Consider the following 70,180-nt stretch of genomic DNA (forward strand, 5'->3'; position numbering starts at 1 on the left):
GGGTTCCAGGGAACCGTAGCCTCTGGGAAGCTTCCGAAGGCGAAGGAGAAGCCGACTGTCGCCTCCATCTGGGCGATGACACTGGCGGAGAAGACAACGCCGGTGTTGGTTGCCATTGAGCTCGACGTATGAGCCCTGAGTCCCCTACCTGGCGCGCCAACTGTCGGATTGCTATTCCGGCCAGTCCACCTGGGGTGTACCCGGCAGTAGAGTTTCAGGAGGGGGATCTCAGGACCAAGAGCTCGATGGTAACACGAAGACACAGGGACTTAGACAGGTTCGGGCCGCGATGTGTGTAATATCATACGTCCTGTGTACGGGGTTGTATTAGGGTTTCTGGAATGCTGCGAAAAGGAATCTCTCTATGGGTCGGCCTACGTCTCCTTTATATGGACTAGGAGCCGTAGGGGTACAAGGAATGATATGCTCGGGTTGTTTTACAAGAAAGGAGGTCGGTTAAGATCCCTAGATATCCGGGCTTCCAGCTGGAGCCTCTCATCCTAATCCACTGGGGATCCCATCTGCGCACAGCCGAGTCCTGCACACTGAGTAGTCGTAGCCGAGTCACCGAGCAGGGTAGTCTTCTCGGCGGGGACCCCACTTGGCAGGGAGGTACATAGATCTACCTCCGTCACCGACCCAACCACATTTGGCTCGGCGCGCTCGGGGGCCAGACCATGGTTTTCGACCATCCTACTTTCTGTTGTTTTCGCCTCTACAGCCCCTTGCCCTGAGCACTCTCAGGCCAAGGCACTCGGGGGCATCACTAGGAAGGACTGTGCAACACACGCACACCATTTTCTCTTGTCACACAAAATGCAGAAACGTCCACGGGCAATTCGAAAAGCAAATAATGGAACTTTTTCGAAAAACAAGCTCAAGCGAGACGGAAAAGCGGGGCAAAAGCATAAGAAGCAAGCAACACATTAAACATAATCGGGGCGCCGCACACACGGCGAACGCCCTAGATGTTCACCCAAGCCGCACGAACGGCTCGGGGTCCAGCATTTACAAACATTTCATAATTAAATAAAATAAAAAAGATGGCCGCCGGCCGGCCCCGCGCTCCGCCTCCGTCCCGCCGGGCCACTACGGGCCGTCCAGCTCTGGGTCCGCACCACGCTGCAGGAGGTCTTCGACGTCCATCTCCGCCGCGACGACCCACCCGAACCCGGTGAAGTCCAGCATGGCCCTCCGACGGACCGCCACGCTAGAGGTCTCCGGGAAGCCGGGGTCGATCCCTCCGAGGTGAATCCCGGTGCGCGGCCGGACGGAGGCCAATGCGGCGGCGGCACCGCAACGGATCCCCAGCCTCACCGAAGAGCGGATGACCCGCATGGGCGCCCGCGGCTCCACCGCAATGAAGACAGCGAGCGCACCATCCTCCAGGGCCTCGCGCTGGTCCCCCACCTCGCCGAGGTGGCGCTGCAAGTCCGTCACCTCACGGCGGACGGCCTCCAACTCCTCCTCCAGCACTGCGGGCGAAAAATTGTGAAATGCAGGAAAAACAGGGGATGGAAGGCACGATCAAGAACAGAACTCACCGAAGGCACGGGCCTGGGCGTCCGCGGCAGCATCCCTCGCCGCACGCGCCTCCTCTTCAACAGCGCCACGAGCCACCTCGACCACCCGCAGGCTCTCCCGCAGATGCTCGATCTCGACCGAGGCGGCCGAGAAGCGGCCACATGCCAAGTCGTACTCCCGCTGCAGCACTGGTATGTCCGGATGGACTTCTGCACGGTCGGACTCTGAGGATGCGGCGGACGACTCGGGCAACAGCGACGGCGACTGACGGCGCCGCGACGACCGGCAGCGAAGGCGCGACGAAAAACGAAGCCGAGACACCGACAGCAGCAGCAGACGCCCCAGCACCGTCCTGCGCCGGGGGGGTCGCCAGACGAAGAAGAGCCGGAGGCGACGGGGCCACCCGACGGCCCAACGCCGCCTTGCCCCGCGATCCACGCTCCGGGACCCGTCGATGTCACCCTTCCATCACACGGTAATTATCAAGAACATAACCGAGCAAAATGCGGAGACAGGTGAACAAGGATGGCTTCGGAAAGTACCTTCCCCGGAAGAGCTCGCGGCATACCCGCGGCAGGCCGCGCGGCAGAGCGCTGGATTCCTCGTCCCGGGGATGCTTGCCGTCAGCCATCGGAAGGAAACCGCAACGACGACGGAGGCGGTGAGAACCTCTTCTCCTTTTCTCTTCCCCCTGCGCCTCGCCCTCCTCTTTTTCTCTGTCTTCTCTTCGTGAAATGGCAGGCAATAGCGTCGACGGAGACGAGACGACAGGAAGCAAGGGGTTAAATAGGCCATCGTCATCACTCCGCGGCGGTTCCCGAGCGAAGCGACACCTCGAGACATGAGCCAGCGCAAACGGACCTCTTCGTAGCAACCGGCGCGACGCATCGGCTCAACTGGTGCGTATTCCACAGTTCCAATTAAATCCCCCGTCGTCAATTCATTTCCAATTGCAGGGAAGGCGGCGAACCTTTTTCATGTCTCAAACAAATCACAACCGCACGATTCGATCTCAAGGTTCGAAGGCCAGTCCGCTAAGGGCTCCGTGCCGCCTTGACTCAAAGAGCCAGGGAAGAAAAACGGAGACGAGCACCAAGCGGCCCAAGCCCGACCTGTCCCGGTAGCAGTCGGGTCGTCTCAAATTTTCTTGTCCGATCCGGCCTCTAGCGTCCTACGGAATCCCCTCCAAGGGGGAGGCCTACTAGGCCCCCTGAGTTGGCTGACGGCTCGGGCATCTGACTAGGATGCGGGCTGTAGAGCAATGGAGTGCTCCCAATGGGGCTCCGTCGACCCGGTCGTCCGCGGCAGGGACGGACTTCACTTGGATTGTCCTTAAATGGGCGTACCCACTATCGAGCTCACTGAACCCGCCATTCCGGGCCATCTAGGTCAAGTGGTAGGGTTCACCTCCTCCGACCGCCACAGGTCGTAGTGGAGTTATTCACCGTTGAGGCATGAAAATGAAAAGATAGTGCGGCAAACTAACAAATAAAAATGCCCCAGGGCAAATTTTAATTCATTAATCATCTCCCTAAAACGATCGGCCGGAAGCCATTACAACAAACAAAAGTTAGATGTCCTTGACTCAAGAGAAACAACGGATACAATGGATCAAATCCATTTACTCCCACGAAGGGAGCAATAAAAAGGGGCTAAGGCGACGACTGCTACCTGGCAAGCTGGAGGACATGGCCAAAGACTTCTTGTAGCACCTCGCAAGCCTTCTTCTAGCACCAGCCGCGCCGAAAAACTCCCGGCGGAGGTAGAGGCAGACGACGCCGCCGAGGAGGATTTAATGGAGCTGACGTTAGCCCAAACCCCTCGCCGGTGCCGCTTCTAGGTATCTTCCTCAGGCACTAGAAGACTGAAAGGACCGTGATGTCACCTAGAGGGGGGGTGAATAGGCGCACCTACAAAATTTCACTCAAACGCAGCAGATAAAATTGACTGTCTGCCAAACCCGGAACTTCCGGGTTTCAAATCCGGAACTTCCGGAACTTCCGGATTTCAAATCCGGAACTTCCGGATTTGGGCTAGACAGTAGGTGAACTCGGAACTTCCGGGTTTGTCAATCCGGAACTTCCGAGTTCACTCAGAACAGAGTGAACACAATAAGAGTAGTGCTAATAAATGAATGTAAATTCAAACCCCAATTGTAGAGTCTGCTCAGAGAAGTTCCTTAAGCAGGTTCACGCAGATCCTGCACATACAAAACAACAATATCTCCAAGACACAAGTGTCTAATGGAGAGCTCCTCAAATCCACAAAACAAATGTAAATACAATGAACACAAGGATTTGTTTTACCGAAGTTCAGATTCACCCCGTGCACCCACGTGTGAATCCTAGTCTCCGTTGAGGAAGCTTATATCGACCCTAAGGTCAAGCTATTTCCTCCTTCCACTATATGACCATGCGCCCTCGTGGCACAAGATCGGTGCTGCAATAAACTTGCCGCTGCTCACCACAATCCTTGGGAGCTAACTGGCGACGCCTAGCCGTCTAGGAGGCTTCACCTCCAAGAGTAACAAATGTGAAATACACAAATCATGGCTAATCTCAAGTACTCAAGGTTTGTTGTGCTCTCTAGTGCTCTCAAGCAATCACTCTCTCAACCCAACTCAAGGATATACACTAATCACACAATCTCACAAAGAGAGGTTGGGGAGAGCTCAACTATGGCTACCAAGCTTCTTGGGATGACCAGCAATCAACAGAATAGAGCCTGGAACAACAGCCCACCAAGGAGGAGGCTAAGGGGTATAAATAGCTGGTCCCAACAAAACTAGCCGTTATGTGACAGTTAGAACCTGGAACTTCTGGATTCTACAACCGGAACCTCCGGGTTTTCAAACCAACTAGCCGTTAGTGCCACATGTGCCAAATCCGGAACTTCCGGATTCCAAATCCGGAACTTCTGGATTTGCCCTGGCAGCAATGTTAAAATGTGCACGTGAGACTTTTGTATCTCTCTCAACTCACATGGGTTACTTGAGCACTGAGACTAAACCAAAGACCATTGTGATGCATCCCTCTTGATAGTACGGCATACCTAAACTCAAGATTAAAGATAAATTACATTTCAACTTCTTGAGCTTCTCTTTTTCATCCTATGCCGTGTGTTGATCAATCACAATCTGAGGTGTGCATCCAACTTGGCTTCTTTACTTTGAGCACATCTTCCTTGAGCTAGTGACCTTGAACCTTTATCCTTGAATGAAATTCACTTCTAGTTCAAGTCACTGTCTTTACAATAATATTCTAGAAAGATTGATACTTGCCAACATGAACACCACACATGACCAAGATTCTTCAAGTTGAACCCAAAGAATGTTTCGTCACCCTAGCATTGGTTCCTCGGCACAACCACAATTGCCCTTCTCCAAGCTTAGTACCTAGAAACCCATTCCTAAATTCCAACTCTTCATCCTTGCATCACATATAGCTTCATGTAGGCTTGTATCACATTTAACTTACAATGAAATCCATTTTGATTCACAAGTAATTTTTCTTCTCTAATGAATGACACTTGTCAATATGAAATTATCCATGTCTCTTAGAATTCTTGGACTTGATCATTATTGGTTTCTTTGCTCATGCCAAGCCTTTGCTTACATAGCCTCTAGAAACACGCCTTTCGATCCCATTCATTTATCCTCAAGAGCCCTCTTGATCTCACATTGATTTTGCCATTACAATGAACATCATTTCCTTCATGCTTGCTTGATCATCAACTACCTCATACATTCCTTATGACAAGTTTCTCCAATTGTGAGACTATGCCTAAGCATACACTTTTGTCTCATTCATAATACATTGGCTTGTCATTTTGAATTCCACTTACATCAACAAGCTTCATTTGGATATACGAATAAATTCTTTATCGTTGATACATATCACAATTTCCATGGTAGCTGTTGCTTGTTAATATTCTCATACTAGAACATGTCATTCATCTTGTCATATGAGCATATGTCTTGAATCTTGATTCATTTCATCACATAGATTACAATTATAATAATCAATTCCAGCTCATATACTCAACAAGATAGTTAGTCCTTTAATCGTGGTGTCAATCAATCCACCAAAACACACTAGGGGCCGAGATGCACTTTCAAAGACAGGCCATGATCTCCTTGCCCCGGCCACCGACGCCTTCCAGTCGCACCTCAGAGGACCGCCCGCCTCCGATTGGAGGCGCGGAGACCCATCCTGGCTGCAAGACCACCCTACCAGACGAGAGAGGAGCCCATGACCGTCCCCCGCTGCCACGAGGCACAATGCCAAGCTGTGCCGCCTTCCAGCTGTAGCTGGAAGATGAGGCAGCGGATCCGCAACTCCGCGTCGACGACGCGTGATGCACCCGCCTGAGATCTTGGGGGAGCGGCAACCGCAAGAAGAACGCAGAAGGGCGACCCCCATAGTAGGATAAGTCCACCACTACCAGGTCTCCGAGCCGGCGCTGAGGATAGTCCAAGGAGGCCACCAGAGAAGCCGGAAGCCCCCCGCACCGGTTGGCAAGGGGGCCGGCAGACCAGTGGCCTGGCTTGCCAAACTCCAGCAGCAAGCCCTCAAACTCCCCGGTGCCGGGCAGCGATTGGCGGGATGAACTCGCTGACGAGTTCATGCCTGAGGGGGATCCCCCGCCATTCGCAAGCATTCTTCTAGCACCAGAGACACAAGACATGCCCGCTCTCATCTGGAGGGCGGGTGTGGGGTGTGAGGAAGGGAACTACCAAAGGAATTTCCATGATCCATTTTCTTGTGTAGAGCCATGTATCCACAACACCCCCATTTATAGTCAAACGTGGACACGAACGGCCCCAGCGCCCAGTGGGCCGGCCAAACGGGGCACACCAAAGGCCCTCACCAAACCGAGCCCCCCTATTTAATGCCGACGGGATGGGCCCAGATCGCCAAGCAACCGCCGTGCCACTTGGGGCACGATCGCCACACGACCCACCAATGGGAGGCAACTGTAACACCCTAAGTTAAATTTCAATAATTAATAATAAATTTAATTGGCTTTAATTAAATTTCTAAGGTTTATTGTGTTTAGACTTGCATTTACTCTAATTTTGATCCTCAAGTAATTAAAATTTATCATAGGGTTAAAATATTTGTTGCATCATGCTGGAGCATTGTTTTATGTGTTTGAGTGCTAGAGCGAATTTGAATTCATGTGGTTTTAGTTTGAGTTAGTTTGAAAAGGAAAAGAATAGAAAAGAAGAAAAACCCAGCAAACCCCAAACCCAACAGCAGCCCAACCCGCGACCTAGGCCCAGCCTCGGTCCATCCCAGCGCCCCGGTCCAACCCCGCGGGCCCAGTTAAATCCTACCTTTTCCCGCACGGCCCGTCTCCCCGCGCGCCCAGCCAGCTCCCGCACGGCCCGTTCAAACCGTCCGGCCCAGTACTCCCTTCCACATCGCCAGCGCCGCACCAGCACCTGGGCCCCGCCCGCGCCCGCTTCCCTCGCTGGCACCTGGGCCCCGTGCGTCAGCCGCACCCTTCCCGCACGCAGCGCGCTCGCCGTTACCGCCCTTCTCGCTGACACGTCGGGCCCCGCTGTCACCACCTTTCCTTCCCCAACCTCGCGCCAGTCCGGCCGGGAATCTCCGCCGCGATCACCGGAGTTCACCTTCCATAGCCGCACGCCGAGATCTCAGCCCGGCCTTCTTTAAAACACTCCGCAGCCCTGTGCCTTGCCTCCGTCTTTCCCCCGCATCCACAGCTCCCAACCCTAGCGCCCCGTCGTGCCGTTGCTCGGAGCAGAGGTCAGCGCCACCGCGTTCCCGAAGCTCAAAGCCCCTCCACCACCACGAGCTGCAGGAGAAGCTCCGCCCGGAGGCCACGAGGTTCGCCGAGCCCGCAGCTTCCGGCCTCGACCCTGTGCGCACGGGAATCGCTGCGGAAGAGGAACGTCAACCACCTCTGCGCCATCCCGATTATGCCTCTGCTCCGCCGCTCGTCGTCGCCTACGGCCGGCCACAACTTCACGTGGGAGTAACGCACACGCCGGGCCTGTTTCCCCTCTTTTTCCTCCCTCTGTTACGCGTGGTATGGCTCACCGGAGTTAGCAGCGCCGCCCCTCGCCGTGGCGAACCCCGGCCGAATCCCCATCCACCGTCCTGAGCGCTTAGGTAGATTACCCATGCCGCGCCCGTTCTCCAGGACCAAACCCGAGCCCGAGCCATGGCCGAGAACGCGTTTGCGCGTTACTCCGGCGACACGCCGCCGCGGGAGCTTCAGCTCCGGCGGTCAGTGCCGCCGCACCGCGCCCAACCTCCCTGGGCCGCCCGATCCGAGACGCAAGACCGAGATTAGATCGGGGTACCGCCTCGTCCTGGGCCGCGTGATCGCGATCCAACGGCCTTGATCCAAAGATACCGTTTCGGCCGGCCTTTTTTCTAAAGAGACCCCAGGTTTTCCCTGAATGAACCCGCAGTCCTTGTCAGTTGAAAAGAAATTCCAAATCCGCCCCTGCTTTTATGTTTTAAACCCTGAGCTTCTGTAATATCATGTCCGCCGTCCCTGGACATGAGTTTTTGCAGTCTATACCCTGTGTCTATCCTTTATTTACCTTTGGGCCCTCGGTTTTTGCAGAAAACCCCCTGGAACCTAGTTTTTCTCGCAGATAAGCCCCTAGAACTTGTTTTTAGCCTAGAATATGCGTTTTAGCTCCGTTTTAGGCGTTCTTTATGTCCACGCGATCGTTGTGAGGCGTAGAATAGTTCTAGCCTAGTTTTGTTTGCTGTTTTCATGTATTGTTGTATTGTTTCTTAGTTTTTGCTATTGTTTGCATGTATGTATATGTTGTGGACTTGTTTTGGCATTGCGAACGTGAGTAGACGTTGAGCTACCAGAGGAGCATCAGTACCAGAGCCAAGAGCCATCTTTAGAGCAGTTTGAGAAGCAGGAGAACTTTTGAGGAAGGCAAGTATAACATGAACACTACCTATCACTTTAATTACAATTTCATACTGCATTTTAATACTGTATGCCTATAAGGATTTTCCTAGCCACTTTATATCCTTTATATATCATTTGGGTTGCATTTTGGTTAGTTGTGCTAGGTGCCGCGCTATAACACATAATGGTCCTTTTTAATTAATTTGATTAATGGTATATGCAACTTAATTCTGAGAGTGGCCCTCTGTGTGGCTTGAGTGGCTCACTTCTCATTAAAATTGGTTTTGATAGAAACATGGTTTAGGGGGGCCAGCACGGTGCTTACTGCCTGGTTGGCCACTCTCCATAAGGACCGGTTCATAGAGCGACAACCTGGGACAACAGCGCTACCACAAGACTGGAATGGGACGGTCTTGGCTTACTAATTAGGCCATTTTGGTTCGGGAGTAACTTACCGACGAGGCATGGGGGGTGGTGAGCTTCAATGGTGGCCAGGCTACGAGGCTGGGTCTGCGTACCCCTCGAGGTGGTTACCATCGTTGCGGAGCCTGATTCCTTAGCGGTTACACCTTACCAACGTGTCCTTTGTAACGGCCTCGTAGTGAGTTTGCTAGTCATCTCACCTAAGAAAGTGTGATGAACAACTAGCGTAGCTCACGACTTGTGGGTAAAGATGTGCAACATCTGCATTGTGTAAAACTGGTATACTAGCCGTGCTCACGGTTATGAGCGGCCCAGATCCTCCTTTTGATTAGTGGGGTTATCTCCTTCCGACGAGGGAGGTGCCTCTCGGGGTTACCTTGGTGGTTTTTGGTTTGGATCTCAGTAGTAACATTTTTAATTCTGAATAATTACTATGTAACTGGGTTATGGTAATTCATCAACTTGTAGTAATTAGTTTTAATAAAATTTTGCCAAGACTTAAAAGCTTATGCAGTCAGTCAGCCAACCTTAAAGCCTCATAGTTTGTGTTATACTTGTTGAGTACAAGTTGTGTACTCACTCTTGCCTCTTCTCTATTTTTTCCTCTTGGATACTCTACTGCTGCTCAGTTCCTGCCGACGCGAGGGAGTTCGCTCAGCGCTACCAGGACTACGAGGACTTCTAGGCGTTCGTCTCCCAGTCGACGTCCTTGTGGCGCCCTGCTCCGCTTCGGAGAGCTTTTACCGTATTTGTATTTCGCTTCCGTTGTATCAGACATTTTTGTCATTAATGTAATAAATAACATTCGTATTCGCTTTATTATATCTTTTTACGTGATATGTGCTGTGATATACTGTTCATTCTGTTGTATATACGTGTGACTTGATCCTGGCACGTATATGATTGCTCGGTTTATGTTCTTTTATAAACCGGGTGTTACGGAGTGGTATCAGAGCCATATCGACTGTAGGACGAAGCCTAGATAGAACTGGTCGAGTTTTAGGACTTCTTCTCTCTAATCCTTGTCTGCTGAAACTATTTTACTATTATACCCCTTGAATTCCAAGATTCTTACTCGTCTTGCCTTGATTTCTCTCTATAGAATAGTTTTCGTGGATCTTGGCCTAACTCAGTTATCTGACCACCATGAGTATTAGCTAGGTGACCCCTTTATAATAATACGATAGCACGTTCTGCGACGCGTTGTGTTAGTCGAGTTGTGTGTTAAACTCGGCTAAGGTATAAATTTGTATGCTTGTCTTTGTGCAACATGTTTGATTTGGATCTTTGGTTGATTGCATAGTTTAGCAGTTAAAATTTGTTTAAAGAAAATCAGTCTTAAGTTAAAGTTAATTAATTAATAAAATGAGTTAGCTCGTTAGGGGTAAAACTATCCACTCTATCCTCTCTACCGTATCATGCCTTGGGTTTCTGTCTTGTTGAGAAGAAGGATAGCGCGAAGAGAAGGTGATATCCAGAGATTCACCGACGAGGACGTCGGTTTCTGTAAGGGGGTAGGGATGTGACACCCCGTCCTACAGATAGTACAAGAGAAGTTGAGAATCTCTCAGACGAGTCAGAAGAGTTATGCTATAGTTCCCTTTTTCTTGGATTTATGCCACACCTTTCTGGAGTTTTTCTCTCTTCCTTGACCTTACCAATCCGTGTTTCCTCTTTGCCCCAGCTCAGATGTCAGCAGAACAAAAAGACCTTGGAGACAGTGCAATGGGTGATGGTGAGAAAACTTGCCCGTGTTGCCAATTCTATGGCGTTCCTTGTCGTCAAGCTCGTGCGACTGAAGATGAAGCCACAACTAGGAGGAACCAGAGGTTGTTCTCCGGTACAAAGAGGAAGAGGTCTCATCAAGAGCAGCTAGCAGAGGATTCCCTTTTCCTTGACTCTCCATCGGTCAAAGAGCTACAGACCATCCAGAAGAGAAAGGATCCTAAGTGCTCTAGAGATACACAGGTTGAGAATCAAGCTCTCCATGATTATGTTGATGGGTTGACTATCACTATGAATGTGATTCAGCCATGCGGTCGCAAGGAGTCCAAAGAGCAAGCAGCAGAAATGATGCAAGATGTGATGCTAAGTTCACATGGAGGTCAACCAAGTAGCGCCATTCACCACCACCGCAAGTGCTACAAGTGCGGACAAAAAGGTCATTATGCCAAAGGTTGTCCACAGAAGCGCCTTTCACCGACTCCACGGCAGGCAGGACAGCAGGGGCGCCCAGCCCAACCCAGAGCACCACGACAGGGGAAGGTGAACCATGTGACGGCCGAGTCAGCGGCCGAGTCTCTGAACGTGGTTTTTGGTACGTCCATGGTCAACTCATATCCAACTACGGTGCTGTTCGATACTGGTGCTACGCATTCCTTTATTGCACAGTCTTTTGTCGAGCATCATGGTATTCGTACTAACACATTAAAGAAGTGCATGTTAGTATCTTCACCTGGAGGATAATTGAGGTCTCATATCTCCTGCCCCAGAGTCATTGTTTCCATAGGGAGGGTAAAGTTCAGTGCAAATCTGATGGTGATAGACACCAAGGGTATTGATGTGATTTTGGGAATGGATACTCTTGCCAAGTGGGGAGTCAGAATTGATTGTGCTCAGCGGTCAGTTCACTTGTTAGCATCTAATGGCCAAGAGGTGACAGTCAGAGCTACAGAACCTTTTGGTTTTCTTCATCAGATGGAGGCTAGACCCACGGATGGTATTCGCGTGGTGACTGAATTCCCAGACGTCTTTCCGGAAGACTTGCCAGAAGAAGGAAGAGGAGCTGATGAAGACATATCCTAATCTCTTTGCTAGCCAGCCCAGAATCTCAGGACGAGATTCCTGTAAGGGGGTAGGATTTGTAACAGCCTAAGTTAAATTTCAATAATTAATAATAAATTTAATTGGCTTTAATTAAATTTCTAAGGTTTATTGTGTTTAGACTTGCATTTACTCTAATTTTGATCCTCAAGTAATTAAAATTTATCATAGGGTTAAAATATTTGTTGCATCATGCTGGAGCATTGTTTTATGTGTTTGAGTGCTAGAGCGAATTTAAATTCAAATTTGAATTCATGTGGTTTTAGTTTGAGTTAGTTTGAAAAGGAAAAGAATAGAAAAGAAGAAAAACCCAGCAAACCCCAAACCCAACAGCAGCCCAACCCGCGACCTAGGCCCAGCCTCGGTCCATCCCAGCGCCCCGGTCCAACCCCGCGGGCCCAGTTCACTCCTACCTTTTCCCGCATGGCCCGTCTCCCCGCGCGCCCAGCCAGCTCCCGCACGGCCCGTTCAAACCGTCCGGCCCAGTACTCCCTTCCACATCGCCAGCGCCGCGTCCCGCGCGCGCCCGCTTCCCTCGCTGGCACCTGGGCCCCGCGCGTCAGCCGCACCCTTCCCGCACGCAGCGCGCTCGCCGTTACCGCCCTTCTCGCTGACACGTCGGGCCCCGCTGTCACCACCTTTCCTTCCCCAACCTCGCGCCAGTCCGGCCGGGAATCTCCGCCGCGATCACCGGAGTTCACCTTCCTTAGCCGCACGCCGAGATCTCAGCCCGGCCTTCTTTAAAACACTCCGCAACCCTGCGCCTTGCCTCCGTCTTTCCCCCGCATCCACAGCTCCCAACCCTAGCGCCCCGTCGTGCCATTGATCGGAGCAGAGGTCAGCGCCACCGCGTTCCCGAAGCTCAAAGCCCCTCCACCACCACGAGCTGCAGGAGAAGCTCCGCCCGGAGGCCACGAGGTTCGCCGAGCCCGCAGCTTCCGGCCTCGACCCTGTGCGCACGGGAATCGCTGCGGAAGAGGAACGTCAACCACCTCTGCGCCATCCCGATTCCGCCTCTGCTCCGCCGCTCGTCGTAGCCTACGGCCGGCCACAGCTTCACGTGGGAGTAACGCACACGCCGGGCCTGTTTCCCCTCTTTTTCCTCCCTCTGTTGCGCGTGGTATGGCTCACCGGAGTTAGCAGCGCCGCCCCTCGCCGTGGCGAACCCCGGCCGAATCCCCATCCACCGTCCTGAGCGCTTAGGTAGATTACCCATGCCGCGCCCGTTCTCCAGGACCAAACCCGAGCCCGAGCCATGGCCGAGAACGCGTTTGCGCGTTACTCCGGCGACGCGCCGCCGCGGGAGCTTCAGCTCCGGCGGTCAGCGCCGCCGCACCGCGCCCAACCTCCCTGGGCCGCCCGATCCGAGACGCAAGACCGAGATTAGATTGGGGTACCGCCTCGTCCTGGGCCGCGTGATCGCGATCCAACAGCCTGGATCCAAAGATACCGTTTCGGCCGGCCTTTTTTCTAAAGAGACCCCAGGTTTTCCCTGAATGAACCCGCAGTCCTTGTCAGTTGAAAAGAAATTCCAAATCCGCCCCTGCTTTTATGTTTTAAACCCTGAGCTTCTGTAATATCATGTCCGCCGTCCCTGGACGTGAGTTTTTGCAGTCTAAACCCCGTGTCTATCCTTTATTTACCTTTGGGCCCTCGGTTTTTGCAGAAAACCCCCTGGAACCTAGTTTTTCTCGCAGATAAGCCCCTAGAACTTGTTTTTAGCCTAGAATATGCGTTTTAGCTCCGTTTTAGGCGTTCTTTATGTCCACGCGATCGTTGTGAGGCGTAGAATAGTTCTAGCCTAGTTTTGTTTGCTGTTTTCATGGATTGTTGTATTGTTTCTTAGTTTTTGCTATTGTTTGCATGTATGTATATGTTGTGGACTTGTTTTGGCGTTGCGAACGTGAGTAGACGTTGAGCTACCGGAGGAGCATCAGTACCAGAGCCAAGAGCCATCTTCAGAGCAGTTTGAGCAGCAGGAGAACTTTTGAGGAAGGCAAGTATAACATGAACACTACCTATCACTTTAATTACAATTTCATACTGTATTTTAATACTGTATGCCTATAAGGATTTTCCTAGCCACTTTATATCCTTTATATATCCTTTGGGTTGCATTTTGGTTAGTTGTGCTAGGTGCCGCGCTATAACACATAATGGTCCTTTTTAATTAATTTGATTAATGGTATATGCAACTTAATTCTGAGAGTGGCCCTCTGTGTGGCTTGAGTGGCTCACTTCTCATTAAAATTGGTTTTGATAGAAACATGGTTTAGGGGGGCCAGCACGGTGCTTACTGCCTGGTTGGCCACTCTCCATAAGGACCGGTTCATAGAGCGACAACCTGGGACAACAGCGCTACCACAAGACTGGAATGGGACGGTCTTGGCTTACTAATTAGGCCATTTTGGTTCGGGAGTAACTTACCGACGGGGCATGGGGGGTGGTGAGCTTCAATGGTGGCCAGGCTATGAGGCTGGGTCTGCGTACCCCTCGAGGTGGTTACCATCATTGCGGAGCCTGATTCCTTAGCGGTTACACCTTACCAACGTGTCCTTTGTAACGGCCTCGTAGTGAGTTTGCTAGTCATCTCACCTAAGGAAGTGTGATGAACAACTAGCGTAGCTCACGACTTGTGGGTAAAGATGTGCAACCTCTGCAGAGTGTAAAACTGGTATACTAGCCGTGCTCACGGTTATGAGCAGCCCAGATCCTCCTTTTGATTAGTGGGGTTATCTCCTTCCGACGAGGGAGGTGCCTCTCGGGGTTACCTTGGTGGTTTTTGGTTTGGATCTCAGTAGTAACATGTTTAATTCTGAATAATTACTATGTAACTGGGTTATGGTAATTCATCAACTTGTAGTAATTAGTTTTAATAAAATTTTGCCAAGACTTAAAAGCTTATGCAGTCAGTCAGCCAACCTTAAAGCCTCATAGTTTGTGTTATACTTGTTGAGTACAAGTTGTGTACTCACTCTTGCCTCTTCTCTACTTTTTCCTCTTGGATACTCTACTGCTGCTCAGTTCCTGCCGACGCGAGGGAGTTCGCTCAGCGCTACCAGGACTACGAGGACTTCTAGGCGTTCGTCTCCCAGTCGACGTCCCTGTGGCGCCCTGCTCCGCTTCGGAGAGCTTTTACCGTATTTGTATTTCGCTTCCGCTGTATCAGACATTTTTGTCATTAATGTAATAAATAACATTTGTATTCGCTTTATTATATCTTTTTACGTGATATGTGCTGTGATATACTGTTCATTCTGTTGTATATACGTGTGACTTGATCCTGGCACGTATATGATTGCTCGGTTTATGTTCTTTTATAAACCGGGTGTTACAGCAACCCCAAGCAGGGGGAAGCCGAGGCGTCCGCGGCGCGGCGATGGGACGCGACGACCGGCCTCGAGATTCCACGGTACCAATGCTCCAGCTGGCCATCACGACCGGCGTGACTCCGTCACGCCAGCACTGGTGCACACCGAAAGCTGGGAACACAGGAAGGCGGACGGGACGCCCCGGCCAGGGTCATCAAGACCGAGTCCAGCGGCTCCGCGATTACAAAAATCACGGAGCCACTCGGGGGCCTCTGACGGGGGTGTAAACCAGGGACCCCTGACGGGCCTGACTCGTGTGAAGGGAAGCACAACAAGTTCCCTGGGCGGGGCACGACGCAGCCTGCCAGCCCGCCTGGGCGGTTGCCTTCATTCCTAAGTCAACACGGCTGGGAGCCCGACCCCCCGGGACACGTGGCAGCTCCCCGACCTAGCGCCCCGGGTCAGAACCGTGCCGGACAACCCGGGACGTGCGCAACAAGAATGCTGCTCTCCCTGACAGGCGTGCCGGTCAAGACATGCCCCAGTACAGGCTCCACGACGCCCGCTCTCCTTATCTTGCGGCGTAGCCGCAGGCTACAGGGCTCTCTGACAGAGGGACAGCGCCGCCCGCACGGGCCCCACGACACTACAAGAGAGGGCGTTAACGGACGTCCCCTCCCGCGGCGTAATGATGGTCGCCCCTGCGCACCACTCCATTACGCCAGCGAGCATTACCAGACGTCCCTCACCTAGCCTCGGTAAGGCACCCCTCACCGGGCGCGCTGTCCTATGGATAGGGGCTACGCAGGGAAGGCTTGAGGTAGCCCTGCAGATAAAGAGTGTAGGCCCAGGAAGATAAGACTGGAGATGACCCTCGAGCAGCCATCCGAGTGACCAGGCCGTCCCGACTGGTCCGGGATGGGACAGCGCTTGGGCAACCCGTTGCCCAAGAAAACCAACCAGACTCAAGCCTCCCCACAACCGACAGACCGAGTGGGCCCCGACGACTGACAAGGACGAAGGACTCCCAGACAGAGCCAAGACACAGCATTAGATATATGTAAATGGGGGCCCCACCTTGGACTATAAAAGGGAAAGCCCCTCATGTAGGAAAGGGTTGGACTCCTAGTGGTTCGACACTGCTAGATTCAGCTTGTAAGCTCCCCTCTGAACTTTGAGCACCCGGGCTCGAGAGCAATAGAGTAAGAACACCACCCCACATACTGGACGTAGGGCACATTCGGCCTGAACCAGTCTAAATCCTCGAGTCTTTGTGTGCTAGACCATATCCGATCAAGCGCACAACAAATGAGCAATCAAGTAGTTTATTAGTCGCCCATTTCCCGCAGCGACAAGGATGCTCTCACACTCACAAGAAAGCAACCTCTAAGCAAAGAGTGAGAGAGAGAGAGGGGCAAACCAGCTCAAATGTGTCAAGGAAGCTTTCAAAGTGGTCAAGAGAGGCCTCTCACGGCCGGGCAAGTGATATATATAGGCTCCCTCTTGAAATCTAGCCATTACAATCAAAACCCGTGAAAATAGAGCTTTCACGACTATCCACCTCAGAGAAATCGGATCGTCCGCCATTTAAAATATCGTGAGTCAGAGTGCAATAAATATGTGTTAGAATCCACCGTTATAGCTCCCACGGACTGTCTGCGCCATAGGGGCAGATCATTCGCCATTCAAAGATCCCAAGCACTCAGAGACAAAACGTCTCTAGACAGATTTGAAAGTGACCGGCGGACTGTCCGCACCTTAGGGTCAGACCGTCTGCCGTTCAACCGCGCATCCCACATAGAACCAACATTAGTTCTGTCCAATCTCAAGGTTAGGGGGCGGACCGTCCGCCCCACTGGGCTGGACCGTCTGCCCCACAAGGCCAGACCGTCCGCCCTATACTTTCATCACCACCAGAGACACAGGTGTCTCTAAATAAATCTTTTCAAGGAGGGGTGAACCGTCTGCTCCCTTGGGTCGGACCGTCCGCCCCTAGTAGTCAGCTCACTTTTTAAAACTTGTCATTACTATTTTTCAAATGGTGTTAGCCATCATGCATACAATGCAAGTGTTTGAGCAAAATGGTACTAAAGAACAGTCAAGCAAGGGAAAAACGACCCCTCTTGATAGTACGGCTATCTATTATGTTAATCCGGTCATTTTCATCCTCTAAAAACCTCATGACCGGCAAAATAGAAAAAAGCCCTATCTTTATACCTTTGCCTTGAGCCCATGCCATGAACATCATCTCCAAAACATTTATGGCATCAATGTATCCTCATTCACCCATGGACCAACCTATACTCATTTTCATCTCAAGAGAATTGTTAATCCATAAATATTGTCATTAATTATCAAAATTCGAATTAGGGGCCTACATGCTTTCAGGCGGCGGCAGTTCAGTCCTCATCGTTCGTGCCGACGCTGCGGCAGTTCAGTCCTCATCGTTCGTGCCGACGCTGCTTAGGCTAGCCAGGTCCGGCACCGTCAGACGGAGGGAGGTGGTGGAGTCCGGCAACGCGGCGATGCTGCTGCGGCACGCGACGGTCGGGGATGTGGCGGCGACCTCGGCGCTCCTGCTCCTCACCTGGACGGTGATAACACGCGTGTCGGGCTCATGGGAGACAACGCTATTGACGCGCTCTCCGCTGTAGTACACTGTAGCAGTGCGGTCGCCACGCTCGTGGCCACGGCACTCACCAGCCTCGTCACCATCGACATCAACAAATGCAGCATTGGGGCGCACCCCTCCGTCATTGTCAGAGCATGGCTTATAATTCAGCCCGTTGCCGGCTAAATGGGTACGCCATGTCATATAAAGTCATCACAAGTATTATAAACTGGCTATTAGAATGGTTGCATGAGAGCATCAAATATTTAATGCTACCATGTATCCACGATCTACTGTGAAGTATATCTCTGTAAACATGAAACATGGATGCCAGAAACGAGATGAGGTGACACAAAAGATCCCAAGATTGAATAAAATGCCAGCTTTCTCGCCGGCAGCAGGCTTCTTTTTCTCGTGTCCCGTGTTTCAGCCCGGCGGTGTGCAAAACGCCCATTCCCTCTTCTCTCTCCTTTTCTCTCTCTGCCAGCAAGGAAATTTATGACGTGTCCATGTATTCAGCCAGCTGAGGTGGTGTTATAATACTTGCTCTCATGGATGCATGTGGGCTGCCGCATTTGGCCGCGATAGGACTCGCGGCTTGTGCGGACGCGGGGCGGGCAGCTGCAAACCGCCCTGCTTCCATCCATACGCCCCCTTCCCCCCCTCTGGCCGAAAAAAAATATTAGGTCTTTCTGGGGGTATTTATACTGCATTTCAACTATGCTTGGGGTGCCTTCTGGGCAAACTATCCGCATGGAAACCTGTCAATGGCATTTGAGGATAACAAATTTTGTACCACAAGCTCATGGATTATTGGAGCTTTTCCCACGGAGTATTCATCCAACATTTATCAATCCATGGATCTCCAACAAACTATTTAAGGTTTTATCTATTTTAACAAATCAATCGTAATATGAAGCATTGATTGCATATAAGAGAGAAACCTGATATTAAGATGAGCTCAGGTTGATCACATCCACATACTCCCTCCATCCCATGAATAAAATTTTATTTTTTTTCATATAGATTAGTGGTCATGTGAAATTATTTCCACGCCCTATTTTTTTACTACATGCAACTAACTAGACTTCCTAACATCATAGACACAAGTTAATTTTAGCATGCAAATCAAATGTAACCATTAAATTAGGTAGCTGTTGCTATCCAATTCCTACTATTGCACTCTTTTGCGGGATTTTTTTTTTAATGATAGGATTGCACTCTTCATGGGACTAGCTAGTGGAGATGTACGTAGTTAATTTTCCTTCTATCAAGCAACGATGTCATTTGTTTTCCTTCAAAAAATATTACACGTCTTTATTTCCCTTTCATAAAACAACGATACCAATTATTATCCTTCCAAAACAAATAATGACACGAATTATGGGTGAATACATGATGTCATTTATTTTCCTTCCAAAAATAATACTTGTCATTATTTTTCCTTCCATAAAAAATTGAAGTCAATTATTATCCTTCCAATTAAAATAATGACACGAATTATGAGTCCTTCCATAAAATAATCATGTCAATTCTTATCCTTCCAAAATAAATAATGATGCAAATTATGGGCGCATGCATGTGCAAAAAAAAGTAAATTGTGTGCCAAATGAATGTAATATGCGGATACAAGAGGTGGGTAGATGAATGCTTGGTGTAAAACGAATTAGAATTTGGTGGAAATATTTTCTTTCTATCAATTTCGTGGGTCTACACTCTCTTTCGTCAAACCTTTGGCCTAACAAGTGGAACCACTGTGAGGGGTACTACGGGCCTAATCTTTGTGAAAAATGGTTTTAATTGTTTCAACTTTTACAGTATAGATTATAGTATTGGTATAATGAAGGGAGTACATACGAGAAAGCACAACTAAAGGTACAAAGAGCCTATCTCACCTTCTTGTTGCAGTTCTAACCAACAAGCAAGCATAGTATGCATCTCATCCAAAGCAACCTTTAAACTTACCTAGCTTCCGAGTACTGACCCTACTAGATAACAGAAGATCCTACCGTTCTGTTTGAGATGTTTCAAAGGCACAAACATAAAGAGCTCATGATTATGTCTACTTATCATGAAAGATCGATATGCTGCATCTAATCACCATGATTACATAAAGCACATTGAGTAGTGTAATCCAGATATTGAATAGGAATGCAAATAGTCATGATAGCATAAAGTATAAAAGGAGGAAACGAGTCGCTAATAGATCGGGCGACACGAAGAACATTTCTCATTTAAAAGATGCATTAGATCATGACCTTTAACTACATACGATTGGCAATCTATAGCTTTGAACTCTACAATGGCACTGCGCAGCTATGGTGGCTAGGGTCTAGCCTAAGCTAGCTCATAGATAACTCTGGAGACTTGCAGTGGTCCTCAGCTTCCTATTGTGGTTGTCCCTCTATTTTGTTGAGTTTTGGTGGATGGATGTCGATGTCTGGCCAAGGAAGGGGATATTTTCATGTGCATATTTTTTTTTTGTTTGTGAGATGAGCAAGGAGGTCTGATAGTTCGCATGATATATTTTTAATATTAGTATTGCTTATAGAACTTACGAAATGGAACTAATCAATTATTCAATACCTTCAATCTGTGAGTATCCACCATCCTATTGTGCAATAATCTTTTTTCATACTAGTAATATTGCACGTGCGACGCGCACGTGCTATGTTTTTATATGGTAAAAAAAGTTGTGCAGGATCTGATTGGTTTAATTTAGAATTGTGTCCCAAGCAATCGAGCTCCACAATTCCTTTACTTTTTACAGAACTTTCGATGAAGCCTGATAATATTTGGTTACAAATACAAAATTGTAAACTTAGGCAACATTAAGTACCTATGTTTTTAATCAAGCCATAGCTGCCACTGGCCCCGAAGAAATAGATTATCCTGCTGCACTTTTAATGAAGAACCTAATGGACAGAATTCACCAGTAAACAATCAAATAATAGCATGACTAAGCCATCCATATCTATCATGGAGAAAAATATGTTACCATAAGCATGGAAGGTCAGAAAAGGTAGATAATTGGGTACTGCGAAAAAGCCAAGTTTCTTAATCCTTGAAACTGAACACCATAGGGTGCCTCACATTTTCATACTACTCGAATTCTGAAGGTAATCTCTGAGAACATTGGAAACTAAAATAGGAGCCGAAACCTATTAACTGCAACAGCCAAAAGAAAATTCAAGAGTACATTGTGTAGACAAACTTCTGTACGAAAAAGAAACTTTGTGTTTTTTAAAGCATCTGAAACATCAAATGAGTAAAAAAATGGACTGATCTAACAATACAAGTACACTTTCATTGACAGTTCAAGGTGGCCACAGACGCACCGTACCTGAGAAGTTACCGCACCACCTAACCTGATGATGTGCTCATCTTTAGATGATTAGGAGTACTAAAAATTGCTGATACTTCAGACATCCATTAGGTTTCTTCCAAAAAATGAACTATTTAACATGGTTTAGTTGAACTCAGGATGGGATTAACTCCAATAAAATAATGAGATCTGAACGTATAGCTTCAAAAATATCTCAGAAACTTTCACTGGTAAAATAAATCATATAGCTTATTTGATACAAATGCATAGCTTCTAAACAAATTCTGAAAAAACATAACAATGATAACTTCTAGATATCCATAATCTGAATTTTGGATCTGGTACATTGAACATTGCAGATACTGATCCCTTAAATATGATTGACTGGAATAGAAAGGAACTATGAATTTTATTATCATACAATAATTTACCTTACTTTCATTTAACCAAGGTTCTTTGTTGTCTTACTGTAACAATGCATCAATTTTGAACAGCACGATTAAACATTCAGAATGAAAAAAACGCAGCAGTATGCAAAAGTGGACGATAGGAGACAATACCTCTGGTGCAGGACGGTTGGGACTGCAGTGGACAGAGGGCCACCCTGCCGGAGCAAACAAGGATGAGATGCTCGCGGATTGGAGGGATTGTGCTGATGTGAGGTTTCAGTGCAGTTATTAGCAATCAAGAAGGCAGCTATAGCGAACAACTCTAGATCCGTATGATGCATTCCAATGCAAGTAAAACGAAACAATATAAAAAATTGGAGGATCACTGACCTATGGAAGGAAATCCTGGAGGATAAGGAGGAGATTAGGATGCCGACACCGCCGAATTGAAGGTCATGGTTGCCGAATTGGAGGCAAAGAATTCAGAGTTGCTCGTGGAGAGGGGCGAATTGGTGGCGCCACGGGATGAGCTATGCAGGGGAGCGGGAGGGAGCGCGGCGAGTAAGGGACGGGATGATAGGGGAACGCAACCGAGGATCTGGGCGACGAGGGACTTGATGGCGTCGGTGAGGGACGGGCGCGGGCATCGCTCGTCCGCCAGCCGAGGCCATGGATGGGGAGCAGAACGGGGAGGGGAGGTTGGAGAAAGGGCGAGGGGGAAAGCAGAGGGTGGCGAGAAGCCGCAGAGGAGGAGAGGGGCGGGATGCTAGCGGTCGAAAGCTAGAGACAGAGAGGTCTTCCGGCGTGGGACGGGGGACCTACCGCTGCCGCCGGCCTTTCCCTCACGCACGACGCCGTCGGCACGCCGCGTAGTTCTGAGCCACTTGAGCAGCGGCGGCTTCGGCACCCGCGCCGGAAGCGCGCACACCGGCCACCACGGGTACGGCGACGAACCCGCGGTGGGCGGTCCAGGTCGTCAAAATTGCCGTAGTCGGACAGCGAGCGCGCGTCGAGCTCGGAGCCCTCGTTGCACGTCGACGATGGGGTCTCCATCCCACCCAGGGGTGGAGCTACGTTGTCTCCGGGGGTGCCCGGGCACCCACGCCGAAACGAAAACTCAGTGCTAATCATCAAATTTTTACTTCATAAATCAGAGAGCTAGTAGTAGAACCATGGACAAGGTACCCCTCGATTCAGCTCTCTAGCTTCGCCCCTGATCCCACCGCTGCTCCACCTTGCTCTGCGCGGTGAAAAATGCCTTCGCGCCGGCGCGGCGGAGGCGCCCGGCAGGGTACAGTGGCTCGGCGGAGGCGTAGTACCACGAGGCGGTAGCCTTCACGGTGGCGCGGCCGAAGCGCGCAAGACGGGAAAGCGCGGGAAGGGTACGCGGGCGGGTATGTTCGGGAGCGGTGAAAAAGTCATTTTTTTTATGGGTCTCCCCCCTCTCACCTTCTTCGACTCTGACACACGAATCCGGTGTGAAAGGTATGACAGACTCAATTTGGATAATAAAAGTTTTTAATTATTTTCTATCTTTATAGTATAATAAAATTTATGGTTAACAGAAGGTAGAAATAATTAAAATTTATACAGTAAAGATGAATAAGTTAAACTGCAAATCTATGACTTGCTTGCTGTCAGTTTGCTGGCATGCCTTTGGTATTTTAGGGTCTTAATTTGATGATTAATTTTTTTTATCTGGTGATCTCTTTTATACACATGCGTGCGTACCCATGTGCACTCTACTGACGCCTTGTTTAGTTGCGTGTGTAAAGTTTTTGAAATAAAATCTTTGCACATTTAAAATATTAAATATAGAATAATCACAAAATTAATTATAGAGCTCGTCTGTAAACTACGAGACGAATTTATTAACGCTAATTAATTCGTCATTAGCACGTGTGTACTGAAGCAGTTGTTGTATCGATTTAGTGTCTAATTATAGCCTTATTAGGCTCATTAGATTCGTCTCGCAATTTATCAGCAAACTATGCAATTTGATTTTTATTTTGCCTAGATTTAATACTCATACATATAAAATTCTCTTTCAAGGTGACAATTTTAGAAATTTGAATTTTACAACTAAACAAGACCTGAGTAATAGAAAAGGGCCCATATCTGTACCCCGCAAGATTCACTCCATATCCCCAAGCAGCCTAAATCGATTACGAGTGAAATCTGTTGTAAAAATCACCGGGGAGTGATATTTAGAAATTCTGTAAAAATGTAAAATTCAAAGTCTCAGGTGTGCATTCCATCGGGAGCCCATATACCACAAAGCGGAATTCCAATTCAACCCAATACTTCGATCCACCAAACAGGCAGACATTCCTCCGTCCGACGGAGGCGCTCCGCGCCCGGCCCCACCCTACCGCGGCGCTTGTTCCTGTCCAGGCGTCCATGCCTCCCGTCCGTCTGACCGTCTCGACCTTCCCATCGCATTCCCCTCACCCCGTCTCTCTCTCTCTCTCTCTCTCTCTCTCTCTCTCGCAGCGGCGACGCCTCGGGAGCTCCTAGGGCCTGCCCCTTCTCCGGCCGCCATATCCGCCGCCGCCCGATCCGAGCCCCTCGGAGTTCAGGTAAGATCCACCGCTCGTCTCTCCCTGCTTCCACCGCTAGATCTGCTTCTCGGTTCCACGCTTCACGATCGCCGCGGTCGGTCCTCGATCCAACTGCTGGCGCCGCGAGTCGGGGCATTGTGCGGCCTTCTTGCTGTTTCGGGTGGTTTCCCTTCCAGATCTGGGTTCTTTTGGTTCGATTGCGCTGGTTCAGGAGAGATTGTGCGAGTTTATTGTTCGTCCTGGTTTGGATTCTTGTTGGTTGGGAGAGCTAGGTGGCGTGTGTGGAGGTGGATTTGGTTGCTGGGCGGGTTTGTGGGAGCCTGGGAGGCGTTGCCCTATTGGTTATTTTGGTAGGTATCTTGTTGTTTGGATAGGTTCTCGGGACCATGTCTATCACCGTAGCTTTCTTATACTTAATCCAAGTCAATCCTAGGGATTTATTGAATTGTAAATTTTGCAATAGTTTGGTTCATCTAATATTTGATTATGTTATCAAAGATCTTATTGTTGATTTTTTTTATCCAAACATGCCTTTCTAATTTGCTTCTTTTTGTTTGTTAGAAATTTTAGAATTGCAAAGTTGATGCTTCCAAAGTTATGATAAATTTTCCTTTTTATTTGTTAGAAATTTTAGAATTGCTAAGTTCCTTATGTTTCCTCATTTACAAATTCAGAAATCCTCGATAAACCTGATGGCTATGATTGATGAGCCTCTGTATCCCATTGCTGTATTGATTGACGAGCTTAAGAATGAGGATATCCAATTGCGTCTAAACTCAATCAGAAGACTTTCCACAATTGCTCGGGCGCTTGGGGAAGAAAGAACCAGAAAGGAACTGATTCCATTTCTTAGTGAAAACAATGACGATGAAGATGAGGTGCTTCTTGCAATGGCCGAGGAATTGGGTGTGTTCATTCCTTATGTTGGGGGTGTAGAACATGCTCATGTTTTGCTTCCACCATTGGAGACATTGTGTACGGTGGAGGAAACTTGTGTCCGCGATAAGGCAGTTGAATCTCTGTGCCGTATTGGTGCACAGATGAAGGAAAGTGACATTGTCGACTGGTTCATTCCAGCAGTAAAGGTAAGAGATTCATAAGTAGCAGAAAGTACTTCTTTTGTTGTTCTAAGTAAATATGCTGCCATTATTAATCAATTTAATATTTGCGGATGTTGTTAGCTGAAACAGTCCACATTATATTTCCTCAAGCATTTATATAATTTTCCATGTTTGTCTTGCATGGCTCGTTTACTACTAAAGTATGTCTCTTTTGTTTCCCACTTCCCATGCTTTAGCAATTTAAGTATTTCTTGTTTTGATGGGCTTAAAAAATTCCTGAACTGCTGAGTTTAGCATCTGTGTTTCCAAACCGTGTGCACTGGCAACTGACAGTTCTGATATTTTAGTTTCGCAGGTGTGTAATTCGGAGGTTGAATTATATATGCAAAATGTCGATTACGAGGCATCAGTGCTTAGCACATGTTATCACACCTTGTGATGCCACATGATTTTGTTCTATTTTTCTATTTGATCTCTTATTTATGCACATTTTCGTTCAAATATGATTTTATCAATTCATTTTTGGGTAATCTTCAGTGTGCTTGTAGAAATAACCTGTGATATGAATGTTAATTTTGTGCTTTACATATCTTGTTGTATTGTTACCTCTATGTCCAGGAACTTAATTCTTCCATGTTTTACTTTGTTCAGAGGCTAGCAGCAGGTGAGTGGTTTACAGCTCGGGTATCATCCTGTGGTCTTTTCCACATAGCCTATCCAAGTGCACCGGACCAACTGAAAGCAGAATTGAGGACTATATATGGTCAGCTATGTCAGGATGACATGCCTATGGTCAGAAGAGCTGCTGCATCAACTCTTGGAAAGTTTGCTGCCACAGTTGAACAGAGTCATCTGAAGACAGAAATAATGTCTATATTTGATGATCTAACCCAAGATGGTATTTTTTTAATACATGTTGTAATGAATTGTTCTGTGGTGCTTCATTCATTTCACAGCGAGATAATTGTATGCGTTTGTACTTGTTTCTTTTCATAGTGTTGTTTATGCTTTGACTGTCGTTGGGACCTGAAACATGTGCCTTCCTTTTTAAACCTATATAGGAGTAAAAGTTCAAGATATGTTTTAATGCTTGAAGTCAGAATTTACTCTGAAAGGCACACTACACTAGACCTAAAGTCTACCAATATTTTAGAACCAGGCTTGGATCAATGAGTTAGTGTATGCACATTGTTATACGCATTTTGAACATCGTTCGAACTATGTCTAAAACTTGATGATCTTTGTTTTTCAGATCAAGATTCAGTGCGTTTGTTGGCTGTTGAAGGCTGTGCTGCTCTTGGTAAATTGTTGGAACCACAAGATTGTGTAGCACATATTCTCCCAGTTATTGTCAATTTTTCCCAGGTACGTTACTCCCATTTTGCGTCCATATGAGATTGCAACTAATTTGTTTACATAGCCTGGATATGCTATTGGAAGACACATTTGTAATTGCATAATTTATCAGAGTTGCGTCTTAAGATTACAACCTGTTGCAGTTCAATGCATCACCACTGATATATGTTACATGCTTATAGTTGCATTGTTTCAATTGATAGGATAAATCCTGGCGTGTTCGTTATATGGTTGCCAATCAATTGTATGAGCTATGTGAGGCTGTTGGCCCTGAGCCTACGAGGTATTATGTGTTTTCCTTACAAGATACCTAAATTTAACATACATAGTAGGAGAGTAAAACATATGTACTAAATTCTTCTGTACTATGTTAACCCATAACTTTTCAAGTACTTTCTCTTTTTTGGTAATAGAGCTGATTTAGTGCCTGCATATGTCCGTCTCCTTCGTGACAATGAGGCTGAAGTGCGGATAGCAGCTGCTGGAAAAGTTACTAAGTTCTGTCGCATATTAAGTCCGCAGCTTGCAATCCAACATATTCTTCCATGTGTTAAGGTTGTGGAAAGAAGTTGTTGAACATCATTTTGTTACACTTTTTTCCTTAGCGAACTAACTCATCCAACTGCATTTACAGGAATTGTCATCAGATTCGTCCCAGCATGTTCGTTCAGCTTTGGCTTCAGTCATTATGGGGATGGCTCCTGTATTGGGGAAGGTGGTATCTGTGATGCAAACCAATGTTTCTAGAATTTGCTGCAAACTGTTGGTAGTCCATGCAAGCTGATCTATCTTAATTTCTGATTTTTGGCAGGATGCTACCATTGAACAGCTTCTTCCTATTTTTCTTTCTTTGTTGAAGGATGAGTTTCCTGATGTTCGACTCAACATAATCAGCAAACTTGATCAAGTTAATCAGGTCAGTGCCATTTTTTTATACTGGAGTTAATCGGTCGTTTTCCTTTTTGTTTATCTTTAAATTAGCTGTTCTTTTACCAGCTACAAGTATATCTTTAAATTAGCTGTTCTTTTACCAGCTACAAGTATGTTGGGTTCCTTGTGTTCTCTTTTCAACTTTTCTGATGATTGGTGAATTTGTTTTGATCTTTCAGGTTATTGGAATTGATTTGCTGTCTCAATCACTGCTACCAGCCATTGTAGAACTTGCAGAGGATAGGCACTGGAGAGTCCGGCTTGCAATAATTGAGTACATCCCATTGTTGGCAAGTCAGTTAGGTGTTGGGTTTTTTGATGACAAGTTGGGTGCACTCTGCAAGCAATGGTTGGAAGATAAGGTTTGTATTATTACAGTTAATATCGTAACTGTAATTCCATGGGGATTTCTCTCGAGCATCTCTACTTATATCCCTGAGTGCATATACTCTCGAGCATCTCTACTTATATCCCTGAATGCATATAGGGCATTGTAATGTATTGACTGATGGTTGGATCGGTGTGCTTAACTAACAACAATTTGAATTTGAATTTCAGGTCTTCTCAATCAGAGATGCTGCTGCTAACAACTTGAAGCGGCTTGCAGAGGAGTTTGGTCCTGAGTGGGCGATGCACCATATAATTCCTCAGGTTATTTATCTACTGATCTGAACACCTGACATGCATTTCTGTGCCTCAGGTTATAGTTTAACCTTTGATAGACCTTGGTCTTTAAGCATCCAGTAATTCCATGGCTTAGGTTTTCTCTGATTTGTTTGTTACCTTGTGAATGATAATGGTGCCAATTAGTAAATTCATATTCTCTAAAAGAATTGCCCACCCTCCAGATTCCATGCTGCTGCATATTATCTTGGCATCCAGGATGAATAGCTAACTTCAGGGAACACGTGCTACATTCGCATTCACTTTGTTGTGTTGCATGGAATTTCTGTCTGTCATAAAACCTCATTTGCTTGATATTTCAGGTGCTGGAAAAGATAAACAACTCACACTACCTGTATCGCATGACAATTCTGCAAGCTATCTCATTGTTGGCCCCTGTAATGGGTGCAGAAATCACTTGTCAAAAGCTGCTTCCAGTCGTCATTAATTCCTCAAAGGACAGGTGATTGACCAGAGCATTCGAGAGAGATGACATCTTTTCAACGTCTCAGTAACATGGTCTAAATTTTCAGGGTCCCTAACATCAAGTTCAATGTTGCAAAAGTATTGCAGTCGCTTATACCAATCCTCGATCAATCTGTGAGTTCCTATGGCTTTTATATGATCCTAATTTAAGGTGCAACACTTGAAGTGCCTGTTATTGGGGAATATCATCAATGCTTACACTGCAGGTTGTGGAGAAGACCGTGAGGCCTTGCCTTGTTGAGCTCAGCGAGGATCCTGATGTGGATGTAAGATACTATGCAAACCAGGCACTGCAGGCGTGCGATCAAATGATGGTGTCAAGCTAACTAGTCTGATATTTAGTGCTATATTCTTTTAGTCCAATTTTGGAGTACCTGTAATCTGGCCTTTAGATTGAAGAAAAGTTCCTTCTAGCCTCAGTAACAGATAGAAACTGCCATGCTGATAAATGGACGGTCTTGATCCCTTGTTCATTGTGTTATTAATGTTGTAATTGAGCAAGACACAACACGTTATTATGTGTGAATGTAGATTGGACTTTGCTTTCTGTTTCGGGTTTGATGTGCATGTTGTGGCTTCCTCGAGCCTTGCACTTCTGAGATTATATCTGGCAAGTAGTTGAACAGCTACAGTTTGCATTCTTGCTTGTTCGAGCAGTTTTGAGAGTTACTAGTTTAAAATTTTCAAATATGGCACAGGATTGTGTAAATCTAGACTTATTTATTGATAGCCCTTTGGCGTTTCCTCTTTAGTCTCGAAGACTAAATTGCTTTTGGGTTATTTTAGACTGGAACAGAAACACAAGAGGCTAGCAAAAAATTTGTAACGGATGTGCTGGCTCTGAGTAAATTAATACCCTTTGCCTGTTAGTGGTGGTGTTCATGGCCTGGTGGTACTACTGCGGTGCTGGTCCTTCGTTTGCGTCCTTGTTCTAAACATAGTATTTTCCTTTTTCACACGGAACGCTAAACGGAATGTGAGATGTGCTCTGCATGAGATGCCATCTCCATTTGTGTCCTTGTTCTATTTTCACATGAAACAATTGCGAAAGCATTAGGTTTTCCATAAGCGAGATCATTTTATGCGAGTCAGGCTGTGAGTCTATTTTTGAACTTGGAATGTTAATTCATAATTGCAGTGTATTTCATTTGAATGATAACACTAACGGCCTGCTTGGTTTGGGGATTAACCTCATCCGGAATCTCAGCTGATCCCGCATGTGACTGGTCCCTTGCCGTGTCGGATAGTTTGATTGGGTTTGGTTAGCGGAATGGAGGGTTTGGTTTGTGGAATAGAGTGGACCAGTGCGATGGATGTCTGGTTTGGGCACTGAGTAATGAGGGGCTAATTACTTGTTCCGTGTCGGATAGTTTTCACATCTATCTCAAATACATTAACACAGTAACTTTTGGGTGATTACATATAATAAATCTATCTATTGAAAATTGTCAATCATGAATAATTTGTACCAAGATACTTTTTTATTAAAGGACAAAAATGTCCCAGCCATACTTGTACCAAAATACTTAAGGTCACGTTCGGTTGCACCTGGAACGGCCCGGAATGAAGCCGGTTCCGGGCGGATTGGAGTGGCCCGTTTCCATTCCAGGTCTTCAACTCTTCACCGGAAACACTGTTAGGTTAAGCCTGGTCCAGAATGGAAATAGCCTCGGAATCCTTTCCCCTCCCATTCTGGCCCGGAACGAAGCCCGGTGTCCTCTCCACATCCGTTCATGGAGACCAGGCATGTGCGTGGAGCGGGCGAGGCGACGAGGCAGCGGCGCGCATCCCCGACGGCAATCCTCCCCGCCACCTTCTCATCGGTAAGCATCGTCATCTCTTCCTTTCCCTCTTGATTTGGAGCAGTTGCCGGCCTTCCCGAACGCTAGATGGATTCTTGATTCGACGATTCTTGGGAGTGGGAGTGGGAGTGGGAGCGCAGTTTCACCGCTGGGTCTGCGGCCTGTGCGCCGAGGCGGTGGGCGACAAGATCCGGCGTTGCTGCTCCGGTGCTGCCTCGACTCGCCGCCCGCAGCGCCGGCAGGCCGGAAGGTTCTCCGAAGCTCCCGTGTGCTCTGGTGTTGCAGGGCCGGAAGGTGGCCGCGGGGCTCGGGGTGCCCCAATGTGGCAGATGCCTGAACCCCGAAGGCCGCACGACGCGGGATGGCGAGCTGCTCGCTCGGCGGCAGCGGCAATGATTGCAGCCATTAGTTTTGGTTAGAGCTGAAGGTGAATTGATTATTTGTAGCTGTGACGTGCGTACGCTGCAGCATTGCAAGTCCTCGCCATCAACGAAGCTTGCTTGTTCTTCTTCAGAACATTCAGTCCAGCTGCATGATTCTAGTCTCACTTCCTTGCCTGTGTAACATTTAGATTTAAATATGCGCGAAAATAATGGGATTGATGCACCGGGGTTTGCCTTCCTGGGCACTATCACTGACAACCTTGGGCTCTTCCGGATGTTGGTCCGGATTTTGGTTCAACTCAGTAAAATTCAAAGAACACCCCTCAACAACAGTATCGCTGGCAATAATTAATTCGTACACTCCGTCAGACAGATTGGTAGCCTCTATATGAATGCAAGATGATCTTTGTTACAACATGACATAAATCATTTCTTTCCTTCACTATAAAATTGTAATCCAATAAATATGTGACTTTAGTGATGAACTTGTTTAATTCAATTTACTGGGCAGTTATTTATAGAGTAGTTATTACATTTGCTTTACTTAATAAATTGAGCTGGGTAGGGATTTTCATTTTTCTACTCAATAATCATAAGGATACTTGCATAAATTAAAACAGATGCTAGAGACATGATCTGGTGCTAAAAATTTTACACAATATAGAACATATACTTAGGAACTTAGGGTAAAATTTTCAGGATTATATATCAAGGGCTCAAGTAGACCACTGCTTGAGCCCAGCGTTCGGCTCGCATCACCGACGGGAAGACCAGACTCCCTCAGCAGCTGACTGAGCAAGCATTCCTCCGCGGCGACATGTCGGTATAGAATTTAAATATTGAAAGTAATGTGCTGGAACAGTCGTACTGCATAAGCCACCTGAGTATTCTCGTAATTTTCCTAGGTCTTTACGTTCTATACTTGTCCTTATCCAGCCTATACTTTTCCAAAACTTTAGTAGTTTTGAAGTCCAATTTTAGGGTTTGTTGTTAGAAAGCAATAGTTGCAGTCTCTGCTAGGTTGCATGTTCGCTCTAATACCAACTGTGGCGGAACCACCCAAAATAAACTGGGCCCGAGTACACTAATCATCATTGCTAGGTAACTATGATCCAATTCGCACTACATTGGTAGTTACTCTAGTAAAGCCTCGATTGAATCCACACAATCTGGGATCAAAAATAGGCAACACTCATACGAAGGTAAGCCTAGAGAACAGTAAAGTACTACTAAGTCTTATGTTACACAAATTTATTCAAGTCTCATTATTGCAGCGGAAGAGATAAAAACGACATCTAGCAAAACGATGGTGCCTCGATAAAGCCCGTATGAGACATCAGTCAATGGAAGGGGTGTCAGCACCGGTTGAGGGGCCGTCCCACTCTACAGACCAGCCCAGAGGCAAAGTACATGGACAGGTAAGACTCGCAATTATATTCTCAAAGTTAGTACCTGAAAATAGTGCCACAAGCAAGGTTGAGTATACTAATACTCAGCAAGTCTTATGTAAGGATCACCGGGGTGTCCGACCCTAGAGGGGGAAGGGGTGAATAGAGTCGCTAATCGCTTTCTATCCTAGGGCTCAATCTATTTGCATGAGATAAACCTAACACGTCCTACACATGCTATTTATGACCAAGGTTTATCTATGCTACTCTCTACTTACCCCTAAAAGGCTTGCAACCTATAGCCAATCCTAATCAAACTAACTAGGAAAGTAAAGTAACGCAAGATAGAGTAAATGCGGAAACGTAATACGGTAAGTAAAGAGGTAAGGGAGAGAATATGCAAACTCCCGTGAAGACACCAAGACACACGATTTAACGTGGTTCGGTTAGGACACCAAGTCCCTCTCTACGTCCACGGCCACTTGTCCAACACGAACAAGTGTGATGCCGAGTCTCTCTGCTTGATCACCGTCTTGCGTTCGCCACCAAGGCTCCCGGCAAGCAAAGGCTAAGTGACCCCAAGTCACCAAGACAAGGCCACCGCCACCGTCTCTCTCGAAGCGTCACCCACGGCACCGTCTTCACTATCGGAGCTTCTCACCAAGAGGGGTCTCCTTCCCCGCACAAAGTGTCGTTGCCACTCCACACCAAGTCGGAGGGTCACACGACCAGTACAATGATTGCTTGCCGCAGCAAGGCTTCTCTCAAGGGAGCTCTCGCAAGAACTAATCCCTATTACAAGCACTAAGCACTCTCACAAGTGTGCTTAAGCCTATATGATGTACAATGATGCTCTAAGGTGGTTGGAGGTGTTCTTCAACTCTTTTATGCTTTCATAGTCTCCAGCACTCTCAAATGACCCGGCCTTCGGGGTATATATAGGCCACACACCCCAAAAGAGCCGTTGGGAAAAGGCTGACGAAATCCCTTAACGCCGGTTGATCCGACGCGTTTATGTCATCACGGGTTTAACCGGTGAGTGTATTTTCCCAGCAACTTAGCCGTTACTGCTCCAACGGCTACTTCATCAATTGCACCGACGCTCTTGAAATCATCGTCGGTTTAACCGGTGAGTGAAAGCTCAGAAACCCCCCGAAAAATGGAGTCTCTGGACAACTGCACCGACACTCACTTTGCCTTGATCGTCGGTTTAACCGGTGTCTGTAAAACTCCTACTGTCTCTTCGGCCTCCAAGTCCATTACACCGGTGAGTGTAAAACACCCAACGTCGGTTAATCCGGTGTCAAGTTCATTGCACCGATGAGTGCAATTTGCTCATCATCGGTTTAACCGGTGATAGCAAATTGTCTTCGTCTTGATCTTTTCGACTTGGATTTCTTCACGGTCTTTTCAATTCTTGTCCCTTGGACCGAAGCGGAACCACCGTAGGGGCGGCCCTTCGGGCCTAGCTACGCCTATCTTCTCTTTGTCATCACTTGAACCTAAAAGCCTGAGAATGGTCATCTTAACAATCATATTAGTCAAGTGTTGTGTTGTCTATATCAATCACCAAAACATTATATTGAAATATGGCATGAGAGGTCATTTTCGCTACAGCTTACCCGTCAACGGATATACTTAGTTCACTTAACTAGACATGCAAGACTGATATGGCTCTGGATTTATTTTTTTGAAAAGCAACAAAGAGTATATCCTTAATTTCAAATTTTAGCTTTCAAATTCTATGTTGATTAACCGTTCTAGATGTGCACCTGTTTCTAAACATACATGGTTGTCCAAACATTAAACCATACAACCATAATTCTTTCTTTCCATCATTTTCCACTTGTTGCTCTATGTGACAGAAATTGTTAATCAGTCTCAAACCGTGAGAGGCGGACGATTCGAATCGAGTTTCTTAACCTTGCAAGGCAAACCTAACACACACGTATGAGGAACTAAGCCACCCACATGACTTTTCCCCTTTTTTCCAGTCCGTGGATCCGGGGCAGTCCCCTCGACTATAGAGTACGGCTACTCTGCAGCCGCATGTTGCGCTCATTCTGGACCAAGTCCAAAAAAGAGTGCAGCGTCGTTCCACTCGCTGGTCTAATCAGGTACTTATGCTTACCGATTACCATATTTCTCGGCATGTGGCTAGTACTTTCAAAAGCTTAACGAAATGTGCCACACACCGCGACCTTAACCAATTTTCACTATACTGATGTGGTATCACAACTACACAACCCCGCCCGTTGTCCTTGTAGCGAAAGTGGCCTCTCATGCCATATTTCAACATAATGTTTTGGTGATTGATATAGACAACACAACACTTGGACTAATATGATTGTTAAGATGATCATTCTCAGGCTTTTAGGTTCAAGTGATGACAAAGAGAAGATAGGCGTAGCTAGGCCCGAAGAGACCGTGAAGAAATTCAAGTCAAAACGAACAAGACAGAGACAATTTGCTATCACAGGTTAAACCGACGTTAGGCAAATTGTACTCATCGATGCAATGGACCCAAAAAGCTGAGATTAGGGTTTTGCGCTGGTTGAACCGACGATGCCTGAAGACAACTCGTCGGTGCAATGACTTGAAGTGAAGACTGACCCAGAGGCACCGGTTAAACCGACGATAAAGAAAAAGTGAGCGTCGGTGCAGTTGTCCAGAGACTCCATTTTTCGGGGGGTTTCTGAGCTTGCACTCACTGGTTAAACCGACGTTAATTTTGAGAGCGTCGGTCGATTGATCAAATAGCCGTTGGAAGATTGTAACGGCTAGTTGCTAGGAAAATACACTCACCGGTTAAACCGGTGATGACAAAAACTGGAGCGTCGGTTTAACCGGCGTTAAGGGATTTCGTCAGCCTTTTTCCCAACGGCTAGTTTGGAGGTATCGTGGGATTTCTGGGGTACCCACAGCCGGGTGGCGGAACGCACCCGCCTATTCCCAGAGAGGGAGTACTCGGGAAGGTACTAGGCGATTGGGCTAATCTAGCTCTGAGTCAGGCACACAGGAACACACGATCTAGAGTGGTTCGGGCCGCCGGAGCGTAATACCCTACATCCACTGGGAGTGGTATTGATCTTGGCTGTGTATGAACCTCCCCTCAGCCGGGTCTTGGCTTTTCCCCAGCCTGAGTTTTCTTCTAGCGGACGCCCCCCCCCCCCCTTTTATAGACCAAGGGGTGCGGATACATAGGACGTTGATGCCCCGACAGGTGGGCCCAACGTGACTGTGCAGCGTACTGCGTAGAGTAATTAAATGGCTATAGTGGTTGCGAATCTTTCCTCCGATATGCATCCATGCTCTGCTGACCTTCTGACGAAGGGAGGTCTTCTCTTGTCCTGTCAGCAAGGTGCCCGTTGGGGGAACGTAGCTTACGGCGTGACCTGTTGAGGCTATTATGTAGGCGTCATAATGGGTGAAGCCGAGCCGTCGTATCCATCTGTTATGGCAGACTGGCAGGCGCGGCGTGGGCGGCGCCAGCAGCTCCACTATGCATCTTGGTAATACGCGATCAATAGTGCCCCCTGGTCAAAGAATCGCCTCGGCTTCTGCTACATCAATGTGGACGTCCTCCTATCGCAATGAATGCGGTGGTAGGTGAGCCTTAATATGGAGACCAAGCGGCCTTATATACGTGTCTGTGCTTGCAGACACGTGGCGGCTCCGGACCTCCCCGAGGCGGGGTGTCGATTCCTTCCCTTGGTGAGGGGTCTGGTTACTATACAGGGGGTCCGGGATTCCCTGGGAATCCGGACCTCCATGGGAGGTCCGGAGCCTCCGGCTGTTCGGGCTGAGCGCCTGCTTCCTCCGGGAACACGTGGTGCTCCCGGAGCTAACCAGGGAACGGGTCCGGGACCGTTGTCGGGCGAACCGGGCTCCGGACCGTAGGGGTCCGGCTGTTGGACGTAGTTAAGGATAACTACAAGGTTCTTACCTAGACACAGCAAGAGGGAGTACCCCAGTCCTGGGGTTCCGACAGGAGGGTTGGGCTATATATATGCCACCCCACGGCTCATTTGAGGTTGCTGGAGACCAAGGAAGCATACAAGAGTTCAAGATCATCTCCAACCACCATAGAGCTTCATTGTACATCACATAGGCTTACGCACACTTGTGAGAGTGCTTAGTGCTTGTTTAGGCTTAGTTCTTGAGAGAACTAGCTTGAGAGAAGTCTTGCTGCGGCAAGTAATCCTTGTGATCCGTCGTGTGACCCTCCGACTTGGTGTGGAGTGGCAACGGCACTTTGTGCGGGGGAAGAGGAGACCCCCTCCTTGGTGGAGAAGCTCCGTAGTGGATTTCGGCTGGGTGACCGAGAGAGACGGTGGCGGTGCACGAGACTCGGTGTCTTGTGGGCACTTGCCTTTGCTTGTCTTGTGGGCACTTGCCTTTGCTTGCCGGCATCGCCTTGGTGGCGTAGTGCAAGACGGTGATTGGAAGAGCCTCGGTGTCCCGTGGACGTAGGCATTTGTGCCGAACCACGTTATATGACCGTGTCTACTCGGGAGTTTGCATCCCTCTTGCACTTACCTCTTTACTTACCATATTACGTTTCCGCATTTACTCTACCTTGCGTGCCTCTACTTTCCTAGTTAGTTTGATTATGATTGGTTATAGGTTGCAAGTATTTTGGGGTAAGTAGAGGATATCAAAGATAAACCTTAGTCATAACTAGCATGTATAGGACGTGTTAGGTTTATCTTATGCAAGTAGTTTGAGACCTAGGCTAAAAAGCGATTAGCGACCCTATTCACCCCTCCCCCTCTAGGGTCGGACACCCCGGTGATCCTTACAGTCCTTATATTGCAACGGTAAGTAAAGTCAGTCAACTCCTATAATCTCGCGAGAGGCAGGAAACCACTCAACTTCTATCATTCCTAGTTAACGGGCAAACTAGTCGAAGTGACCCGGGGTAACATTACATAAGAACCTAGAATTACGCAACTAGGGTTTCAACCCACTCCTAAGAATGTAAATGCATAAATAAAATTATTACAACAGATATCGAATAGTTAGATTTAAATATGCGTGAAAATAATGGGATTGATGCACCGGGGCTTGCTTTCCTAGGCACTATCACTGACAGCCTTGGGCTCTTCCAGACGTTGGTCCGGGTCTTGGTTCAACTCAGTCAAATTCAAAGAACACCCCTCAACAACAGTATCACTGACAGGAATTAATTCGTACACTCAGTCGGACAGATTGGTAGAATCTATATGAATGCAAGATGATCTTTGTTACAACATGACATAAATCATTTCTTTCCTTCACTATAAATTTGTAATCCAACAAATGTGTGACTTTAATAATGAACTTGTTTAATTCAATTTACTGGGCAGTCATTTATAGAGTAATTATTACATTTACTTTACTTCATAATTTGAGTTGGGTTGGGGTTTTCATTTTTCTACTCAATAATCATAAGGATACTTGTATAAATTAAAACAGATGCTAGAAACATGATCTGGTGCTAAAAATTCTATACAATACAAAACATATACTCAGGAACTTACGGTAAAAATTTCAGCTAAAAACAGTAAAGGATGCAAGCATGAAAAATGATTAAAATAGAGCAGGTTAAGATCAAACAAATAGCTTGATCTATCATGATTCTGGAGCTCAAATTTTTACAGCAAACCCTACACATGATATTCTACTTACTGTAAATTTTCCAGAATTTAACTGAGCATATACCAGGAGTAACAAATTTGACAAATTAAGCATGTACATGGCAAAATAAATTTCTACAGAGTGTGTGTTCTGTGTACCAAAATTTTACTAGAGTGTAATCTACTCCTACTCATGCTTCAGTAAAAATGTCAGAAATTATTTCCAACAATACATTTAGCATTACATTTACTAACTTGAGCACATGCAAAATTATTTGGGCTACTTGCTGCTGAGTAAACCAGGTCAAACTTTATATAAAGCATCATGGTACAAATATCAAGCTTTGGCACAAAAATCATAAGCATATATTTAGTATTTTGACCAGAGCAAAAATAACAAAACTGGCAATGTGATAGCATGAACAAAATGTAACTCTAGTTCTACTCATCATCTGGATGTCAAACTTTGCAGACAAGTTCATATGACAAAAATGAAGTGCTACAAAATTTACCAGATTTTTCTAGGGACAGAAAATATTTATCACAAATAAGTGCTACTTAATATAGATTATTCATAGATAAATCTACTCAGATCCAAAAATATCCAAACTTATTCATGAGTGAGCATTTAGCAACCCTAACACATGGAAAAAGTTTCATGTGCAGCACTCAAGTAGATCTACCAGAAATAAAATGTGAAGTTCACTAGTAGATCTAGAAAGAGTAAGGTTTCAACTAGTTACAAAGATCCATTGGAGTTCAAATTTTTACCCAGTACTAGAACTAGCATGAGATGCATTCCAGCCAAAAATCAGCTAAAAATACTGAACCAAACTCCTAGAACAAATATACTCTATTTATCTTTGTATTCAATCTAGAGATAAAAAATATCCAAAATTTGCCCATGGGTCTGTGGACAAACTTGTAAATTTTGTTTCAAGGATTCCAAAACATTTGGATTTGCATTTTTACCATTTTTCTACGATTTTCTACGCATTTTCAAAGTTCACTGATTTGAATATAGAAGTTCACGTACTTTTTGCAAACTAGCCCCTGGAATGAAGTTTTTAATTACAAATGGGTCCGTGATCACCGGTGCTCATGCAGAGCCTCGCTCTCCAGCGATGTTCCGGCGAGGCTCAGCCTCGGTGACGGGGGCTAAGTGTGGGAATCGACAGAGGGAAGCCGTGCGCACCTTTTGGTGCTAGAAGTCAGGGTCGGGTGGGCGGGAAGGAGCTCGTCGGCGGCGAGAAGCGGCGGTCGGGTTTGATTGATGCCGGCGAGGGTGCTTCGGCGGTCCTGGACGTCGGGCTTCGGGCTCCAGAGCATCACCGAGCAATGAGGAAGATGATGGAGTGGTCGAATTAGGCAATGCGGGGCGGAGAAGGCCACTCCACGGCAAGCTCGAGCTCGCCGGAGCAATAGCGTGCGGTGGAGAGGGAAATGGGGTGAAAGCGCGCGAGGTCAGTCTGGGGCCTATTTATAGTGTAGGAGGCTTAATGGCGAAGGGATTGAGCAACTGGGGGGAGGGTCATTTGGCCTGGGAAGAACCGGCGGCGAGGTGGCGGCGCTGGGAAGGTCGGTGGCGAGGTGGCGGCCGCTCGGTCGTCCGGGACACGTGGCGCGCGAGGGAAACGCCAGGTGGACCTGTTTGGGCAAAAACTAGGGGCGCGGGGGTCCACTTAGACAGCCAGGTGGCGCTTCAGGGCCGCTTCCCCGGCGGAACGCCGGCGTACGGGCGCCGGAGGAGAGAGAGAAAACAGGGTTTTGGGCTTTTTTGTGAATTTTGAAATTTGCAGGGACTAAATTGTAAATTAAACTTTCCTCCTCCTTCCTGGACTCAAATGAAAAATTTTGAATACCATTTTTGTTCAGTTTTTCAAGATCTATAACTTTTCTTTCATGCAATTTTTCATTTGAGCAAAGGTTCGCAAATTATTTTAAATATTCCATTTTACATTAAAGGGCCTCAAATTTGATGTTGTTTTATATGGAAATTGGCTGAAATCTATTTAAGCACATGTTACTAAAGGTACTAGTTTTCAGCCATGTTTCTTTGTGACTTGTTTGGAATTTCATTAAATTTGATAACTTTTGATTTTAACCCCTTTACATGAATTACTTATGGTGGGAAATTTAGTTTAAATTCAAATGTGTTGCCTCCATTAAATATTTGCCCTCATTATTATGTTGTAAGTTAATTGAGTTGGATTAATTATGATTTTTAAACACCTAGGGTGTCACACTTTCAAAAACCCCAAACTTGACGCAAAGCAGGAAGAGCACTTGGATCAGATCGTTCCAATATTCAACAATCCAAAATGACATGGTAGACACTTCAAAGTTTAGAAATAAAGGTGAAGTATAGAATAACTTTTGTCCAGTGTGTTTTTATCAAGAAGAGGTCGTTCTACCTTAGTCCTAGCCTTTAATCGGGACAAGCAAAGGACTAAGTGTGGGGGATCTGGTTGACGGTCTAATTTGACCCGTTTTGACCATCAACTCCGACATGAAAACCATTCATAAAGATGGAATAAATGGTAGAAGAGGACTAAATACTGATAAATTCCACGTATGCTGGTTTGAAATTGTATGCAGGTGAATTTGAGCTAAATTTGAAGTTAGGTGGCAGGTCATGATCCAAGGAACAAAAGTTCGACAAATCAGAGCGCAACATGTGTCGTCACATGGATCAAAGGGCCCACCAAAGCAAGGAAACCGACATTACAGAGGCTTAAGCATGTGCCAAGGCCAAGGGGACCAACCTGGAAGCTTTCTGGCCAAACACAGTGGCTATAGGTAGGCCCCACTGGTCGGCTAAACAGTGATTGGCTTCACGGACCTTCAGCTTTGTCCTGCTACTTCCTGGTAGCTTCCTAACGTCGGCTTGAGGTGCCTCCCCTGCTAAAAATGCCATGTGAAGACCCTATAACTCCTCCCTGTAAATACAAGAGGGGGTAGAGAATGGAGACACACACCACACACCATTCACCTCTTTTCTTCACTTGGAGCTTGAGAGCTCTTCTTAGGTACTTAGGCAGTCTAGGAGTGTAGGAAAAGTATGGAGAGAGTGAGGAGGAGTTGGGGAAGCGTCGGGTCTGTCGGCACTCTTCTCCGCTTATACAACGACGAATGCTTATTGGTCATTGTAAGTGTTCGTGACTTCTTCAATATTCAGTAATTTTAATTCAAGTACAGTAGTAGTTTCTAACTGTTTATTGGATTGAGTGTTCACCAGTAATAGTGGGTAGCTGTAGTCTAAGACTCCCGATAAATGCGAATGTTCTTTGTTAGAACTGAGCTAGTAAACAACAGTGTTGGCATGGTGCCCAGACTAGAATACGATTGTTGTAGCATCCCACAGTTTATAGAGGTAGCCTGCAGGTGGTGACACCCTTGTTTTATGTCATTGTAATCCTCCACTTCCGGTTGCACGATAGTAGCCAATATCAGAATTTCTGGTCTATCCAGGCGACGTTGAAGCTCGACATAAACAACTAAACTTAGGTTTTTCCTGTTTTAACCCTTGAATCTGAATAGTCCACTCTGCCCTTGATCCTACCCCGTAGATATCACGTTCACTTTGATTCGATAATCCTTGGAATACTCTAAGGTGAAAGCTACAACGGTATTCATGTGCTTGCGAATTCTTCATGACGCTCAGTCGCTATGCACTTGTCGTGTATGTATATGCATATGATGGATTTCTGACATTGTATGGTGTTATGATCATTTAAATATAGAACTTGTTATTTATATTTTTATTTCTTTTAAAAAATTTAGTGAACATAGATTTCTTACTCACAATACGCTACAATGACGTTTACTATATTCAACTTATTGATCATGAGAAAAAATTGTAAAGCGTAGACCCATGAGTGATCCATGGGTATCCGCTAACCCGATGGGTTTGGGTTTGGGCAAAATTCTAAACCCGTCACGGGTATGGATTTTCTAATGGATCAAATATTTTTCATGGGTTTGGGTTTGGGTCTGGGTTTGGACGGCAAAATCCGATGGATTTAGACCTGTTGCCATCCTTATGCCTAGACACGGAAAAAAAATTGGTAGCGGACCGTGGATTGGGCGTGGCTTGCAACATAGCCCAGCCCAGTGATAGCCAGGGCCCAATGCTTAAGCGGACGGAGGTGGTTGACTTGCGCAATATGGGTTTGGTTTAGATGCAAAATTCAAAAATTCCAAAACTATCATATCGAATGTGTGCGACACATGCATGGAGTATTACATCTAGATGAAATAAAAAATAATTGCATAGTTTGCTTGTAAATTACGAAGCGAATATAATGACTCTAATTAGACCATAGTTAGATACTAAATTGCTATAGTAAATATGTACTAATAATGAATTAATTAGTCTTAATAAATTTATCTTGTAATGTACTAATAAGTTTTTTAATTAATGTTGTGATTAGTTTATATTTAATATTTCAAATATTAAAAATGTTTTTTTAAAAAAATTATGATGTGCACCTAAACAAGAGCCCTGTTTTGAACATTAGCCCATGGCTAATTTTGAGGGATAATATTTAGCCTTGAATTGATAGGTTAAGAATTAGCTTAAGGTGAGTTGTTTGGATTCATGGGCTAAAGCCCACCCTTTCTTTTCCATTCTAATATCTAGATGTGTGTGCATACTTATTTTTTTGTAGGAATATGCAAAATTAGCCTCATTATCATCTCTTGGAGGGGTTAAGAATTTTGGTAGGAATAATTTACTTTAGCTTAAAATTATCCCATATGTTTGGATGCTTAGAGACAATTTATTTAGAACTAAAAGGTGAAAGCTAAAAATTATCCCTTGGAGCCAAACGCCCAGGGCCTAATTATTTTAGGAACGGAACCCAGCGCACGCGACGAGTCCGCAGATCCTCCACTTCCGACTCAAACCCTAGTCCCCGCTATCATCTCGCCATCCCCGCCCATGGATCGCGACCGCTCCTCCCGCCGCGCCCGCGACGACGACGGCCACCACCGCTTCCGCGACCGGGATGACGACCGCCGCAGTCGCCACGACACCGACGGCCACAACAAGCACGACGGCGGGGACGACGACCGCCGCCGCCACCACCGCGAAAAGGACGGCGGTGGCGACGATGAGGACCGCCACAGCCACAGCCACCACCGCAACAAAGACGACCGCCGCAGCCACCGCCACCGCGACGGCGGGGACGACGGCGACGGCCGCCGCCGCCATGGCCGCCGTTCCATGTCCTCGTCGGAGTCCCCGCCGCCCTACGCTAAGCGGGACCGCTCGTCGAGCCGTCCGCGAGAGTCCATCGAGCGTCGCGACTCTGCCGACCGCGAGCCGCCGTCCTCGTCACGGAAGCGGAAGGGCCACGAGGGCGGTGGCTGTGGGGACGAGGCCGACCGAGATGTCGGCAAGCGGGCTAGGGCCTCTGTAGACCCGCCTCCGCCCAAGGAGGAGAGGCCTAGGCGTGAGCGCCGGAGGTTTGAGGATGTTGATGCTAATGGGAAGAATGGTGATGTGGGGAGTAAGGGGAGCAAGGAGATCTCATCTCATGACCAGAAGATGGGGGAGTTAGCAGTTAATGGAGATTTACAAAGTGGTGCCGCGCATAGTGTAAGTGTTCCTACACTTTATTGCTGAGTTCTGTTCATTGTGTTTTCATGTTGATTACTAGAGCTTGGGCAACTAACTGTCGCCTTGTTCATGGGTTGGGTTTTCCGGTTTGTGGTTTGTTGCCGGACCACCCCAATAGAAATATGTTGGTCTGGGTTGGGTTGGCTCTGCACGGGTTGATGGTGGGTTAAATACTACATTGGGTTGGGTTGGTTTCACGGGTTTCACAGGCTGAAATTCAATCCTCTCGCGGCATGCTCGGCTGGTCCTCCTGTTAGGCTGTTCATTGCTTCTATAATTCATTTGGCAATTAAAAAGGAAGTGTTTGATACGCATGGCTAATATCACCTGAAAACTTGGAACAAGCTGCAAATGTAAAACTGATTGAGAATGAGCACAAATATCATCCAGATTCCTTAAGCTATCGCCACTGTATTTTATACTGTTAAACTGAATGGAAAGCTCTCTGCATACATGAATGGAAAGCTCTCTGCATACATCCAGAATGAGCACAGAATAAAGTATGACATTGATATGATTCATTCTTGAGGATAGTAAACAAGTATGGTCTATCCAAATAAAGTTTGGTTCTCTCTGCAAAAGACATGGGCATCGTCCTGCCGGAAAAGTAAACATCAAAAAATAGTTAGTATGGACAGAACAAAATCATTAAATATAACTGAAAGTCCTTACCTGCTGGAATCTCCGAACACGTGTCAAACCTGTAAGTGCACCACTAAGCTTGTTTCTGAAGAACTCCAAAAACAGCCATGTGAAGAGGCAACTCTGTAGAGCATTTAAAAAGAGAAGAAAGGCAGCCATTACACACAAGATTTTGTCAAAAAGGATCCCCTAAAAATCAAGATAATAACAAAAGGATGAATAGAATAGAATCAAGCTTAATTACGCATGTGTTGCCATCTGGTGTTAGCATCAGTGACAGACTGACAGTACAGGCTTCTTTGGATCCAATCTAGCTTTGATCCGAGTTTGCTTAGGGAAAAGTTTAGTATGAGTTTATTCGATTGCATTTCATTGATAGGCCCTATCTATCTCATTTCAAGGCAAGCCTTGAAATTATATCCAATACAAAAATGGCAAACCCCTCGCCCTGTAAGCATTCTATCTTGCCCAACTCAGTTCAAGGTTTTTGGCATGCCCATAGTGTCCCTTGCCCAAGGACCATCTAATGTAGATATTAGCATGATTTGGAATACTGAATGATGATGACACAAAGCACCAAAGAATAATTATAAATACTGACCTAAGGACAACAAGGAAATATACAAATAAAGCATATGATAATGTGCCTTGGATCAATGAATGTCTAGAGCATAACAATGAAATCTGCAGCATATGACAACAATTTGCACACATATAAATTCTATGTTTCAGATTTAGACCCTATTGAATCAATCACCATACCTTGTCAGAAACAAATATGTGCCTTGTTAGAAATTGCTATCCTTCAAACTCAGTGAAATCTGAAACAAAAAAGTCAAGTTGCATAAGTTTGTTTTAAATATAATTGAAGGAAAAATCAGATTAGCACAAAGCTACAAAGCTGTTATCCAATTCTGAAGTTCAAGAACTAATATGTTAGAGAAAATTGAATCACCACGGTTCAGTTCACTGATAGAACAAAGGGACATACCGATCTGTTGGTTATCGACGCAGTCCTTCGAAAGGAATTCTAAATAAAAAGAAGAGAACATTGTTAGCAATTGTGACACACATAAGGTAGCTCTTCTACTCAATTACGAAAACTTTACCTTCTCTAATCTCCTCATATGTTTGAATGTCTTCGGCAACCTCTCTTGCACTCACTTTACATTGAGATGTCTGTAGCCAACTTTGCGTGCAAATCAAAGCTTCAACTGTGCTAGTTGATAGACTGCAACGAAGAGGATCTATAATACGTCCACCTGTGCTAAAAGCTGACTCCGAAGGAACCGTGGAAGCTGGAACAGCTAGCACATCCTTTGCCAAATGGGAGAGTACATGATACTTATTTGAGCTCACTTTCCAATAATCTAAAATGTCGAACTCTTTAGTTCTCTTCTCCCGCTTATCAGCTAGATATCTTGACAACTCTGAATCATTTGGTTCCGTCTCAACCTCCGCCATGTGTCGCTCAAATTGAGATGCTAGCATATCCCAGGGATTCTCTTCATCCTCCTCATCTACATTGATGTGAACTGGATATTGATTTGATCCTCTATTTCTAGAACAAGAGGCATTAACAGATTCAACATAGCAGCCAAACAATTCATTAAGAGCTGATTCAATTTTCTCAGCTAGTTCTTTGCCTTCATCTGGTCCATACATAAGTTCCAAGCAAAATACCAAATATTGAAGCTTGTATCTAGGATCCAAAATGACAGCAATAAATAATAAGTAGTTCAGATTGCCTTCTTGTTTCCAGTACTTGTCAAATTTGATTTTCATGAGATATGCCATTGAAGATAATGTTGGATCTTCACCTCCAGCAATCTCAATTAATTTTGCACGCATCAACATTATGTCATGGAAAACAATGCTTGAAGTTACATGTAAAGAGGCTGAGAGACGAGTTGTGACCTTTTCAAAAAGTTTCAAGAAACACAATATTCGCCTTGCGGTTTGCCAATCATCAGGATCGGGAGGATCTTTGTTTGGGAAGTATTCTTTGAATGGCTTGCACACTTTTGCCAGTCTTGCAAAAGCTTTCTCAAACCTTTCAGCATTCTCCAACATTAAATAAGTAGCATTCCATCTTGTCTCCAAATCCAATGTCACAAGACTTTTGCTGGATATTTTCTCTAACTCTGCGCATTTCTTGAATATTTTCAATCTTGATGGTGAAGACCTCACAAATTTAACTGCAGTTCTTATCCTCTCGATAGAGTGATTGTGTTCTTCAAGTCCACTCTTAACGACTAAGTTGACTATATGGGCGCAACACCTCACATGAAGAAATTTGTTCTTTAACACAACTCCATTCCAGTCTTCGCACACACCCTTCAAGTACTCAATTAGCTTGTCATTTGAGGATGCATTGTCAACTGTGACTGTGAATAGACGATCAATACCCCAGTCCAGCAAACATTCTTCAACCTGTTTTCCAAGTGTCTCCCCTTTGTGATCTGCTATTGAACAGAAATTGAGGATACGTTTCTGAAGCTTCCAGTGATCATCAATCCAATGGGCTGTTAGACTCATATAATTTAAGTTTTGATTTGAGGTCTAAGTATCAGTTGTTAGACAGATTCTATGATTCTTCAAAATCTTCTTCAGTTTGGGCTTTTCTTCAGTATATCGTTGCATTCAATCCCTAATTTGCAAGTGTATTTCTATAAGTTGAATTTGCATCTCTAATTTGCAGGATGGTTCTCAGCAACCGCTCAATGCCGCACCTGCTGTAGTGTCATTATCTGTTTCCGTGTCTTCAAAGGTATCTTCAATTACTACCAACAATGAAAATGAGGGGGTTAGTATTAGATCTGATGAGGTTACTGGAAAATCTAATACAGATGGAAGTGCAACCTCAGCTGCTGGCAAAAATAGTAATCTATCTCTTGATGCTTTAGCCAAAGCAAAAAAAGCTTTGCAACTGAAGAAGGAACTGTCAGAGAAACTCAAGAAACTACCCATGGTAAGAAGTCACAGCTGTTCTCAGTCCCTTGCCCCAATTTCTTAATATAACTTTTTAAGTATTCTAATTTTTTTTCTTGCACAGCTTAATAAACTTGGCACTACTGGTACTGATATGCAAGTTTCTAAAAAAGAAGATGCAAAAACATCTGTCGAAACACAGACTGTTTCTAAAGGAGAAGCAAAGCATACTGGTCCAGTTTCTGGCCTGCCCATGAGTAGTGTCTCTGGGACTCCAGCCGCAGCTGGTGCAATTGGTATTCCGGGTCTTACAAACATTCCTAATCTGGAGGCAGTGAAGCGAGCACAAGAGCTTGCTGCTAAGATGGGATTCCAGCAAGATCCACACTTTGCTCCTCTCATCAACATGTTTCCCGGTACATCCACTGAACTTACTGTGCCTCAAAGACCTCCCAAGGCTCCTGTCCTTCGCCTTGATGCTCAGGGTAGGGAAATTGATGAGCAGGGAAAAGTTATCAGCATGACAAGGCCAACAAATTTGAGTACTCTAAAGGTAAAATTTGTTACAATAAGCTTCATATAAAATGTTATCCATGATCTGTTCATATGGTGACTGCCACTATTGGTTCTACATTGGTTAGGTCAATATAAACAAGCAAAAGAAGGAGGCTTTTCAAATCATCAAGCCAGACTTGGATTCTCTGGCAAAATCAAGTGCTCATTTTGATGAAAGGATGGGCATAAACCAAAACAAGCTCCTCCGTCCTAAAAGGCCAGGATTTCAGTTTGTTGAAGAGGGAAAACTCTCTAGGCAGGCTGAATTGAATAGAATTAAGGTATGCGTGAGTGAATCTTGATTGTTTTTTTGGTTGTTTATCCTTATCCTTATTTCTCGTGCCTTACTTGAATGTTCTGATTACAGAGTCAATTTGGTGAAGCACAAGCTAAGGAGCTCAAAGTAAAGCAAGCACAGCTCGCGAAGGCAAAGGCAGAAATAGACATGAACCCAAACCTTATTGAAGTTGCTTCTGGTATGAGAGCTCCAAAGCAAAAGCAGAAGGAAGCAATTCCTGACATTGAGCCATGGTATATCTTGCTTCCTCTATTGGTTTTTTTTATTATTATACGCAGTCAATGAATGGTAACTAATTTACATTCTTTTCAGGGATGCAAAAATTTTACTTTCTGCCATATATGAGGATTTCACTGTGGAGAAGCTTAATATGGACAGGATCACCATATATGTGGAACATCCAGAGCCATTAGACCCACCGGCCGAACCGGCACCGCCGCCGCCCCAGCCACTGAAGTTAACTAAAAAAGAGCAGAAGAAGCTGAGAACACAGAGGCGTCTTGCTAAGGAAAAAGATAGGCAAGAAATGATTAGGCAAGGCCTATTGGAGCCACCCAAACCAAAGGTCAAAATGAGCAATCTTATGAAAGTTCTAGGCTCTGAAGCTGTGCAAGATCCCACACGGCTGGAGATGGAAATCAGAACTGCCGCTGCAGAGCGTGAGCAGGCTCATGTAGACCGCAACATTGCCCGCAAGCTCACACCATCTGAGCGCCGCGAGAAGAAAGAGCGGAAGCTTTTTGATGATCCTACTAATACAATGGAGACAATAGTTTGTGTTTACAAGATCAGAAACCTGTCCCATCCACAGACACGCTTCAAAGTCGATGTCAATGCACAAGAGAATAGGCTAACTGGTGCTGCAGTCATCACCGATGGTATCAGTGTTGTGGTTGTTGAAGGAGGGAAGAAATCAATCAAAAGGTACAATAAGCTCATGCTCAACCGGATAGACTGGGCAGCCGCAGTTAGTGGTGAGGATGATGCTGAAGAGGAACCTGACAAGCCTGTGAATAGTTGTGCATTGGTCTGGCAGGGCAGCGTGGCGAAGCCTGCCTTCCACAGGTTTACTGTACACAACTGCCGGAGTGAGGCTGCTGCTAAGAAGGTTTTTGCTGATGCTTCTGTTCCTCACTACTGGGACCTTGCTATCAATTTTTCTGAAAATTCATCATGAGCAAATCACCTGTTCAAAACCTTGGTACCTGTTGTTGATCTGTGCTCTGTCTACATGCAATTGCTGATGAGCGTCCAGCGTTTTAGCGCTTGACATGATATTATGTCCTCGTATCACGAGTGGTTCAAAAGCTTACTAGTAGCAATGTGGACATCTGAACCGAGTAATACGTTGTAGTGCTTTAAAAGCGTACTAGTAGCAATGTGGACATCTGAACCGAGTAATACGTTGTACTGTCGATCTGTCGTGAATGTGGAATTCAGAGATGTTGGGTGTTTGCTGTGTTTGGGTGTGTTTAGTTGGTGAAAAAGTTTGGGTTTTGGTACCGTAGTAACAATGTTGTTAATTGATAAATAATATCTAATTATGGACTAATTAGGTTTAAACGATTCAGCTCGTGCTAATCAGTTAAATTGTGTAATCAGTTATTTTTTTTAACTGTATTTAATGTTCGAAAATTCAATGTGATTGGTACTGTGTAAAACTTTTTGAGAACTAAACAGGGCCTTATATGGCCCAGGTACTGTCATGAGGAACTTGTTACGAAACGGTGCCTGTACACCAAGAGGTACCTCTTCACAAGCGATCTCATCCACGAAGCAGTTAGGATTAGAGATTAGATTAGCAGTTAGTACTACGAAGGGGATCTCATTCACGAAGCAGTTAGGATTAGAGATGGTCTCTTCACAAGCGATCTCATTCACAAAGCAGTTAGGATTAGAGATTAGATTAGCAGCAGTTAGGATTAGAGATTAGATTAGCAGTTAGTACTACGAAGGGGCATGTCTCTTCATCAGTTACAATTCCCGAACAGACGCGTCCGTACGTCCGTACGATGCGACCTTCACTTGTATAAAACTATTGAGATCAATAACAAATGACAGTTGTTCCCAAATCTCTGTTCATTTACATTCACCTTCAACACGTTATCAACAGTGTCTCTAACGAGCGAGACAGAGAAAAGGAGAACGACGAGAGAAAGAGAACGCACTCTGGAAATCCATCGGTAAGTCATGGCACCAGTAAACTTAAACTTACCGTCACATGTCGCCAGAGGATTGTTCTTCGCCCTTTGTCGCAACTCGCAACAATGGTGTTCGCACTTCAAAAAAAAAAACAATGGTGTTCGCCGTGGCCCATTCCACCACTATGGCCGCCATGGCCAGCCGCACAGCGTTTTCGAGCGCCGTGGGCCTCGTATCCGCCGCAACGCTGGCAATGGAGGTCGTCGCTTTGGCCGTATTTTTCAGTCTGCTGTTAACGGCGTCCGCCGGCAATGGAGTCCGATCCGTAGTGGCCGCCATGCGTCTCCACGGATTGTTCGTCTGCAGAGCCAGTCTTCGATGAGAACGTTGTGCCATCGGTGGTTGAAGCCCCGGCGCCACCAGTGGTTGAAACCCCGGCACCACCAGTCGTTGCAGCCCCGGCGCCGCCCGTTGACGAAGTGGTGGCGGAGAACGTCACTGTGCCCGCCTACGCTCCCATGGAGGGACCGATGTCTCCGACACCAGCACCGCCACGCTACTGGTGTGATTTCTGCAAGGAATTCACGCTGATGCCGCACACGCTCGAGTATTCCTACTCGATGCCATCACCGACACCGGTGGCTCCAGCGCCTCTCCATCCATGGTTTCTCGCCACAGAAGCAGCACCCATGCTTGCTGATGTACAGATCGAGAAGAAGGACGAGGTAGATGTGGTGGCTGCCCCCGGCATCGGCGCCCTCACCGGCAGCAGGCTCGCGGGTCGCCGTGGCGCCCAACCCCTGTTCTCCGCCGCCCCAGGAACTTCGACTCCACCTCCGCCCGCCACACGCGCGGAAGCCGCAGCCCGCATGAAGGCGCAGGCCCTCCCAGGTCCTCCACCGGCCGAGGCGCTGCCGACCCCAACACTTCGGCGCCTCGCCGGCCGCCCGGCAGTTGACCGGCACCCCGGCATCCGCGCTGGTTCTTGGAACCCGGCGGTCCTCGGACTTCCGAGTCCAGAGGTGCTCAACATCGGGAGAGTCCTCCAACTGAGAACAACAGCGGCGGCGGCGGCACCGGGGAATTGGGGATCGAGAGCAGTACGTGGGAGGAAGAAGCTAGGGATTTGCTTCCTGATGCAATGGACTGGCCGGCCTTTATGGCCTGAACGTCACCTGGGCTTAGGGCCCATCCACGTGATCCCTCCTCCATTCCACTGTGCACATTGCTGTGCCTAATGTACGCTCATTCACAGAATTTGTTTGGCACAGCGGCAACTTGTTTCTTTTACTCTGTTTATTTAATTTTCAGCATAAATTCGCATAAGACTCTGTTAAGTCTCCAATAATTTTATGTTGTAAAATTAGCAGTAGCATATTGTACGATTATGTTCAGTTGTTGACTTTACAATAATTGTACTCGTGATGTTTTATCATTGTAAAATATCCATTTATGATGTTATTCAAAATATTTGTCCCGGTATGTATGAAAAATCCAATAAATAATATCCTTGTTATTACGACCATTGGTCTTCCAATATGTTTATTTATTTATTTATTTATTTATTATACAATCGATCATTTTGTTTAAGCCCTTTTATGCTTTTCAACTTTAATGCCCTACGCGCTTAAACAATGGATGCGACATTTCAAGTGTATTTTCTCACATTTGTAAAACACGCATGTTCTCTATTTGTTTGTTGGCCATACACAAGATAGCACCACTATTGCTGCTGCGGGATACTAACTATCCTCAACGTGCGCACCCAACACCACAAATTAGAACATTTGGTCTACATCTGTCGGTGTCCCGACCCGGGGGCCCGGATCCCAACGAGTAAATGCTGCGTCTTTCCTTGTCCCAGATGATGATGCAAGAGGCAACACAGTAACGCACGGTTTATCCTGGTTCCGGCCGCGGGGCCGTACATCCAACAAAGGGGGTGTGCGATGGCACTGTATTATCTTGCACCCGGAGTGCTTGCAGTAGGGGATACAAGCGAGGCGAGAGAGGGAGAGAAGCTCCCAGGTCTCTACTAGAAGAGGGGTTGAACGTGGCGAATAGGGATGCCGGAGCGTAAGTGATGATGGATCTCGTCTGGGAGCGTCCGAGCGTCCTCCAAGAGAAAAACCAACCAGCCCCGCTAAAGGAAGCCCGCCGCCTCCTTTTATAGTTACAAGGAGGGGCGGTGCACATGAGTGGGGGCATGGAAGTCGTTGTTTTCCCCTGAATCGCGGGGGTACAGTGGTCGGACACTGTAGGAAGTACACTGTGGGAAGGCGGCGTGCGTCGCAGTCATCCTGGATATCGTCATTGGTCGTGCGAAGATCGCGCCGGTCGTCCCGCAGTGCACATGCAGGCGGCGTGGTCGTTGCTGATGTATGGTCTTCTATATACGGCGCAGTGGCGCTCGGTGGGCCCTGCGGACTAGGGTCCTGCATGTGGCAGCGGCAGTGGTGCGCGCGGCGGCCCCGGACCCCCTGGTCGGAGTGCGGGCGTGCACACTAGGAGGTCCGTGGGACGCGTGGAGGTCCCGGGCTCCTCTAGGGGGGAGGGCCGGGGCCCCGTCCGTGCGTGCTGAGCACCCCTCTCGGAAGGACACGTGACGTCGCCGGATCCCTTCCCCAGTGGGAGGCGAGTCCGGATGGTCGGTGTCGGCAGAACAGTAACGGGAGCAGTGCCGAGCCTGTCTTGTCCCACGTCGCATGTCCCACAGTGCTGCTACAGCCTCCGGGATGGCGGAGCGGTGACCGAAGTCGGCGGATGGGACCCCGGTCACATCAACTGTGGGAGTGGCGGCTTGACGCCGCCTGTCCTGGGCGCCGTGGCGGAGTGGCTGGCTATTAATGCCTTCGTACGGCGAGTGGTTGGGCGGCAGGGCCGTTTGTCCCTTGTGCCGAGGGGTGGCCTCGAGCGAGGCGGAGATGGCTTACCCGCTCGAGGGTAGATCCGCTACCCTCGAGCGAGGCGGAGATCGTCCAGCGGGCCCGAGAGGGACCCTCGAGCGAGGCGGAGATCGTTCCGCGGGTTCGAGGGGGATGTGAATGGGCCGCACGCTGGGCTTCTTTGAGTCCTTTCCTTTCTTTCGAATGGGAAGCAGGCCGTGGGCCTTTGTGGGCCCAGTTGTTTTAATAGGTGCTTGCGTTTTTGAAGTGATCTTGGTACCCCAATTAGGGTGTTCCTAATCGTGGTACCCGACAGTAGCCCCCGAGGCTTTGGTCGAGTCAATGGATTCGGCCAAAGGGTGATTCGGCGATTTCCCCTTGACGTGATCAATCGATGCCACGCACCCGCCAGACGCGCCGGAGCGCCAGCCTGGCAGATGTGGGAACACGCCGGCTGGGGTAGTGTGCGCACGGGGGAAGTACTTCGAGGCGCGCACCTCTTTGTTTGTTTTCAAGGACAAGATGTGTCCGCGTGTTGAGGGGGGCCGGGGTGACGACGGCGCCTGCTGCTTGGCAGCTGGCGCTTTCGTCGCGTGGTCCCGCACTTCAGGGCCTGGGCCCTGCCTTCTCTGGTTGCCTGGCGGCGCGCTTTCGAGGGCGGCTGGCCTGAGCCAATGCTGTGCCGCCTGGCGTCCAGGGGCTCAGCTTTGCTTTATTTCGTTCGGTCGTGTCTCGGCACGGTGACCGAGGACATCCTTTGCTCGTGGAGTGCCGTGTCGTCACGGGCGATACAAGCCTCCGCTCTTCGACAAGCTTGAAGCTTTGTGCCCGGCGCAGCTATAAATAGGGGTCGTGGGTTTCCCTTTCTTCTCCAACCTCCCAGCTCTTTCTTCCAGTATCGCCTAAATCTTGTAATGTTTACTTTGCCTTTTGTGACCGGCCCCCAGATGGGGCGGCCTGGCTTTTCTAGGCTTTAGGCACTAGAAGAAAGCTTGCAAGCGGTGGGGGAAGACCGGAGTGGGCGTGCGCTCCATCCCTCAGCTTAAGTGGGATCAGTAGAAGAGCATTGGACCCGTGGGGTCCTGCTCCTGCGATGTCCCCTAGCCTGAAGGGGGATGGAGACGCCTGACCGTGGCGCTGGCGCCAGGTCTGGCGGCTGTTTTTCGCATCGTCCCCCCCGGCAACAAGGTTGCTCTCGGGGGAACGATGTGGAGGGTGCTGTCCGTCAGCTCGACCCCCCGCGTGGTCTTCAGTGGAGGAGACGCTAGAAGAAGGCTTGCGAGGAGAGCGTCCCGCTGGACCCGTGAGGTCTGGGGGCTGCTTCTCGCATCCCTAGCAGCCTGGCCGTTGCGTCAGCCAGGGGCTCGGCGCCTTTCTTTGTCACTCATTCCTCCCCAAGACAGGGAAAATTGCCACGTAGGTGGCAATGTGTTTGTATCTTTCGATGGCTTTGCGCCGGTAACCCTTTATAATCTTTATTTGTATTGAGCAATAGAGTCCCCTTTCTCCTCTACGGGGAGGATTACCGAGGGTATATGGGTGTACAGAGAGTTACGACCCTCGAATATATGTGAAGTCTCCTTCGCGGGGGCGCGTCAGAGCACCCGCGGGTGTAGCCCCCGAGGCCTTGGAGGAGAGTTTGTGCTCGTCCAAGGGCTATAAACGTTGTCCCACTGGGTAGCTTTACTGGGGCGGCCGTCCAGCATCTTTTTCAGCCGGCATCGGCACTCTTTCATCCGGTCTCGGCACTCTCAGCGCTGGTACAGCGGCCCGGCGTTCAGCTTGACCATCAGGAGAGCGCACGTCAACAGCGGAGGGTTTGGTTAGACACGTGGAGCTTCACAATTGACGGTCGTCGACTTATTCGAGGGTGCAGCTTGAACCATAGTGTGCGAGGAGCCCCCGAGCCCAGGCCCGTGTGAAGGCGTTCAGGGGAACCCTCGACTTCGATTACGACCCTCGTCGCCCTTCCGTAGGGAGGAGGGGGGAAGCGCACCATGCTACCCATGCCCGGGCCGCGAGCAACGGCTGCTTCGGTGAGCTATTAGCGGGTAGTTCAAGCGGACGTCCGTGCCCCGTTCGATAGGGTTTGGCTCATGGTCCATGGACACGTCTCATAGAGCGCTCGCGAGGGTTCGCTAGGCGGTGCTCGGACCCATTCGATAGGGTCCGAGGGCTCGATGCTCTCCCTCGATAGGATCCCCCTTCTAGGCACCCTCGTCTGGCCTTGAACACTACGCAAGATGTCTCAAACTCCGCGTTCGAGGGTGGCTTGTACGGCCCATCCCTGCAGTCCCTGACTCTGGTGATCTGGGGCGCCTGTCGAACCTCCGAAAGGCCAGGCTTCGAACCCCTGATCAGTAAGGCCTCGAAATACGATTCCTTCGAGGGTAAAGAGACCCCTGAAGGAATATTCCATCTTGATTCGAAAACAACGCAGAGTCGCGAGTCACGCGCGCGGGTCTTCCGCTGGTAGTGGGCGTCGTGGCCCGATTTGTGTGGTGTGGTGCGGGCGCGCCTTTTCAGGTGACAGCCTCGGGCAGACGAAGCGGCGTGGGCGGCGGCTGACGGATGGGATAGCACAACAGTCGCGCCGCGCCCGCCGGTTACCGTGCTGCAGTTATTGCTGCGTGCGCGCGTGGGAGACTCCGCATTCGTGGGGCCCAGCCGTCTGCGATGGCGAAATCTACCGCATTCAATGCGGTAGATTTGGGCCGTGGCTGCGGTTGCGCCCGTCATGGTGAATAAAAATGAGAAGAAAGGGGGTGTTTGGGCTCACCTGGCCATTTGACTTCATCCTGCTTCGCCTTCTCCGCCTCCCCTGCATCTTGAGCCCGCAGCCAAGAGCGGAAGGAGGAAGAGGAAAGAGAGAGAGAAGAAGGGAGAAAGAGCACCTTAGCCATCCCAGAGCCTTCGCTCCCACATTCCCCCTCGAATCAAAGACATGTCGGACATCCAGGAGCCTTTGCCGTGGGGGAAGTCCTCCGCCACCGTGGTGGTTCTGGAGCAGCTGGTCGCCGACCGGCTGCTGCCGCGGAACTCCGACTCGGGGGCGCCGGCGTGGGTTTCCCCGCACCCGGACGAGACCGAGCCGAAGCCCCCGCAAGGCTACATTGTGAGCTTCGTGCGCCTCCACGAGCGAGGCTTCAGCTTCCCCGTCAGCAGGTTCATGAGGGCTTTGTGCGAGTACTACGGAGTGGAGCTACACAACTTCAGCCCCAACTCCATCTCGTAGGCGGTGGTCTTCGTCGCCGTCTATGAGGGGTACCTCGGCATCGAAGCCCACTGGGATCTCTGGATCCATCTGTTCCGCGGCGAACTCTTCGTCGAGAACGCGTGGGGCCAACCGAGGCGGTTCGCGCGCGCCGGTGGCCTGACGCTCCACGTCCGCCCGACTCGGAGGAATCTTTACATCTCAGCAAGATGACGACGAACAACGCCGGGTGGAGTCGAGGGTGGTTCTACCTTCGGAACTACAGGGGCGCGCTCCCGGCGTTTACTAACAAAGTTCTCCGGGAGCGACCGCCAAAGTGGGACTGGGGGGTGTCGCCCCGATCGCAGCAAGCCAAGCTCGAGGGCCTTACCGACGCGCTGGCGCGTCTGGTGAAGAAGGGGCTGACGGCAGCAGCCGTCATCGCGATCTTCCACCGGCAGAGGGTTATCCCTCTCGTGGAGAGGGCCATGCCGATTTTCGAGCTCACCCCCGGGAGCCAGGTGGAGGGATCGAGGACGTCGAACAAGTTGCTTTCCCGCACCACCGCCGCCCAGAGGGCAAAGTATGCGGTAGCGGAGTTCCCCCAAAATCCCGAGGATCTTTGGAGGATCAAGATGCGCCCCGAGCCGGGGTACATTTCTCTGGTAAGTTTTGACTTCGAATCCGGCGTGTGTTGTGTAGCCCTCTTTTTCTGACTCCATCTCGGACGTGCTTTTGTAGGGGTTGAGGTGCGGCACCTCGAAGCCCCTGGTCCCGGAACAAGGCCTGATCAATCGCCTCCACGCGGAGAAGATGAAAAGGCGGAAGGACGCGGCGGATGCAAAGATTGAGAGGAAGAGGAAAAGGAAGGCGAAGCATGACAAAGCGTGCAAGCTCGCTCGCGCGGAGGGGAAGACGCGGCCCACCACGCCTGAGTCCTCGGAGGAGGAGGAGGAGGAGGCCTCGGGTGCCGAGGACCACGCTCTGAGGGCGATGAGGCGGCGGAGGTTGCGAGTCCCCCACCGTTCTACCTGTGGGACGATGACGAGGGGGAGCCGGTGGCGGCCGAGGAGACAAGGGCCGTGGCAGAGTCCTCGGCGCAGCCATCCCTCGAAGGTGCGGAGCGGGAGCCGTCGCCTCCGGCAGCTGGTGAGGAGACGCCCGCGTCCCAGGTGCTAATCCGTGGCGGCGAGGCTGCGGCGGGCGCGGAGCCGTCCGTGCTGGCAGCCTCGAGTCACCATGCCGTCACGAGGGGGGCGCCCTCGGGGCAGTCTTCGAGGGGTGGCGTGGTGCCTCGGGCCCGAAGAAGCGCCACGAGGAAGCGAAGCATGAGCGCCCGATCCGGGTAAGTAAACTTGGGTTTCGTTTTTGTCGTGTGTTTGGTGGATTTCTCGATCCTATTGTCCTCAACTCGTGTTCTTTGATTTCCAGCCCCGGGGCCGTCCCCAAGGATGCGGTGCAGCTCGCCCCGACTAAGGCCCTCAAGACAGGGGCACGCAGCACGCCGCACACGGCGCCGCAGCCCCTGCCTGCCGTGGACCTCGAGGCGGCGGCCGCGAAGCTACGGGAGGCCATGGCTCGAGGGGCCCAGGCGGCGCAGCAAGCTCGGGCACAGGAGGAGGAGGGCGACGCCGGCCAGAGCGGTGCCGAAGCGGCCGCTCAGGCTGCCGACGCCGAGGAGACCGGTCGAGGCGGCGTGGATGGCGCCGTCCTGACGGTCACTGGAGTCGAGGCCGGTCAGGGCGATGCGGTTGGCGCCGCCCGACCGGACACAGGAGGAGAGACCGGCGGGAGCGTGCAGGAGCGTCCTGCCGACCAAGCAGAGGAGGAGACCCTCGTCCTCGAGCCCCCGAGGGCCGAAGGCGTGGGCGTCGCAGGGGAGGAGACGGCGCCGGGGGCAGAGGGAGCCCCTGTCTCGGGGCCCACCGAGGTCCGGGACGAGGGCACCGTCACGGTGGTGCCCGCGCCAACGGTGCAAGGGAGCGCGGCGGTGGCGGTGGAGCTGCCGGACAGCAGCTAGGAGTACGAGGACTCGATGGACATCGACTCCGCTGCTGCGGCAAGCACCGCTGCGCACATTGCGGAGTTCGCATCGGCCAGCGCCAGTGTGCTCGAGGAGGGGACGTCCGAGGGGCCCCATCACGGGGCGATCGTACCGTCCGGGCCCCCCTCGGAGTTTCTCCGCAAGGAGCAAGAGGAGGGGGAGGCCTGGAAAGCGCAGATGAGCGTTGGCCGCGAGATCTTGCAAGCCCTCGACAGCGCCTTCCAGCTCCATCAGAATGCGGATTACCTGGTCAGCCAGGTAAATATTTCCCCCCGAAAATTGCTCGGATTCGGTCTAACTTTAACGTGTCTTTACCCACGTCTTTCCTCTTGCAGCGGCTGAGGGAATTCTCGCGCGAGAAAAGCGCCGAGATGACCCGGCTGTACTCCCAGATGAGCCAGCTCGGGCAGCACAACGCCGAGCTGGTGCTCAAGAGCATCGACGCCAATACGAAAATGGCGGATCTGGGGGCGCGTCAGCAGGCGCTAGAGGAGGAACTGGCGCGGGTTGCCGATGAGCGAGACGCCCAGAAGGCGGCAGCGGAGCAGAAGGCCCGGGAGGCCGAGGCGCAAGCTGCCGAGCTGCAACGCCTTCGGACGGTGCTCGAGGAGAGGGCTTGGGAGGCTGAAACACAGAGCGCCGAGCTGCAGTGCCTGAGCACAACGCTCGAGCAGCAGAAGGCCGAGCTCCTCCACAAGGAGGTGGCCGTGGTTGTGCTCACCGGGACCCTCTGGGAACAGTTCGAGGCCCTCGAGGAGAAGGAGGTGGCCCTCCAGAACATGGGGGCTACCCTTAAGGAGAAGGAAGCCTCCTTGTCCTTGCTCAAAGAGGCCGCTCGAGCCCAAAGGGAGGAGGCGCAGAGGAACATCACGGGTGAGTACCTTCGAGTTTTCGTCGATTTGTTTCTTTTCGTAGCTGACATTGATTTCCTTTGCGCAGAGCTGAGGCAGAAGGTGGCAGATGAGACCGCGGCGAAGGAAGCAGTCCACACCGCGCTCACGGCGGCACAGATGGAGTTTGCTGAGCTGGAGCAGACCGCCGTGAGCGTGTGTCAAGAGCTCGAGGGGGTGGGTGCCGTCTCGGGCAGTTCGGTGATCAGCCGCCTGCGCGCGCTAGGCGGCCGGATTGCCGAACACGCCAAGAGCACCTTCCGTCTTGGTGTCCTGCGGGCTCTCGCCGTGGCCTCGACACACTATCTCATGGATCTCCGGAGGGTGTCGTCGGGGTACGTCGTTCCCGATGATGCTGATGCGGACGCCGCGTCGGCCATCATGGACGAAGCCGACGCAGCTGCGGAGGAGTTCGCCACCGTCCTCACCGAGAAGCTCGAGGCAGACATCCCTCCCATCGCCGAATTCGATGCCACTAAAGACCCGAAAGGGGGGGATGGTAGCCTGTAGGAAAACTGGGTCTCGAAGCCCATGTAAATAGATTAGTGTTTGTCGTAGTCATACTTTGTAATCGTACCTTATGAATATATGAGATTTTTGTTGAATCGACTGCGTGGCCCATCGAGGCCTTGTGAGTTCGAGCCTATGTTTCTTCACTTTATTTCCGTGTTCTCGTATGCGACTTAGATAAACGTATGCGAGGAATTTCGCGTTCATAAGCAACGTAGACGTAGGGTGGTGAGGGGGGTGCCGTATCCCGAAGGCGTAGGCGGCCCATGACTCGGCCGGCCCCGTACCGTAGTTACTTATGCCTCGCGTCCGTTTCTTCCAAGGAGACGAGAAGCTTAGGGGCGAGACGGAAGTATTTCGAAAAAACATTGGCGATTTTTGGGGACGTTCGGGGGTTCCCCCCGTAGTAGCCCCCGAGGGAGGCTTGGCTTTGCCGAGGGTAAAGCCAAGCGTACCTCAGTGTTCGTGCACATCCGAGCCCTCGAGGGTCCGGAAGGTTCCCAAAAATAAACAAGCAAAGCGTGCTTCTTTATTATTCGGGAAATTGAAAATGCGGGCACTAACAATGTACAAAAAGCTCGAAATTCTAAGGATAGAAGCGACATAGCTGTTGTATGTTCCAAGCATTGGTGAGGACTTCGCCTTTGTCGTTCGCCAGCTTGTACGTGCCGGGTTTTAACACCTCGGTGATTATGTACGGTCCTTCCCATGAAGGTGAGAGCATGTGGCGGCCCCTGTTGTCCTGTCGAAGCCTCAGCACCAAGTCCCATTCGTTGAGGTCTCTGCGCCAGACCCTCTGCGTTTGATACCTTCGTAAGGACTGCTGGTAGCGCGCGGAGTGGAGGAGCGCCGCATCTCGAGCCTCGTCCACTTGGTCCAGTGAGTCCTCGCAAGCTCGCTGGTTTTGTTGCTCTTTGTATGCCTTGAGCCTTGGCGACCCGTACTCCAAGTCAGTGGGGAGGATGGCCTCAGCGCCATAGATGAGGAAGAACGGGGAAAAGCCCGTGGCTCTGCTTGGGGTCATCCTCAGGCTCCAAATGACCGAGGGTAGCTCCGTGAGGCATCTCCGGCCAAACTTGTTCAGCTTGTTGAAGATCCTCGGCTTCAGTCCTTGGAGGATCATGCCATTGGCACGCTCCACTTGCCCGTTCGTCTGTGGGTGTGCTAAAGCCGACCAGTCCACATGTATGTGGAAACTATCGCAGAACGCCAAGAACTTCTTGCCTGTGAACTGGATGCCGTTGTCGGTGATGATCGAGTTCGGGACCCCGAACCTGAAGACGATGTCGGTGAAGAATTGGACTGCTTGCTCGGATTTGATCTTGCCGATGGGTCGAGCCTCGATCCATTTGGAGAATTTGTCGACTGCCACCAGCAAGTGGGTGAAGCCCCCGGGCGCCTTCTTCAGCAGACCGACGAGGTCTAGTCCCTAAACGGACACGTGATGGGGATGGTCTGCAGAGCATGGGCCGAGAGGTGTGTTTTTCGCGCATAGAATTGGCAACCCTCGCAGGTCCGTACAACTTCGGTGGCATTGGCGACCGCGGTGGGCCAGTAAAAACCTTGCCAAAACACGTTACCCACTAGGGTGCGCGGCGCAGCGTGATGGCCGCAGATGCCGGCGTGGATGTCGCGGATAAGCTCCTTGCCCTCGGGGACGGGGATGCATCGTTGCATGACGCCCGAGGGACTGCGCTTGTATAGCACATTGTCGATTAGAATGAAGGACTTGGCCCTCCTGGCGAGGCGACGCGCCTGAGCGCGGTTCGAGGGTAGGGCCCCTCGAATCATCCAGTCAAGGTACTGGATGCGCCAGTCTCGCGAAGTGGGGGCCGCGTCGACTTCCATTGCTTCGGCCTCGTCCGTAGAGGTGGTCTCGAAGTCAATGTTCATGGGCTCGACCCCGTCCGCCGGGGGGTTCCCTCCGGGGGACCCGGTGGACGAGGGGCCCGGCTCCGCCGGATCTTTGAATTCGGCGGAGGGCTTGGTGATGTCACGAGCGAAGATGTTCGGGGGGACGGTGGTCCGCCCCGACGCGATCTTGGCTAATTCGTCGGTGTCCTCGTTGTACTTGCGCGGGACATGATTGAGCTCTTGGCCGTCGAACTTGTCTTCGAGGCGGCGCACTGCATTGCAGTACGCCTCCATCTTCGGGTCGTGACAGCTAGACTCCTTCATTACTTGATCGACGACGAGTTGAGAGTCACCGCGGACGTCGAGGCGTTTGACGCCGAGCTCGATGGCGATGCGGAGGCCACTGAGGAGGGCCTCATACTCCGCCATGTTGTTTGATGCAGGGAAGTGTAGGCGTATCACGTATCGCATATGTTCTCCGAGGGGTGAGATGAAAAGGAGGCCGGCACCGGCGCCGGTTTTCATTACCGACCCGTCGAAGTACATAGTCCAGCATTCGCCCTGGATTTGCGATGGGGGTAGCTGAGTGTCCGTCCACTCAGCCACGAAGTCAGCCAAGATTTGGGACTTGATCGCCTTGCGGGGGGCGTAGGTGAGTGTCTCTCCCATCAGCTCCACAGACCATTTGGCGATTCTACCATCGGCTTCCCGGTTGCGGGCTATCTCTCCCAAAGGAAAAGACGAGACCACGGTGACGGGATGGGCCTCGAAGTAGTGGCGCAGTTTGCGCCGAGCTAGAACCACTGCGTAGAGCAGCTTCTGAATCTGCGGATAGCGTGTCTTAGTTTCAGACAACACCTCGCTGATGTAGTACACCGGCCGCTGGACGGGCAATGCATGGCCCTCCTCTTGTCTTTCGACTACGATCACCGCGCTGACCACTTGGGTCGTCGCAGCTACGTACAGGTAGAGGGGCTCGCCGTCCGTGGGTGGTGTGAGAATGGGGGCTCAAGTGAGTGATGCCTTCAGCCTTTCGAGGGCTTCTTGAGCTTCGGGGGTCCACGTGAAGTGCTCGGTTTTCCTCAAGAGTCGATACAGGGGTAAGCCTTTCTCGCCGAGACGCGAGATGAACCGGCTAAGGGACGCTAGGCATCCCATGACCCTCTGTACCCCCTTTAGGTCTCGGATCGGTCCCATCCGAGTGATAGCCGAGACTTTGTCAGGGTTGGGTTCGATGCCCCGCTGGGAGACAATGAAGCCCAAGAGCATGCCTTGAGGCACCCCGAACACGCACTTCTCGGGGTTAAGTTTTACCCCTTTGGCCCGTAGGCAATCGAATGCGATCCTGAGATCAGCAACCAGGTCGTCCGCCTTCCTGGATTTTACAACGATGTCATCGACATATGCCTCTATGCTGCGCCCGAGATGGTCTCCGAAAACATGGAGCATACACCGCTGGTATGTGGCTTCGGCGTTTCTGAGGCCAAAGGGCATCGTAACGTAGCAGTACATGCCGAAAGGTGTGATAAAGGAAGTCGCGAGCTGGTCGGACTCTTTCATCTTGATTTGGTGGTAACCGGAATAAGCATCAAGAAAGGATAGGAGTTCACATCTGCAGTAGTATCTATGATCTGATAAATTCGTGGCAAAGGAAAGGGAACCTTCGGACATGTCTTATTTAAACTAGTGTAATCTACACACATCCTCCAGTTTCCACTCTTTTTCTTCACTAATACTGGATTAGCTAGCCACTCGGGATGGAATACCTGGTGCGCCAACTGTCGGTGTCCCGACCCGAGGGCCTGGATCCCAACGAGTAAATGCTGTGTGTTTCCTCGTCCCAGATGATGATGCAAGAGGCAACACAGTAACGCACGGTTTATCCTGGTTCCGGCCGCGGGGCCGTACGTCCAGCAAAGGGGGTGTGCGAGGGCACTGTATTATCTTACACCCGGAGTGCTTGCAGTAGGGGATACAAGCGAGGCGAGAGAGGGAGAGAAGCTCCCAGGTCTCTGCTAGAAGAGGGGTTGAACGTGGCGAATAGGGATGCCGGAGCGTAAGTGATGATGGATCTCGTCTGGGAGTGTCCGAGCGTCCTCCGAGAGAAAAACCAACCAGCCCCGCTAAAGGAAGCCCGCCTCCTCCTTTTATAGTTACAAGGAGGGGCGGTGCACATGAGTGGGGCATGGAAGTCGTTGTTTTTCCCTGAATCGCGGGGGTACAGTGGTCGGACACTGTAGGAAGTACACTGTGGGAAGGCGGCGTGCGTCGCAGTCATCCTGGATATCGTCCTTGGTCGTGCGAAGATCGCGCCGGTCGTCTCACATGCACCTGCAGGCGGCGTGGTCGTTGCTGATGTATGGTCTTCTATATACGGCACAGTGGTGCTCGGTGGGCCCTGCGGACTAGGGTCCTGCATGTGCCAGCGGCAGTGGGGCGCGCGGCGGCCCCGGACCCCCTGGTCGGAGTGCGGGCGTGCACACTAGGAGGTCCGGGGGACGCGTGGAGGTCCCGGGCTCCTCTAGGGGGGGAGGGCCGGGGCTCCATCCGTGCGTGCTGAGCGCCCCTCTCGGAAGGACACGTGACGTCACCGGACCCCTTCCCCAGTGGGAGGCGAGTCCGGATGGTCGGTGTCGGCAAAACAGTAACGGGAGCAGTGCCGAGCCTGTCTTGTCCCACGTCGTATGTCCCACAGTGCTGCTACAGCCTCCGGGATGGCGGAGCGGTGACCGAAGTCGGCGGATGGGACCCTGGTCACATCAACTGTGGGAGTGGCGGCTTGACGCCGCCTGTCCTGGGCGCCGTGGCGGAGTGGCTGGCTTTTAATGCCTTCGTACGGCGAGTGGTTGGGCGGCAGGGCCGTTTGTCCCTTGTGCCGAGGGGTGGCCTCGAGCGAGGCGGAGATGGCTTACCCGCTCGAGGGTAGATCCGCTACCCTCGAGCGAGGCGGAGATCGTCCAGCGGGCCCGAGAGGGACCCTCGAGCGAGGCGGAGATCGTTCTGCGGGTTCGAGGGGGATGTGAATGGGCCGCACGCTGGGCTTCTTTAAGTCCTTTCCTTTCTTTCGAATGGGAAGCAGGCAGTGGGCCTTTGTGGGCACAGTTGTTTTAACAGGTGCTTGCGTTTTTGAAGTGATCTTGGTACCCCAATTAGGGTGTCCCTAATCGTGGTACCCGACAACATCTTTTCACAAAGATGACTACCAATAAATCACATTCCTATTGGCCATACACAAAGTAGCACTCTAGTTGCTACTGTAGGATCTACACTAAGTCTGCAACTATGTGATTATCCTCAATGTGCGTACCCAATTCGTTTGCAAATTAGCTAAGTTCTATATCACTCTTTGATGACTACCTTTAGACGTGTTTATACAATTCGCATAAATAATTTGGCATCTACTGTTAACAACAGACTATGCCCATTTTGAGGTCTACGTCTTTATGGTGACTACCTCCATTCTCTTATTAAGCATATGAGATTTTAGACCATTAATAACACAAGATTTATCTTGTTTTTATTTTTGCATCCCATACTTACAACACACCACAACATTTTACGTGTAGGATAAATGGTTTGACTCGTGTAGGACAAATGGCCGTCAAAGAATTTGAATTACTAGCTCTTGACGGTCACAACTATCCAACATGGGCTGTGGACATAAAAGTTAGTCTTGCGTCCCGAGGACTTTATCAAGCAGTGTTACCACTCCAAGAGGGTGTTGCACCACTTGATGATCAACATGTATACACAGCACTATATATCATTAGGAGCCATATTCATCCTGACCTTAAGGCTGAATATTTATTGGAAGAAAATCCACGAAATCTATGGAAGTCTCTTAAGCAACGCTATGAACAACAAAAGACACTCTTATTGCCCGCGGCAAATTATGAGTGGACCCAACTTCGCTTACAGGACTTTAAAACTATAAGTGATTATAATCATGTTGTTCATAGGATTTGCTCAAAGTTGCAATTCTATGAGAAAGAACCTTCAGATGCGGATAAGATAGAAAAGACTCTATCCACTATGCTTCCCTCTGAAAGGATTCTACAACAACAATACCGTGTAAGAAAATTTTCAGGTTTATTCTGATCTAATTCATACATTACTTGAGGCCGAAAAACATTCCGAACTTATGGTTTGGAATAATCAGCAATGCCCTGTCGGGTCAGCTCCATTGCCTGAAGTACATGCTTATTCTAAGAATAAACCCAAATTTAACAATGGATCTTCTAAGAACCATCATCAAGAAAATTCCAAGAAGGGTCAGAAAAACCGCAGAAGCAACAAGAAATTCCAGAATCGTGTTTTCAACAAGGGTAAGAACATTTCCAAACACAGGAGTGACAAACCTGTGTGCCAAAAATGTGGTTTTTACAGCCATATTACAAAGAAATGCCGTACCCCGAGTCATCTTGTTGATCTTTACTTAAAGTCCATGGGTCGTGGACGTGCTACTCAAGGACAAAAGTATGAAGCCCACTTCAACTATCAACCTGACACCACCAGGAAAGAGGCTAGTTGTTCGCAACAAGTTCCCGAGGAACCAAGCAGCAACCCCATACCAGGAGTCAAGGATCTTGCTACAGAGAGTATGGTCAAAGAATACGCTTCCAACGACATATTTGGAGACCTCGAATAGGCTCCCAATCTCCAAAAAGATTCCAAAGTCTTAATGTCCTATTTACTAGTATTTGTAATATTTAGCACAATTTATGTCTTAAAAATGTTGTAAATAAATAAGGTCATCACTTTCTTATGTTGGATATAAAATAAATGTATTGTATACATTTGATATTCAATAAATAAAGTGTGTATTCTATATATCATCAAAGGATTTCATATTAAATTCTTCATTTATATATAGATTTTCTATGTGAGTCAATCCAATGGACGAGGAATTATACCTTGTGGATAGTGGAACCACAAATTCTATACTTAGGGAAACAAAATATTTCCAAACTCTTACAAATAAACAAGGAAATGTTATGACAATCGCTGGACGCGATGCAACGATAGTTGGCACTGGTCGTGCCACTATCGTACTCCCTATGGGTACCCATATTACAATTGAGGATGCACTTTTGTATCCCGATTCAAAGCGTACACTACTAAGTTATAGAGATATCCGTCAAAACGGTTTTCATATTGAAACCGGTGATGACAATAATGAGGAATTCCTCTTCATTACTAAAGATAACGGATATGGCAAGCAAATTGTTGAAAAAAATCCTTCTTTTCCATTCGGATTGTACTACACATACATTAAACCCGTACCACATGTTGCATACAAGGTAATTTTTCAGAATGTTGATACATTCAAAACTTGGCATGACCGTCTTGGTCATCCCGGTGTAGGGAAGATGAGAAAAATTATCATCAATTCAAATGGTCATGAGTTAAATACTGCTAAATTTCCCAAGTCATCAGATTTTATGTGCACTTCATGTGCTATAGGGAAATTAATTTTACGTCCTTCACACGTTAAAATTCAAAATGAGCCACTCAAATTCCTTAAACGCATTCAAGGTGACATATGTGGCCCCATACAACCTACGTCTGGACCTTTCAGGTACTTCATGGTTCTAATAGATGCATCTACTAGATGGTCTCATGTGTGTCTTTTATCCACACTTAACCATGCTTTTGCAAAGATTATTGCTCAAGTCATTAGACTGAGCACAAAATCCTGAACATCAAATTCAATCAATTCGAATGGACAATGCTGCTGAATTTTCCTCAAAGGCTTTCAATGATTATTGTATGGCTTTAGGAATTCAAGTTCAGCACTCTGTCCCATATGTCCATACACAAAATGGTTTAGCAGAATCTCTTATTAAGAGAATTAAACTCATTGCAAGACCCTTATTACAAAATTGCAACCTTCCAACTTCATGTTGGGGTCATGCAGTCTTACACGCTGCAGACTTAATTATATTGCGACCAACTACATATCACGTTGTCTCTCCTATGCAATTAGTACGTGGGAATATACCAAATATTTCCCATCTACGAAAATTCGGTTGTATAGTATATGTACCGATCTCACTACCTAAGCGTACCGCTATGGGCCCACACAGGAAACTGGGAATCTATGTGGGGTATCAATCATCGTCGATTATTAAATCCTTGAGCCCCTCACCGGGGACCTATTCATGGCCCGATATGCTGATTGCAAATTCAATGAGGACCATTTCCCGGTATTAGGGGGAGATTATAAGTACCACAGTGAATGCCAGGAAATCAATTGGGATGCCCAAAGCATTTCCTCCTCAGATCCACGTACTCAAGAAACTGAACAACAAGTTCAGAAAATCATAAATTTGCAACACATTGCAAATAATCTTCTAGAAGCATTTATTGATTATAAGGGTGTCACAAAGTCCTCTTATCCTGCACGGAATGCACCCGAAAGAGTAGAGGTACCAAACAAAAACATTCAACTCCTCCCACTTACAAAGAAGAGGAGGAGAAGTACTGTTGCTTCCAAGGATGATGCTCAAACGAAGCGTCAGAGGATTCCGCGGACTAAATCTACAAAATCAGTAAATCCAAGCCAACCTAAAGTTGGTAGATGCCCAAAAGTAGACACAAATCCAATACCAGGACCAAATCCACAACCCAGATCAATGGTGCACCCAAATACTGATCCTGGGACATCGGAACACCCTGACTCCACAGTCTTAGGAAATGACGAGTCAGACCAAGGGGTGAAATAAATTTCCGTCAATTATATTGATTCTGGAGAATCATACGATCATAAGACTACTGTTGTCAACATATACTTTTCCGCAACCATTGCAGAAATCTTCCTAAACGATTCAGATCCCAAGACCATGGCAGAGTGCAAAAAGCGCTCGGACTAGACTCAATGGAAAGAAGCAATCCAAGCTAAAATAGCCTCGCTCACTAAAAGATAGGTATTCACATCTGCAATACCTACACCTCCCAAAGTCTTCCCTGTGGGATTCAAGTGGGTTTTCGTCCGAAAACGGAATGAAAACAACGAGGTAGTGAGATATAAAGCGAGACTAGTAGCACAAGGGTTCACGCAGAGACCCGGCATTGATTACAATGAAACCTATTCTCCAATAATGAGTGGAATTACTTTCTGATACTTAATATAATTGGCAGTTCAAAATCATCTATCTATGCAGTTGATGGATGTAGTGACAGCATATCTTTATGGGTCACTTGATTCGGACATATACATGAAGGTTCCTGATGGAATCCAAATTTCGAATCCAAACGCAAATCGCAACATGTATTGTGTAAAGCTTAAAAAGTCAGTATATGGCTTAAAGGAGTCGGGATGAATGTGGTCCAACCGACTAAGTGAGTTCTCTCTTAAGAAGGGATACACAAATAATGATGATTGCCCGTGTGTTTTCACTAAGAAATCTCCAACGGGATTCTGCATTATATCCGTGTATGTTGATGATTTAAATATCATCGGCAACCCAAAGGATATAGAAGAAGCACGCAATCACCTCACGACGGAATTTGAGATGAAGGATTTGGGTAAGACCAAATATTGCTTAGGTTTACAACTTGAGCACCTTCCCTCAGGAATATTAGTGCATCAATCAGCCTATATCAAGAAAATATTGGAGAAATTCAATATGGATAAATCGTATCCATCTAAAACCCCGATGGTTGTTCGTTCTCTAGAAATGGAGAAAGACCAATTCAGACCACAAGAAGAGGGAGAAGAGATACTAGGACCCGACGTTCCATATCTCAGCGCCATTGGAGCACTTATGTATCTTGCAAATAGCACCAGGCCTGATATCGCATTTGCAGTAAATTTACTAGCTAGATATAGTGCTAAACCTACTCAACGTCATTGGACAGGAGTAAAGAATATCTTCAGATATCTTAATGGCACAAAGGATCAAGGTTTATTCTTTAAGAAAAATCTTGATCCCAATATGATTGGATATACAGATGCTGGTTATCTATCTGATCCCCATAATGGTAAATTCCAAATAGGATTTGTATTCCTACATGGAGGTACTGCTATTTCATGGAAGTCTTCTAAACAGACTCTCACAACAACCTCTACTAATCACTCTAAAATCATTGCACTATATGAGGCATCACGTGAATGTGTATGGCTTCGCAGAGTGATTAACCACATACAACAGTCATGTGGTATTGGTTCAATCGAATCACCTACAATTATCTATGAAGATAATTCTGCTTGTGTTACACAGATGCAAACAAGTTACATAAAGAGCAATATAACCAAGCACATTGCTCCTAAGCTGGTTTATCCCCATGAATTGCAAGAAAGTGGGGAAATAAACATCTTGCAAATTAAGTCATGTGATAATCTCGCTGACCTCTTTACTAAGTCCTTACCAACCTCTATGTTTCAAAAATTTGTGCATGATATTGGTATGCGACGACTTCTAGATTTGCAAGGATCAGGGGGAGACATCTCCTAGATGCTAACCTATACCTGCATTATATTATACTCTTTTCTTTAACAAGTTTTACTCATAAGGTTTCTTGTTGAAGTTTTTAACGAGGTAATATTAATATAAGCATGTGTCATATTTTCTATTTTCCCCACCGGGGTTTTTGTAGGAAATATCAAAGACACATATTGCCCTCACAACTTATCCATGTTTTTTCTTGAAAAGGTTTTTGATGTGAAGTTATTCTAGAGGCAATACCAATAATATGTCGTCATATTTTCTCCTAATTTTCCCACTAAGTTTTTAAAGGAGTTTTAGCGACATATCATTATATAATACTCTTCATATTTTTCCTGAAAAGGTTTTTGGGGGAGTTATCTATATGTCGTATCTCCGATACTTTTTCCCCACAGGGGTTTTTAAATGGGATACCAAAGACATAGTGATTTGTTTAATCACACACATATACATATTCCTCATATTTTTCCCACAGGGTTTTTAGAGGAATCCAAGCTTACAACTACATTGATCTAAAAAAATATTCGATCGAGGGGGAGTGTTACGAAATGGTGCCTGTACACCAACAGGCACCTTTTCACAAGCGATCTCATCCACAAAGCA

At 48.3% G+C, this 70,180-nt stretch overlaps 3 protein-coding genes and 1 long non-coding RNA gene across 12 annotated transcripts; 2 read left to right on the forward strand and 2 right to left on the reverse strand.

Annotated features, from left to right (window-relative positions):
• Positions 1-20,294: 20,294 nt before the first annotated feature.
• On the reverse strand, positions 20,295-22,301 carry LOC120669684. Of its 2 annotated transcripts, XR_005672753.1 has the most exons (3): positions 21,706-22,301; positions 20,600-21,578; positions 20,295-20,516 (listed from the first exon to the last, which is right to left on the reverse strand). It is a non-coding gene; the product is annotated as an uncharacterized LOC120669684 (long non-coding RNA). The 2 variants fall into 2 exon arrangements; XR_005672752.1 differs by having other exon boundaries at positions 20,295-21,578; positions 21,706-22,288.
• A 1,438-nt stretch (positions 22,302-23,739) lies between these two features.
• Positions 23,740-28,924, forward strand: LOC120669682 (serine/threonine-protein phosphatase 2A 65 kDa regulatory subunit A beta isoform-like). 2 transcript variants are annotated; one of them, XM_039949493.1, is made up of 13 exons: positions 23,740-23,894; positions 24,551-24,961; positions 25,589-25,835; positions 26,190-26,302; positions 26,497-26,576; positions 26,707-26,848; positions 26,928-27,008; positions 27,105-27,209; positions 27,403-27,585; positions 27,782-27,874; positions 28,210-28,349; positions 28,420-28,486; positions 28,579-28,924. In XM_039949493.1, the coding sequence occupies exons 2-13, from the start codon at positions 24,569-24,571 to the stop codon at positions 28,696-28,698; spliced, it is 1,764 nt and encodes a 587-aa protein (XP_039805427.1). In that variant the 5' UTR covers positions 23,740-23,894; positions 24,551-24,568; the 3' UTR covers positions 28,699-28,924. The 2 variants fall into 2 exon arrangements, with proteins under 2 accessions (XP_039805427.1, XP_039805428.1); XM_039949494.1 differs by having other exon boundaries at positions 23,812-23,894; positions 28,591-28,924.
• A 1,090-nt stretch (positions 28,925-30,014) lies between these two features.
• On the forward strand, positions 30,015-49,176 carry LOC120669685 (protein RDM16-like). 4 transcript variants are annotated; one of them, XM_039949499.1, is made up of 8 exons: positions 30,077-30,195; positions 31,832-31,975; positions 46,530-46,598; positions 46,678-46,799; positions 46,884-47,312; positions 47,401-47,595; positions 47,682-47,845; positions 47,925-49,076. In XM_039949499.1, the coding sequence occupies exons 4-8, from the start codon at positions 46,797-46,799 to the stop codon at positions 48,787-48,789; spliced, it is 1,656 nt and encodes a 551-aa protein (XP_039805433.1). In that variant the 5' UTR covers positions 30,077-30,195; positions 31,832-31,975; positions 46,530-46,598; positions 46,678-46,796; the 3' UTR covers positions 48,790-49,076. The 4 variants fall into 4 exon arrangements, with proteins under 4 accessions (XP_039805430.1, XP_039805433.1, XP_039805429.1 ...); XM_039949496.1 differs by lacking the exon at positions 31,832-31,975 and having other exon boundaries at positions 30,015-30,195; XM_039949497.1 differs by lacking the exons at positions 30,077-30,195; positions 31,832-31,975 and adding an exon at positions 42,445-43,165 and having other exon boundaries at positions 47,925-49,176.
• LOC120669686 (zinc finger BED domain-containing protein RICESLEEPER 1-like) lies at positions 43,547-46,501 on the reverse strand. 4 transcript variants are annotated; one of them, XM_039949501.1, is made up of 5 exons: positions 45,043-46,501; positions 44,820-44,900; positions 44,591-44,649; positions 43,859-43,951; positions 43,547-43,782 (listed from the first exon to the last, which is right to left on the reverse strand). In XM_039949501.1, exons 1-3 carry the CDS (start codon positions 46,364-46,366, stop codon positions 44,627-44,629), a joined length of 1,428 nt encoding a protein of 475 aa, XP_039805435.1. In that variant the 5' UTR covers positions 46,367-46,501; the 3' UTR covers positions 43,547-43,782; positions 43,859-43,951; positions 44,591-44,626. The 4 variants fall into 4 exon arrangements, with proteins under 4 accessions (XP_039805435.1, XP_039805434.1, XP_039805437.1 ...); XM_039949500.1 differs by having other exon boundaries at positions 44,820-44,858; positions 44,938-46,500; XM_039949503.1 differs by having other exon boundaries at positions 43,547-43,787; positions 43,860-43,951; positions 44,820-44,858; positions 45,091-46,499.
• Positions 49,177-70,180: the final 21,004 nt, after the last annotated feature.

This window comes from Panicum virgatum, chromosome 4N (assembly GCF_016808335.1).
Source record: "Panicum virgatum strain AP13 chromosome 4N, P.virgatum_v5, whole genome shotgun sequence".
NCBI classification, from domain to species: domain Eukaryota; kingdom Viridiplantae; phylum Streptophyta; class Magnoliopsida; order Poales; family Poaceae; genus Panicum; species Panicum virgatum.

Coding starts and splice junctions, on each gene's coding strand:
- LOC120669682 (XM_039949493.1), top strand. CDS start 24,569: ATGGCTATGATTGATGAGCCTCTGTATCCCATTGCTGTATTGATTGAC. Junction 26,303..26,496: donor TTATTGTCAATTTTTCCCAG/GTACGTTACTCC, acceptor TTCAATTGATAG/GATAAATCCTGGCGTGTTCG. Junction 28,350..28,419: donor ATTAATTCCTCAAAGGACAG/GTGATTGACCAG, acceptor CTAAATTTTCAG/GGTCCCTAACATCAAGTTCA.
- LOC120669685 (XM_039949495.1), top strand. CDS start 42,506: ATGGATCGCGACCGCTCCTCCCGCCGCGCCCGCGACGACGACGGCCAC. Junction 43,166..46,529: donor AAAGTGGTGCCGCGCATAGT/GTAAGTGTTCCT, acceptor TCTAATTTGCAG/GATGGTTCTCAGCAACCGCT. Junction 46,800..46,883: donor AACTCAAGAAACTACCCATG/GTAAGAAGTCAC, acceptor TTTCTTGCACAG/CTTAATAAACTTGGCACTAC.
- LOC120669686 (XM_039949500.1), bottom strand. CDS start 46,366: ATGAGTCTAACAGCCCATTGGATTGATGATCACTGGAAGCTTCAGAAA. Junction 44,859..44,937: donor ATATGAGGAGATTAGAGAAG/GTAAAGTTTTCG, acceptor CTTTTTATTTAG/AATTCCTTTCGAAGGACTGC. Junction 44,650..44,819: donor CGTCGATAACCAACAGATCG/GTATGTCCCTTT, acceptor TTTTTGTTTCAG/ATTTCACTGAGTTTGAAGGA.